This window comes from Bactrocera dorsalis, chromosome 2 (assembly GCF_023373825.1).
Source record: "Bactrocera dorsalis isolate Fly_Bdor chromosome 2, ASM2337382v1, whole genome shotgun sequence".
Classification (NCBI taxonomy): domain Eukaryota; kingdom Metazoa; phylum Arthropoda; class Insecta; order Diptera; family Tephritidae; genus Bactrocera; species Bactrocera dorsalis.
In genome coordinates, this window is record NC_064304.1 from 62,606,535 (window position 1) to 62,678,623 (window position 72,089).

Here is a 72,089-nt window from a genome sequence, read left to right on the forward strand (position 1 = left end):
TGTGAGATAATTACAAATATTTATGTTAATAGCTATAATATAGCAGTGCATACACGTCGCGTCGCGGGGCGTGGGGTCACACCGGCGCGACGCACTGCTCGCGCGTGATAACAATAGGTTAGGTACCTAAGTACCTATTCTTAATAGATACTTTATATCTACGATGTACTAAATTATTTATACTTTGATACGCAAAAATAGTGATTTAGAAAGATTATATGTACGTGTATACGGTTAAGATACTTTGCATTTGAGTTATTTCTTGTTAATCTTGTTGTTATCAGTGATTCTTTTGGCACGATTTGCCGCCCTTAATATCTGGCCGCCCTAGGCCCGGGCCTACTGGGTGTTAGGGCAAATCCGCCACTGACTGACACTGATGTAAAAATGGGAAGAAAAACTTTTATGCTCAATCTGGCAAGAGAATTGGTGCTAGACCATATGAAATTCCGGCCAAATTGGCCAAGATCTACCCCCTCCTCCATCAATTATTCAATCTGATCCACCAAGTGGAAGAAAATTGTGTTCAATTTGTCCCCAAAAAATTTGCCTCCAGTGCTCCAGGCCTCTTTGTGAAACTTGCCAGGAAAAGTTGTAGTTTTTATATAAATATATATGTATGTAAACATAAATTATAAAAATTAATATTTTTTGTTTCCTAAGTTATAGGCTTTAATGTGCCACTTAACATGTTTGTTACTTTTTATTTACCACTGGATTTATTACTTTTTGTTATCAACTGTTAAATTGAAGTCTAAATAATAAAAAATTTAAAGCATTTGTTCAAAAAAATTTACTTTTGAGTTGTTTTTGCTGTTCTAACACAGGTCTATGTTTTTTGCTGAAAAATCATGCCGTACCGATAAATAACACATATCACCAATTTTCGCTTTGAATTGGAAAAATAGCTTTATAAATAATAAGTTAAACTTATAACAATACAATAAACAAAAATGGTTTTATTAGTTTTACAAAACGGAACTTGGAAAATATAAGACAGAGAAATGGTGTCTGGTAGTCTACTACGTCATTAGAATTGTTAGAACTATATCACGTCAGTCACAGAGGGTTAAATGACAATTTTAATGATCTGCGAGCTACTAAACGAAAAATGCTATCAGTTTCTGCTCGTTTTTTTGATCCTCTTGGATTATTAGCCCCACTAGATACCAAAGTTAAAAACTTATTCCAGGACCTTTGGATCCAGAAGCTAGATTGGAATAAGTCAATTCTATTGCGCTTTGACACTATCAGACAGAACTTTAAAGCCAACCTAATGCAGCTCTCATCGATAAGCATTCCTCGTTATGTAAATGTTGAATTGAGTGCCATCTGCCAAATACATGGCTTCGCCGGCGCCTTAATAAGGGCGTACGGATGTTGCATATTTATACGAAGTCAATCTGCCAGTGGTATTAAATGTATGCTGCTTAGTGCAAAGTCTATAGTGGCACCGCTGATGACCAGCGACGTTCGAAATTATTGCCAAGAGTAGCGAATATTTTGAATCGACATTTCGAAAAAATTACATTTCGGACAGACTCTAAAATCATTTTATATTGGACATTTACCTCTAAATGGACTACAAACCTCTTAAATGCGCCTCTTCCATACGACGCCAAATGTCCGCTTTTACTAAATAAAAGTTCGAACTTCGTTATAATATATTTACGGTTTCTGCATCTTCGAAGTTACCATGCTGGGGCTGAAGCGTTGGTTGCGCTTCTTTAAGAACGCATATGGTTAATTAGTGCCCGGGAAGCTTGCAGTAGAACCGTAAGAAACTGCATACATTGTTTTCATTACAAGCCGAAGTTGCAAACCAAATAATGGGAAACATACCAGTGGAAAGATTTCGAGCGCTACGGCCCTTTCTTATATGTAGCGTAGATTTTTGTTGTCTGATATACACAACTCTAAAAATACACGGTCGACCATCCGTAAAAACATATATTGCATTTTTCGTTTTCTTCACTTCCAAAGCAATAAAAAAATGTTCAATGTACGCCGAGGAATTCCGACGAAGATATTCAAGTGTTTCTAGTAATGTGTCGAAAATTGCAGAGATTCGCAGCAGACGAAGGGTGCATCTTCATCTTTGTACCACCGAGGGCGCCGCATTTGCCGCTGAATTTTCCTCCTAAACCACCGACCTCGTTGGAAGTGGACCAGTCAGTTACTTAAGACAGGTGAACTACTAAAATATACCCAGTGACTTCCAAGACAATCAACCACCGAAACATCCGCTTTTCGCACAACTAACTTACTCTCCAAATAAAATACAACGCAATTTCTTTACTAACACAGTAGAATTAGACTCGAAGGGAATATATAGTACATATGACGATGTTTCGCAGCCTAACATTTATGCTACTGTTAAGCAATATGATTTGATTTGATGAATACTATTCATTTTTTTACACTTGCAATCAGTTGAAACAGAGTATTATAGTTTTGTTCCCCTAACGGTAGTACGTATCACCTAAAACTTATCGAGATAAATATAGGGTTATACTTAAAAATGATCAGGATTATGACAAAAGTTTAAATCCGGTTGACTAACTGTCTGTCCGTCCGTCCGTGCAAGCTGCATTTTGAGTAAAAATTGAGATATCTTAGTACACAGGTTCTTTAGTACAAAAAGAAAGTTCGAGTTCATAGATGGGCGTAATCGGACCTCTGCCACGCCCACAAATCGCCAATAATGGAAAACATATAAAGTGGCATAACTAAGCACTAAATTAAGATATAAAGCTGTAAATTGGTACAGAGGTTCGCAGTAGTAAAGGGATCACGTGAAAAGAATTTTTTAGAAAAGTGGGCGTGGCTCCGACCTTTAACAAACTTAATATAGATATCCTCTAAACCACTTAAGCTATAAGAATCAAATTTGCTTAGTGCATATCTTACAAGAACTTCTACCGAGAGTGTGAAAATGGATGAAATCGGAGGATAACATCACCCACTTCCCATATAACTGATTTGTTGCTAAAAGCGTGGCAAATCAATAACAAACCGCGACAGATACATTAAATTTTACCACCGAGATGGTATGAGAGAGCTTTGTGAGAGCTGCTGGGAATATTTGTTGATGGGCGTGACACCGCCCACTTTTTGTTAAATTTCCATATCTCGGGATATGGGACAATTCCGACAAAATTTAGTACATAGAACTCCTTTGCCATTCTTACTATATCCTGTTGTGAAAATAGATGAAATCGGATAATAGGTAGGCCTGCTTCCTATATAGCACAATTTTAAATTCCACTTGATTCGTTCAGTTTCCGACTTCTCTTAATTTTAAAATTATTTTTCGTTCACCCACTCCAATTTCTTTTCGATTTTTTTCCTTGTTACTAAAATAAATTAGTTTCAAGACCGCAAATTTAAACTTACATCTTAAGAATTTCAAGTTCTTTATATAAATTTTGAATAAAACAGCGTCCTCTTACAGTCTCACAGTAAAATAAACTAAAAAAACTCGCTATGAGCGGATACTTTTTCAGCTCGTTACGCTCAACCCTAACGGGAAATATGCCGTTATCTTAGTTTCATTAATCAACAATTTGTTGCATGTGCGTTGCTTAAGCTGTGTCAAACTGATGTTCTCAGAATGATTGCTGTAATATAATTGTACTAACTTATTTTGTGGAAAATAAGAATTAAAAAATTATGAGTGAAGACATTTTCTGCCTAGTGTATATAACTAAATGGGTTGAATCGGAGAAATACTTCCCTTAGCCACCATATACTTAATATAAAGATTTTCGAATTCCTAGGTGACTTTTTACTGCATATATCAGCCTATATGTGAGTTATCCCAATGAAGATAAGAGAGGCTGTTTTATTGATAACAGTGTATGTTTGTGCCTAAAATTGATAAATTTGAGCGAAAACTTGGCCCAGCTCCTACATAAATAATATCAATATGACTGGTTTAACACTATAAAGTATTTCCCTGGATTTGATTCTTGTAAGTTGCAAGAGTATAAAATGTTCGGTTGGATCCAAAATTAGCTCTTCCTTACTTATTTAAGATAAGCGCCATCTTCACTTAAAAAATTTAAAACAATCATCAATACCGATCGATACGAAATCTAAGTACAATTTGTCAAAATATAAAGATAACGTTAAAGAAGCGGATATCAAACGAAGTAAATAATTTGGGAATTGATAATCTACACCTCGCACTACAACAAGTTCAAACCTTGTCACCGATTCTGACGAAAAACTGACCTACCTCACTCTCGTAGAAGGTGAAATCCGGACAACAACTGAAACCCCTGCTTACTCCAAGTTATACCAGTATCCCATGGCATTAAAAAAAATCGAACGCTAAGCCGAAGAACTCCACAATATGGATCGATAGTTAAATTCTCAGTCCTACAAACTTTCTGGGAACTAAGATCCTTTCTATTTTTGTCAGGTTACTTCCTAAGATTTATCGAGGATTATTCGAAAATAACTAAACCATTATTAAACAAATACTTAGACAACGAAGCTTTAGAAGCATTCAATAAAATATAAAAAAAAAAACATTTTTGTATTAAAAGAGATAGTCGAAAAATAGTTTTTTTCTTCTGAAAACCGGGTATTCTTTCACGAATTTTTTCCTTCAATTGGTCCAAAAGGTTGTAATTGTATTACCTATTTGCAAGTAATCCACAAACAAAATTCCTCTCGCATCCCAAAAAACTGATCCATTATCTTCTCAGCCGATTTCTTCTGGTGCTACATCCTCCAGAAATAAGAATTTTATCACTGCACGATATGTACCAACAAAACCAAAAAAAAGTTGGGTTAGTAGTAACGCCTTCTCTTATGGAACGACAAAACTTATTGAACAGCCTGCTATTTGTTAGGGGTGTGCGAATATTCGATATATCGAATTATTCGATCTGAGATTCGAGATAGATAGTTCGAATAATCCGAATACCTCCAATAATTCGAATAATTTTAATATTTGACTATTTGCATGATTTTTTAATTAGCGCCAGTAGTATCTGAATCTCGTTCATGCATCTGACGTACATCTGTCACTCTCGTTTCAAATATTCAAAAAATTTTTCTTTAATTGAATAAATGTATTCCCATAATTCTGAAGAGGAAAGTATGATTGTGGAAGTAGGACCTGAAGTTAGTGTGGGAGATGATAATGAGGTTGTGTCTTCAACACATCAGACTCCTACTTAGAATTTTTTTAAGCTCTGTACTGAAGCATACCGAAGAGCAATATAAAATTAAATAATAGCAATTTGAATTAAATAATAGTTTTACTTTCTTTAATTTTGTTTTATTACTGCAATAGAATAATCTACATATTTAAGATTATACTTCTCTAGTTCGAACTATCCGAATAATTCGAGCAATTCGAAATATACGATATTTGGATCGACTTCGAATCGAGCCGGATTCGCACACCCCTACTATTTGTCCTATTCACTTTCTTCTTCTTCTTTACTGGCGTAGACACCGCTTACGCGATTATAGCCTAGTTAACAACAGCGCGCCAGTCGTTTGTTGTTTTCGCAACATGACACCAATTGGAAGCTCCGAGTGAAACCAGGTCCTTCTCCACCTGGTCTTTCCAACGGAGTGGAGGACTTCCTCTTCATTTGCCTCCTGTGGCGGGTATTGCGTCAAATACTTTCAGAACTGGAGTGTTTACGTCCATACGTACGACATGACCTATCCAGCGCAGCCGCTGTCTTTTCATTCGCTGAACTATGTCAATGTCATCGTATATCTCATACAACTCATGGTTCCATCGAATGCGATATTCGCAGAACCTTTCTCTCGAAAAATTCTAAGGCCTTTCAATAGTTCTTGCAACAGCGTGACAAAATAATGAATTGGATGATAACCACGCCTACTCTCCATGTAATGGTTTTGTTAAAAAGATTACATAAAAATATTAATGTATGAAAATGAGCAAAATCGATTTAAAACCGCATCTAAATTATACAATTTCATATTCCATATGATTCCTACACCTTTCAGTATATAAATTAAGTAACAAACGATATTTCGTGAAAAAACTTTACACATGGCGTACCTTTCAGTTATAAATTTGGTGGAAATAGCCGTCAGTCTGTGATATATATTATTTCATATCCTAAGGGATCTCTTGGAGACGTAAGTGAGGAAATTTCTCTGATTGTCAATCACTTGGGAATGGCCAGGAACGATTCTTTTACATATGACTCAAGCAGCTCACGCAAGTCAACAACCAAAATCACAAAAAACAGTCGAACGATTTTCTACTCGACTTGCACTCCTGCTCCTGAGAGCACTCGCCAACAACTCGGTATAAGGGGACCGCGGGACGACATTTCAAACTCCTTTCGTACAGTTGCAAGCGAAACCATTGGTTTTCAGAAAATGCAAAAGAACAGCTGGTACCATGAGGAGTACCGTGTCACAGCGGAGAAAAAACAGACTGCCATATGAAGAGCAACGCGAGACGCATTTGCAGACAAAAAATAGGGAGGTCGAAATTAGTGAGTACGAAAATCTTGACAAGCTGGCCGACAGGGGTAATGCTCCAAAATTCTACAAAAAGATGTGGCGACGAACAAAAGGTTTCAATACCGGAGTATGACCTTGTAGAACCCCCAAAAGTGATCTAGTGACTGATGCTCAAAGCAGACTAAAGTTATGGAGGGACCACTTCTCCAGCCTGCTGAATGACAGTGAAAGCACAACACCAGGAAGTAGTGAACCCGATTCCCCAATCAATGACGATGGAGCATACGTTTCATTGCCCGACCATGTAAAAGTTCCAATAGTAATTACCCGTCTGAAGAACAACAAAGAGGCGGGTGCTCATGGATTGCCGGCCGAGCTATTCAAACACGGCGGCAAATAACTCATAAGAAGCTTGCATCAACTTCTTTGTAGAATAAGGTCGGACGAAAGCATGCCTAACAATTGGAATTTAAGTGTGCTCTGCTCAATTCCTACAATCTGCGCCAACCACTGTGGGATAATTCTCCTAAATATCGCATATAAGGTTCTATTGAGCGTATTTTGTGAGAGATTAAAGCCCACTGTCATCGAACTGTTTGGATTTTATAAATGTGGCTGCAATCAACAACCAGATAATACCATTCCCCAAATCTTGGTTAAGGCCCATGAAAAGAGGATCGACCACACCATAGTGTACAGCTAATGGCGTATGCCGATGATATTGATATGATTGGCCACAACAACTGCGTCGATAGTCTTACTTTCTCCAGAATGATTGAGAAGGAAAGCAAATGGGTCTGGCAGTAAACGAGGGTAAGACGAAATATCTCCTGTCATCAAACAAATAGTCGTCGCATTCCCGACTAGGCTCGCACACCACGAATATAGCATTCGATGGAACGATGAGCTACGCTGGCTAAGTAATGTCGTCCGAATCGACGAAAACACTCCAGCCCACTTCCCCACCGGGGAACCGCATATCTGTTGTCTACTCCAGTAAAGAAGAAGAAAAGGTTTATTTCTGATAATACTATGCCGGTATGTCAAAAAGGGAATTATTTGCCTTTACAAGTATCTAAATATTTTCGAATTTACTTTGTATCGCATATATCGGCTAATATGTGAGTTGTCTCAATTAAATTGAGTGAGCGTGCTTTTTTCTCGGTGCTACATCTCTGGATAAATTCAAGTTTAAACATGTTAAATTTAGCCAACCCCCACATACATAACTAATTTAAGAAAACCTTCGTTTGACTTTACTGCATACTCTTAATAATATGTAATACCGCCAAAATTAAATAAAAAATCTTGTGAATACTACGCCTTCCTGCCATTCACCTACTAAACGATTTTCAATCTTCCGGCTGGCTTTATACCGCGTATGTAGGTCAAGAAAAATAATTAAGTGTATAATATATAATTTGCTTTATTTTAAGTCTGGAATTATTATGTGTAGTAATTTCCGTTATTCTAACAAATCTTATACCATATTAAAGGTTTAGAGCTGAACATGAAAGCAGGTGTTCTAGACCTTGGTCTTAATCCCATATTCTTAATATCATCAATCTTCTGGTTCACCTTTTGCACTCGGTAAATTAAATTTAGCATTTTCGGTTAAGTTAAAGTTTTTAAGTCAGACACATCTTCCTTGAGGGTGATTTTAATAACGGGTGATTTTTTTGAGGTTAGGATTTTCATGCATTAGTATTTGACAGATCACGTGGGATTTCAGACATGGTGTCAAAGAGAAAGATGCTCAGTATGCTTTGACATTTCATCATGAATAGACTTACTAACGAGCAACGCTTGCAAATCATTGAATTTTATTACCAAAATCAGTGTTCGGTTCGAAATGTGTTTCGCGACAAATTTTGTTCAGCGATGAGGCTCATTTCTGGTTGAATGGCTACGTAAATAAGCAAAATTGCCGCATTTGGGGTGAAGAGCAACCAGAAGCCGTTCAAGAACTGCCCATGCATCCCGAAAAATGCACTGTTTGGTGTGGTTTGTACGCTGGTGGAATCATTGGACCGTATTTTTTCAAAGATGCTGTTGGACGCAACGTTACGGTGAATGGCGATCGCTATCGTTCGATGCTAACAAACTTTTTGTTGCCAAAAATGGAAGAACTGAACTTGGTTGACATGTGGTTTCAACAAGATGGCGCTACATGCCACACAGCTCGCGATTCTATGGCCATTTTGAGGGAAAACTTCGGACAACAATTCATCTCAAGAAATGGACCCGTAAGTTGGCCACCAAGATCATGCGATTTAACGCCTTTAGACTATTTTTTGTGGGGCTACGTCAAGTCTAAAGTCTACAGAAATAAGCCAGCAACTATTCCAGCTTTGGAAGACAACATTTCCGAAGAAATTCGGGCTATTCCGGCCGAAATGCTCGAAAAAGTTGCCCAAAATTGGACTTTCCGAATGGACCACCTAAGACGCAGCCGCGGTCAACATTTAAATGAAATTATCTTCAAAAAGTAAATGTCATGAACCAATCTAACGTTTCAAATAAAGAACCGATGAGATTTTGCAAATTTTATGCGTTTTTTTTTTTAAAAAAGTTATCAAGCTCTTAAAAAATCACCCTTTATAATCTTCGGTGACGGAAAGTAAAATTTAATATAACTTAAAGAAGTAGTAAATTTGATTGTATAGTAATTCAATAATAATTTCTTTTCATAAAATATACTGAATTCTTTCGGAACATTTTTATTGCCTTGCAACTTTTTGTTACAGAGCATAAAAGTTTTGTTTACCTAACGGTTGTTTGCGTCACCTAAAAATAATAAAAATAAATATAAAATAAGGTTACATATATAAATTATCAAAACTTGAATCCGAGTGATTGTCTGTCCGTCCGTCGGTTTGTCTGCGCAGACTGTAACTTTAGTAAAATTTACGATATCCTAATGAAACTGGGTGCTCGTGTTCTCTGACAAACAGTGAGGACGAGTTGGCCGGCAGTGTCTCCCCATATAAGGGTTTCGTTAAAAACTACTAAAAACGCGATAAATCAATAAATAAATACACTAAAACAGTAAATATTGCACCCATGATGATTCAAAGAGATTTTTAGGAGCCTTTGTAGACGTGGCACCCAAACTCGGTAAGTTGTGTTATAATGACATTCTTATATTGACGAAGTCGGTGGTGCACAGTGGGTATGGCTGACTTTTTGGCGAAAATATTTTAATAATAAAATACACTTACGTCAAAAATGAGTTTTATCTGGTCAATACTTCTCTTAGCCCTCATATACATACCTAATATACAAATTTTCGAACTTCCTGTTAACCTTATACCACATAAATTGGCGAATACGGTTGTTATTTCAATAAAATTTATAGAACATATTTATTCTAATATCTCTGTATCTTTTTGCCTAAAATGGATATAATTGTTATTAGCGATTTTCAGACCATCTGACCTTGTTCCATATACATATATGTATGCATAGTATCTTTACGTTTATACATTATAAAAGTGCTTGAATTTAAGTTCTCAAGCATACCTGATCGATGCCAAAAATTAATGCAGTCAGCACATTGTTTTCTCTGGGCTAAACTTTTTCTTTTATAATAATATACATACATATACATATTAATTATTTATGATATTTATTGAAATAAAGTAGAAAATTATAACACATTTTAATGGTTCGGTTCTCAATGCATATGAAATGTTATCGGTCTGAACCTCATATCTCTAGTATAACGAATTCAAATCCTTTATTTGGCTTTTTACGTCAACTAAATATATTAAAATATTAGGTTTTGTCACATATGCTTTATTTGAGGTTGATTTTAATAAAATTTTCTTCAGTTTTTACGTTTCATTGTCTTTTACATAAATATCAATGATTGATCTCTGCCCACTTGTCTATAGCTTATTCTTTTGACATAAAGTAATATGGAACGAATACTTGAATAAGCCAATTTTACGCTCAGTCAAAATTACTTACACATATGCATCTTGTCAGACTGAATTTGATGCTTTGTAAAGCAAAGTAAGCATCACGTTGAACGCAATGTCGACCACATAATCATCATCGTAATCTAAAGGGAAAAAGAAGTCGAAAGGAAATTAACAACACGCGATACTTAAAATAATTTCGTAGCCATTGCGTACATATGAATTTAATAAATACAAATATACCTACACAGTATACCCACATCAACGTCTGAAAACAAATTTATTTTTGTTAAACCTACCGTTTGTATGTGCTAATGTATATTTATGTTATTTGCTGCTATACCCCATTATTTTTGAGATGACGTTCCAACATCTCATAATTTCCGTTGCGTGCTAACGTAATTTCGTATAATTTATTTCGAACAATTTTGCGGTTAGGAAACAATTACAATAATCGGAATGTGAACTGAAACCCATACATTTAAGTTGACAATTATATAAGAATTTTGAAATATTTTACTATTATTATATTTTGAAATATAATATTAATTTTAGTACTCTGTGTTGCGAGAGAGGACAACAGTTTTGTTCACCTAAATCGGGGATGGGAAAATGTTTATCCCGCAAGGTTATAATTGTGCGAACGAAGGCTAGATAAAGGGAATATCATTTTACGGAAGGAAGGGCATAAAAAGTTGCGAAAAATTCAATTACATTCCTAACAAATAAGGAAGGCTAAGAGAAATACTTTATGTTCTAAAACGTCAACCTGAGGATCGAAATCCAAGTAATTTTATATATAATAACTATACTATATATAACTCCTATACTGACAGACACATAAGGTTTATCTATTTTAGGCACAAAGATATACTGTTATGAGCAAAACACGCTCTCTCATTTTAATTGAGATAAATCACATATTGGCCGATATATGCGGTACAAAGTTCGCAAATTTTTATATTAAGTATATGGGGGCTAAGGGAAGTATTGATCCAATTCAACCCATTTTTAATATACTGACATACCATTATAAGAAAAGGATTATCCCTTAATTTCAGTTATATACCGACATTTTCGACCAAAAGTAAAATATATGAAGGTACCACGATCTAAATAATCGGTACCTAGAGACTTGGACATGTTTTCTGGAAGTGAAAGAAGCAAGTGGAATTTAAAATTGTGCTATATGGGAAATAGGCATGGTTGTTGTCCATTTTCACAGTGTGACATAAGAATTTAAAAGGAATGCCACGTACTAAATTTAATGAAAATCGGTTTGTCGGGTACCGAGATAACTGTTTTCACCAAAAGTGGGTCAGGTGCATCGTAAAATTTTAACACCAGCTCCTATAAAGCAGTTATTGATTTATAGCGTTTTTAGTAATTTTGAACAGTACCGTTATATAAGGGTAGGATTTTCATCCGATTTCATCCATTTTCACACTATCAGTAGAAGATCTTGTAATATTCATACTGGGTGTAGCTTATTGTAGCTTTAGAGGTTTAGGAGACATATACTCGTACATTAAACTTCCTAAAGGGCTGGATCACGCCCACTTATTCAAAATTGTTTACCAACACGTGCTCCTGGCTACTGCGATCGATTGTGCCAAATTAGAGTTTTATAGTAGGTTTTAGTTTAACAGCGATTTGTGGGCGTAGCAATGGTCCGATTACGCCCATCTACGAACTCGAACTTTTTTTGTACTAAGAAACCTTCATACCATGTTTCATCGAGATATGTCAATTTTTACTCAAGTTACAGCTTGCACGGACGGACGGACAGTCAACCGAATTTCAACTTTTGTAATCCTACAGTGAGTTGAAATACTGTTCACGTAATGCATATTTTACTTTTCTCATTGAATTTCATCCAAATATGGCAACACTTCAAAAACTATTTTTTAATATATGACATCGACATTCTAGTTATGTATTAAAGCGTACTACAGCGAAAAACAATGCGGAAACAAAAACTGGTCTTCGGTCTGACGAAACGAAAATTAATCGTATTAATTCAGATGGAAGCATTTGGACATAGTATAGTGATGCAGTGATGGTGGTTCACTTATGGAGTGGAGTGGTTTCTGTGGCGGAAAGGTTTTTTTTTGTTTTTTTAAGTAGGAGGAAGCATCAAAAGGCGAAGTGCGGAACTTTAATCCGCTGAACCTAACCTACTCCCACCTCCAGACTCTCCCACGGAACCACCTGATTAGGTATTATTATTAGGAGTGATAAGACAATTAAGTCTCCTCTATAGCACGGACTGACAGACGCCCATTATGCTCTATATGTCTAAGTTTTGTCATGATTAACGCTGCCGCTTCGCTGACAGCATTCCAGTTCTCAGTGGACTGGCACATACGTGTCGTCAAATTTTCCACCGTAAAACTACCACTAGTTTTAAGTTTTTCCCTTGTACTTAGAAAGCCAGGGGGATAAAAGAATATATGCTCGGAGTCTTCTAAGCACTCTGAACACGTCGGATTCGGACTAATGTCGTGCTAGAATCTGTACAGGTAGCTTCTAAAGCACCCATGCCTACTTAGTATTTGGGTTAGGTGGAAATTGAGGTCCCCATGTCGTCTGTCGATCCAGGAATGGATGTCCGGTATTAGTCTGTAGGTCCACCGTCCTTTAAGTGAGGTTTGCCACCGCTGCTGCCATATCGTTAAGCTTTTCACTCTCTTTTCTCTTTGGCTCCTATAGATGGCTCTGGTAATTTGTAAACTCGTTCGTATTCGTCACCCTGGATGTCAATGGGCATCATACTGGCTATTTCTTCAGCAGCATCACTGGAAATTGTTCGGAAAGCACTGATAACTCTTAGTGCCGACAGCCTGTGCACTATGTTTATTTGTCTGGCATATGCTTTGATGCCCAGCGTCTGGATCCATATTGGAGCCGCATATAACATAGCCGATCTCATTACCTTTGCGAGTAAAAAACGCCGGTTGGAACGCACGCAGCCTTTATTTGTCATAATTCTTGATAAGGCATTCAGGATTTTATTCGCTTTACCTGCAGTGTACTCTAGGTGATCCTTAAATTTGAGCCTTGGGTCTACTATTACTCCCAGATATTTTAGGTGTGGCTGTGAATGAATCTCGGACTCCCCTATGGTGAGAGATACACTTTCCTCTACTTTTCTTGTACTTATGAGCAAGACTGCTGTCGTTTGCTCAGCCAGTTTTAAACTCATTCAGGAGAACCATTGGCGCAGCCCGTTTATGCACTCATTGCATTTGCTCCGGAGATCGTCTAGATGTTTAGCCACTGCTACCACAATAAGGTCGTCTGCGTATGCCACGCATTTCGCAGTGTCAACGACATCGTATAATGCGTCAATGGTGGACCTCTTTTTCATAAAGCCGTATTGTCTTTCCGATAATCCGCGGCTTTCTGGATTGCTATCTCCAAGCGGTTTCTAACTATGTTTTCAGATACTTTGCCAATAGTGTCAAGCATGCACAGAGGTCGATATGAAGATGGTTCCTCCGGAGGCTTAGGTTTAGGTAGTAGAACCAATCTCTGGACTTTCCATGTGTCGGGAATATTCCTTCTTTTAAGCACGCATTGTACATTTTAACGAATAATTTAGGTTTCAGAGTCATGGCTTCTTTTAAGAATCTGTTTGGAATGCCATCTAATCCAGGCGCTTTGCTGCTTTTAATTTTTCCGGCTATGGACAATATTTCTTCTTCACTATCTAGCAGTGGTGACTCTTCGACTTCGGTTAGAGGCTTAGCATAAGAAATACAGCCGTGTTTTGGAAACAAAGTTTCGACGACATTTCTCATAAAGGATGCACTTTTGGGTTGTTGGGCCTTATTTTTGAATTTTGACATACAGATTTTGTATGTTGTTCCCCAGGGGTCTTCGTTTGCTTCCTCACAGAGTTTTTCAAAAAATTTCTTTTTACTGCTGACTTCAGAAGCTTCTTTTGACTTTTAAACATATTCCTAAGACTGCTTTTATTTTCTTCACTTTGATTACGTTGTAGGCGGTGTCTAGCTGAGTTGCAGAGTTTTCTGAGCCTAGTTATTACTTCATTCCATCAAAACACTGTCTTCGGTTGTTGCGGTGTGCTGTCCTACGCATGGTTGCGTCGTAAGCTGTGGACAAATTTTTTTCGCACTGCGGATACCAAGTGCATGGCGTCTAAGCCTTGTATATTTTCTGAACTCCAGGCCGTCTAAAAAAGTTCGGCATCAAAGTCTTTTTGTTTACAAGTTCGTTTTAGGCATTTGCTCCTGCTGCGGCGTTCCGACCTCCGGCATATGAGATTTCGGCAATAATAGTCATGTGGTCACTATATGTAAACATGTCCGACACCGCCCACTTAATGTGCCTACTAAGGGCGTCGTTGGCGAATATAAGATCGATTAGAAAGTTTTCAAAATCCTTAATTGAGGCACTGGGAGGAGCATAGCAGCTAACAAAGTATATGTCTCGTATATTTGCCGATGTGAAAAAATTATGTCCTCCGGATCGAGACATAAATGGCTGTCTGTTTAATCACGTCAAAGCGAAATGATTCAAACCACCAAGAAGCACCAATAGTATTTCTGAATGACTTAAGTGACTTGAGTATTTTCAGTTAAGCTTTATTGTGTTTGTTGCTTTTTTATTTATTTATTTATTTCTATGTTGGCAATTTATTTTTTAAAATTTATTAGAGAAAACTTTATTAAAATCCTTCCAAATTTTAATTAAATTTTGAATTACCGATATATTTAAATTAGAAAGCCTCTTCATTTTGGCAGTTTTCTTTTGATTTTCATCCAATTATCTACAATCGATATGAACATATAAAAATGTGAATTCCATCGGGTTGGGCAGGGATGGGCACATTTTTAGCCCGCAAAGTTAGCAAAGTGCGCACGGGGGCTAGATGAGGGGAATATCAGTTTACGGAGAGAAGGGCATAAAAAGTTGAGAAAAATTGCGAAAAAAATGAATTACATTCCTCCGTAACTTGATGTTCATCGCAGAGTGGTTGCGGCAATACTGACATTGTACACAAATTTAAGGGTGGAAGTTTACTTCATATCGGAATTGTACAGTTGTGTGAACAAAAAGGGGTAAACATAATTTGCAGAGTTTAGAGTTTCGCATTAAAATTTGTTTTTATTTACCTTTGCATTGTGGGAAATTTTAATCACTGTTAGGAAAAAATATATATATGTTATGTTATGTATCTAAAAACAATTTTATTTAATAAGAAAACAGCATATTTTAAAACTTCACAACACCTTATGGTTGTTTCTATTTTGTTCACACCACTGTACATGTGATAGATCAGTCAATGGTGGTGGAAAATACGTTGCTCTCATTTGTAAATATGGAGTGGTAAAACGTTGCTCTCACTTCCCTCTTCATGTTTGCCCGCGATGATCCCCTCACCTAGCCCTCAAAATGTGCACTCGTGCCCGCACGGGCAAAATGCCACTGAGGGCTAATGTGCCCGTCCCTGGGGTTGGGCATTCGGTTTTCAACGATGTTTGGATATTGTGTCTTTAAGCTCATTTGTAGATTCAACACTGGATTCTAATACGTTTAAGAAAAGTTGACTTGAACAGTTAAGCCTATGGTTATTTTCTAATGCGTCTAACGGACGACAGTCTTCAACCACCCAATCAGCGCAAGCTTCTAAAGCAAATTTTTTATCCTCCTTACTTACTTTCTGTCTGGGCAATTCTTTCATATGGGAAGTAAAGCATTTGTGTGCATTGAGATTGGGTCTGCATGCCATGGCTTTTGTACACTTTTATGCAATTACGACAACATACCTGACAAGAAATATACTTCCGTCGTCTTTAACTATTTCTGAAAACATATGCCAAATTGCCATTCGGTTTTTCACTAAGATTATAAATACCCATAGCAATTTTTCCCACCAAGTCTTCGTTAGACTACATTGAGTAATAGTAACTTGAAATAAATTAGAATATATAAATATCAGATTATCTACCTCTACAAAAACCATTAATACTAAAATACTGACAAAAGCATACAATAACAAAACACTTTCTCAGCGCACGACACAAAATTTACACTTTTATTCTTTAACTTATTCAAATTATTTTTATTCTTTCCTTCAAAAAAGTGAGAAAAGTCAAATTAATTGTCTACTATTGAGAGAGTCGTAAATTGTTGTCACTCATAAGTGTAGAAATACCTTGAGGATTTTTTTTGTTTATGTCATAGTAATTTTTTATCTTTATATATATAAATCTTCTGACCGTGTGTTTGCCTTGGAATTGCTCCTAAACGGATGGACCGATTTTGATGAAATTTTGTGTGTACGTTCAAGGAGATTCGGGAATGGTTTATATTTACAATTTGGTCCACTGGAAAATGTTTTTTAAATTATTTTTTCATTTTTAATAAATTTTTAAATTTGGAATGTTTGACCGATGGATGGCGCTACCATCGCAGTATCCAATATTCAAACCTTAAATTGGCGTAAACGTGTATTAAACAAAACGATGCCAAACAAAAAGGCGACATCTGTGGATCAAGTTTTTATCACATCGCTTAATATCTATAAAAGAAAGTGATGTTAGTTACTACGCTTATAACTAGAGAACGCCTGGACCGATTTCGGTGATTACCACCAATTCGGATAGGTCTCCTCCCAAACAAGGAGAATACTTTTTTTTTAGGGTAATTCCAAAAAGTATCTTTTTTCCATAAACATTTTTTTCAATTTTTGTTTGTTTTGTTTTTCAATATTTTGATTTGTAAATTATTTGAATAGTTCAATTTCGGTGGCTTGCTTTTTTATTCCGGCTATTCAAAAGAAAAATTATTCAGTAAAAACTTTACGTGCGTTTCACACAAAGAGGTCAATTGCAGATTGAAATTTGTTACGAAGCCACGAAGAGGTCGCCCTAATATCGGTTCATCAAAGTATGGCAGCCAAAGGCAAGGCAAGGCAAGAAGTACTCCCAGGATGCGGTGACATACGTGCGGAATTATGGATCGCGGTCAATAAGCAAGCGATCGTCACGATGTCACAGCACGACTTTTCAAACAACAGTTACGATGTTTCATGGAGTTTATCTTGGAGTAGGGTAGGTACATATATGTGGTACTGTTAGATGCTAAATGTACTCTGTTCAGTGGCAAAAGAGAGATTTGTCGCACGTACATATTCTTTGGATGGTGGATGGTTGTCACACCAGATCAAATTGATGAACTCATTTCTGCGGAAATTAATGATGCAGAGAAAGATCCAGTATTATATGAAGTGATGAAAACCAACATGCTTCATGGACCTTGCGGACACCACAATCACACTTCGGTTTGTATGCCTGACAATAAATGCGCGAAACATTATCCTTGTGCTTTTCTGAAACACAAGCTGGAAATGATGGATATCCACTCTATCGGCGTAAATATCGAAGTTAACAACACATCAAAGTTGACAACACATGGGTCGTACCATATTCGCCACTATTGTCTAATTCACATTCAAAAGTCATGTGAATGTTGCGTATTGCAGTTTGGTGTAATCGATAAAATACGTTTGTAAATACGTCACCATAGGAAGCAACATGGCGGTTATTGGTTTTAAACGACACGGTCGATACGTGAACTGAAATAAAGTGCTTTGTAGGATATTTCTTTTGAAATTCATGAACGTTTTCCGACTGTTGTGCGTCTCGAAGTTAATTTGGGGAATGACCAAAGAGTCTATTTCAACCCAGAGAATACAGTACAGTCAACAGAAACACCACCAGCAACAAAATTAACATTAGCGAGTTTTTTCTCAACTTCCGTCAGTGATCCGTTTGCGAGAACATTGCCCTATTCGAAATACGTTGATATTATACATGGGATGCATCATCGAAGAAATTGTTACGCAGGAAGCAGGGTCATCCAGTAGATGGACATCCAGGTGTGTTCTCAACTAATGCATTAGAATGAACTTACACAATCCACCCGAAAAACGAATGCCACTGAAGTTCACACACATTTCGCGATGATCAGCCTTCAAATCCGCGTTATGGGATACGACCAAAAATTACATTGCCGAAGACATTTTACATTGCATACGCTAAGAATTGGAAATGGGTCAATACTGATTGATACTTCCCATGGTCTGATATCAATCCCATATGCCGTTTATCAATTCACGAAAGATGGACTCATCACGAATGTTTATACGAACATTGGCCAAACTGTCGTAAGTACGATTCCTTGAGTGTACGAGCAATTTTAGCTGCCACAAATACCTATGTTGTTGACTTAAACTGGAAAATTCAAAGTCAAATTCCAGGAGACTTGCAATCATACAAATCGATCGATCGTCTGACAATGAAGACGACACCGTGAATTACCAGTGGAATTTGTAAATTCTTTGGAGAGGCCTGGTATGCTACCGCATCATCGCAATCTGATTGTGATGCACCTATCAAATATAAGGGACAGAATGCTTGATTCTATGGATTTCTTTTGAGTTCTAACGATTTGCCAATTCGGTTCAAAAGTATTCCGTTTCCAGTGAAAATTGAATTTAAAATGACGATCAACAGAATAGTCGCATAGTGGGTGGCATACATTTGGAAATGCTATGTTTTTCACACGGCCAGATATACGTGGCGTGCTCAAGAGTTGGAAAACCATCTTCTCTGTACATTTACGCACTGAAACAGAAACAAAAAAATTTTTTTTATCAAGCTGCGTTACATTGAAGAAAAATGTAGACAAATAGCAAATAAATGATTATCAATAAGATATGAATTTTTGTCTTTTCATTTCAAAACACATAATTTCGCGCAGGACAACGGCTGCGGGGTCAGCTAGTATTATATATATATTATACTTAAGTCCACGGTCTTGTATTTTTAATTAGGTGTGTCTAAGCACATAAATATAATACAAAAGATTATAGGTGTATGCAAAGCGCTCATTTGTGGATATATTTATGTTTAAAGAAATATTGAAAATATTTAGAAAAACTAAAAGTGTAAAGTGTATTTTCTGCGAGTGAAAACAGTGTCCAAAATTTAAAAATAAATAATTCATTTAAAATGGAATGGGGAAAAGTATTTATATCAGAAGAGCCTTGTTCAATTAAGTTATTATAACATTTACACTCATCAAGAAAGTTTCGACATTTTCGTAGCTCATTTTACCTTCGATGTTCGCAAGATACCTCAGGAGTTGCAGCTTGAGCTCACGTATATAGATCTGCAGTGCTCTACTCTTTTAAACAGTACATTAAATTAGATTGATAAATGAGGAGTGTACCGCGACCTTAGGTCTATTGTGCCCTCTTCTAGATCATAAGGGCTCACTTAGCCCCAGCATACTGATAGAGTCCAATATTCTGCCGGGGGCTAGTGAGACGATGCGATCCCTATCCGGAAATATGGATCCAAGGGCCTTAAACCTGCGTCTACAGACTGCTGTGCAGTCGATCAGCAGGTGTTCCGGTGTTTTAGGCTCCCTGTCGCAGAACCGCCAGTTAGCGCAAGAAGATAGGCCCATGATATATAACTGCCTATTCAGCTTGCAGTGCCCGGTGTAAAATGCGACTAGTAGCTTGAGTTTATCCCTAGGGAGGTTAATTACAAATTAAAACCTGCTCTGGTTGTACCCCCCAATTAGCAACTTGGCATGTCGCATACTCGTTGCCTATGCTTTCTACTGACCTCTCCTTTTTCCTTGCGGAGCAGCAACTTTAAGGTGTGAGGACCCACCCGAGTGAACGGTTCGGGTTCTACCGTATTGGTGGAGCATGTGGAGCGGGCGAGCTCATCAGCCAATTCGTTACCGGCATACCTTTGTGACCAGGCACCCAGATTAGGTGCACCTGGTTCCGTTCAACTAGGCTGTTCAGCCGTTCTCTGCACTCCTGCACTAGTCTCGTAGGAGGAGATCGCTTTTAATGCCGCTTGACTATCGCTAAATATGGTTATTCGCTCATTACGATAGTTTCGATGGAGGTTGATCTCTTTGCACCGACTTATGGCAAAGACTTCTGCCTAGAGTATGCGCGGAAAACTTCCCATAGATATGGAGAGCTTTGTGCATGGACCCGCGATTCCTGCACCAATTCCTCATTCATCATCAGCTCGAGAGTGGAGTCGTTCCACTAATCCTTGCTGCCGAGGGTAACCTTAAACTTCTTCGTAAATTTGACTGTTTTGGTAATGCTGTCTTATCTCTTCCATCCTCTGGGACGAGATTACCTTGCCTTTGCCACACCTCTCTGCCGTTAATTGCATAAGTGTGTGCTTGGCTACTTCATCGATCACTAAACGAAGCGGTGTGAGTACAAACAAGGCCTCCTGTGCTACCGTTGGACAAGTGCGCATTGCGCCCGTTATGCAGACACAGGCTAGCCGTTACAGTTTCCCTTCCGAAATCTGCGACGCTATTGAGGCCCAGGCCACCGCCCCGTACGTGATTATCGGTCGCACCATCATGGTGTACAACCACCTAACGACCCTTGGCTCGCAGCCCCAGGATTTTCGCGCCTGCCGATTGCACACTGTTAATGCTTTTGTCGCTTGGAACAAGGTCAGGTTTACATGCTGCTTCCACCGTAACGTAGAATCCAGCGTGAGACCAAGATATTTGACCTTTTTGGTCATCTCTATCTCTCTACCCCCAAGTGTGAGGTTCCTGAGACCTGCGTCTCGTGAATGGAACTACGGTCGTCTTGGAGGGGTTGATATTCAATTCAACCCCACTACACCACCCCTTTGCTAGGTTTAAACCTCTTTGTATTAGGTCGTCCCCGACAAGACTCCATAGCAGGGGTGATAACACACCCCTGTGGGCAGCTTCTTGTTGTGTCAAGACGAATCCTTGTATCTCCTACTGTTGTCTCAGCAATTCTGGTGCGCAGTACGGCTTCTATCCATTTGCCCACCGGTGCTGCCAAATTCCTTTTCCACAGTGCCCTGGCTGCGCCCCTGTGAGACGTTAGGCTGAAGGATTTAGCCAGAGAGTAGTCCTTCCCTCTTACTTTGGGTATGAAGATCACCTTAGCCATCCTATATAATTCCGAGATGTACGCCATTGCTAGACTCTGCCTCAGCAGCCAAAACAGATATGGCAGCAGAATCTGTTCCCCATGTTGTAAAAGCGCTGGAAAGATGCCATCCACTCCCGGAGACTTGAATTTTTCAAACGAGACCATTGACCACTTGATTGAATCTGCGGTATATAATTCCTTAGCGATTAGCCAATCTGAGCGGGATGGCCTGTGTTCGGTCACGGCTGAATTGTCTCTGGGAAGCGCGCCCGCGGAAGCTCCGTAGCTCTGTCTTCTTGGCTGGTCGTAAATGTCCCATTATTTCTTTTGATTGCTAGTACTGTGTCAGTCTTACCTCTAGCTAGTGCCTTATGCAGCCGAGCCGCTTCTGGTGTGTAGGTTACATTTTCACAGAATTTCCTGAAGCTTGCTTGCTTTGCAGACCTAATCTCCTTATTATATAAGGTGAGGTTGCCCCTATATTCTTCCCAGACCCCTGTGCGCTTAGCGCGAACCTTACAATTCTGTGGTCTGAGAGGGAGGGCTCCGTTGCAACCCTCCATGGTGAGACCAATCCGTTCGTAGGCTTGTTGCTCAAGTTGATGTCAAGCACTTCTTTCCTGCTTAACGTTATGAAGGTGGGTTCACACACCACATTCTCTAAAGCTAAGTTACTGCCTACTACATACTCTAAACGAGACTCATCTCTTGCGTTGCAGCTCGTACAGCCCCATTCCACGTGGTGGGCGTTCGCGTCACAGCCGATAATTAGGGGGCCTGTATCTTTTGCAGTACACCACTAGTCTTTTCATCACCTCTGGGGGTGCTGTGGATGCCTCCTTGGAAAATAGGTGGATGCCAGGACGAAGTCCTTGCCTTCGAAGTCCCTGGCTTGCACCGCCACCATATCCTCCTCCAGGAACTGTAAAATACAGAAGAATTCAATATTATTCCTGACCACTATGCAAGTTCTAGATCTCTCGCTAGAAAGATCCCAGATTACCTTCTTGAATTCTGTCTTGAGGCCTTTAACCTCGACTCTGTAGACCTAAGGCGCTTGGATCCGCAGGATACCCAGTTTATCCGATGTGGACCTGCTCGTTATGACAACGAAGCAGTCGCCGCGTGATGCAGGTTCATCTGGGCGACTTCCACGTCGATGGCCTGGCTGGAGGGTAGGTCTTCTCCCTGACCACAGGATTTCTCATCGGCGACGTCAGCGGTCGCGGGTTGATTCGCAACCTCATCCACCTGCATCCTCTCCACTTCCGAAGCCGCCACATTCGCAGCCTACTTCGCGTTACTCCCGCATGGTTGAGTAGCAGCCTTATCTGCTTCCTTGCTCCCGGTGGCTACGGGCTTGTGTAGCCTCATGACCACCGTGCTAAACCTGTAGTACAGGCGGAAGCTCGCTGCTTGGACGAACTTGTACGAATTGTCATCTATGTGCAAGTATAGTTCTTTCATATCTCCTTTTTCCTCAAGCTTGCTGCTGACGACGCGCCAGGCCGAGATTCTGAGGCCCAGGTTCTGGTTCTCGACCAGACCTAAAGCAAACTCATAAGGCTTGTGTCCGCACCAGGGGAGGAACATCATCATGCTGTGCATGACCGGTGGATCTTCTGCCCGTCTCGCACAGAGGACAAGACCATTCCAGCCTTCCAACTTTGGGGCAAACTCCCGTAGCCAGTTGGCGGACGTCTCGTCCTTGCAGTCTATCTGCAACATGCCTCTTTAGAACTGCAGCCAAAAGAAGGACGCCGCGTATTCACTCCCTCCACCCGGGGGGATCCGGTGCGGATGCTTGGCCTCCGGCTATCCTTGTGCTACAGCCCCTCATCTTTTTGGAGCTGGGGGGCTCTTGCGGCGTGATCTGCTCGCCCTTACGCTTCGCGGTTTGTACATAAGTGGCCAAAGGCGCTGCCCTTCCGTCACCTCATATTGCGGTCAGAGTTGCACTGACCGGGCACGATTACTAGCCCCGCTGCCTTGTACGCGATCAGATGCGGTCCTGCCACGCTTCTTTGCAGGGGAAACACTGTTCCCTCTGCTTCTGCCCTTGGCCATAGCTTCCGCCACCTTGGGAGTCTTCCCATCCCGGAGGTGCCGCAGGTATCACTTGAGGCTGGCACAGCTCATGCCCTTCCTGCGAGGAAGAGCGGCTATAGCCGCTTTCGCCGGCCGAGCGTCGCTGCATGAGGGCATGTCGTCGTCATCCTCCCTGGCATGCTCCTCGAACAGCGCCCGCTTCTCTGGCGAGAGAGTATCAAGGAAGCTAAACTTCCACTTAGCTCTTTAATCCCCCTGCCTGGAGCTGCGCCGATTACCTTATCCTTCTGATTGTCCGTGGCTGTTGTCCTTGGTTGTTGCCTTGTTGGGTTGTTAGGTGTTGTTGTTGTTATTAATTTTTGTTGTTGAGTTTTGTCCTTCTTTTTCCTTTGGGTCAACGCGGTGAGCTGTCGCGTCTACTTTGCTTTAGGGGAACTAAGGGTCCGCCACGCCAGAACTGTCGCGTCTACTTTGATTTAGGGGAACTAAGGGTCCGCCAAGAAAGAACCTCTTGACACGGTAAGGCCACGGTTACTCCCCAATTCGGCCCGGTTTTGGGAAGCCCCGTTACAATACAGCCAAATTTACCTCCTGGCTGCAAATCTTCCAATGGGCACGGGAGTCGCATAACACCCTGGATTAGGAGGTGGTAGCTCTTGGTTGCGCACGCATGCGGCACCCGACATCTTTTGCCGAGTATGCCTTGCGACTATGCCCCTGCGCCATGGCAAGGTGCCTGCCATTCGCAGAAGATTAAGCAATAAGTTTGAACTTTGCTTAAAGACATATCAAGGTCCGACATTTTTTGCTTCCAAGATTATATCTATGCCCTAACATATATACCCTTGCAACTTGCAAGAAGCAAGGCCAAGGAAATGCCAGAAGATGGGAAACGTCAAACAAATGATCGAAATCTAAAGAATTGTGTTGAGATGAACTCCAGTCGCCCGAACTAATTTAACTAAAGGGCATCACTGATCAGTGAATACAACACTCTCCACATCAACATGTTAATTAGAAAAAAACAGGGCATCACTGACCAGTGAATACAACACTCTCCACATCAACACGTTAATTAGAAAAACAGGGCATCATTGATCATCTCCACACCAAACTGTTATTGTTCCATTTTTCATTTTATACCAACGAGAAGGTGACGCTGTGCCTTTTTTTGTTCTACACAGTTCTAGAAGTCACGTTCGCCGCTACACACGCGCACCGCACCGTCTATTTAAAACACTTTTAACTTTGGATTTTTGGCACCCTCCGGTCATTTTATATAGAGATCATTCGTTTGTTATTTGGCTTCTACCCGTTTTATATACATTAACTTTGGTTTGGTAACGTTTAACCTTTGAGTATCGCTACATGCGAAATAAATTGGCGTAGTATTCAGTGCTATAACTAAAAGGAAATTGGCGTAGTGTGCTAATCACATCAAAGAAGTTTTATTCAGTGCTATAACCTGAAAGTGATTGACCGTCCAAACGTCCCATTTCTACCGCTGTGTTGATAGATTAATTATCATCTCAACTACCATACGGTGTAAAAATATACAATTCATTTTTAAACATATATAATTCATTGGTGAATATATAAAACTTCCTTGTAAAAATATACAAATTATAGTAAGAAAAAAAATACCTGGGTTTATAAACTATTACTCTAATAAATATGGTCCTTCGAGAGAAAAAGAACGGCACTGTGGCGGAAAATTAAAATAAAAACGGTTAAAAAGTGAATAGTGGAAATTCTTGGCGTGCGGTAAAACAAATTAAAATCAAAACGGTTAAAAAGTGAATAGTGGAAATTCTTGGCGTGTGGTAAAACAAAAAAGTGAATACATGGACATACATACAAATATATACAGTTACGGCCAATAACACAGAAGCATCCATGTATATATGTATATACAGTGACAAGCAAAATTACAATTTTTTCGAAAAAGTGCAGTGACACAATAAATCAACAATAACATTACTAATAAAAAAAAAAACTTTTTAATAAACCAACATATTCACTTAACCCAACCTGCGGAGACACGAGGAGCTGAGCTTATCAGAAAAAGGCAAAACCTGTATGGAGACCCCTACGTCCCCCAGAACATCAATACAAGTGAGTCGTATCGATTCCCATTAGTATATTATCACACTATATGTATATGAATATGTATGTATGTTTGAAGCCCATATTGGCAACGGTTTGAAGACTTACAAAACGGTTGTGTAAAAATTTACATAAATCTAGCTAAGCTCTTCTTCGAAAAAAAAGGGAAAGATATGTATACATAGATATCGGTATAAACATTCCAGTTTATACTTACCTCAACTTTTAGTTGCCTCTCTTGCTTACTGAAGCAATAAGCAGGATTGCGTAACATAATTAAGCGCTGGCAGATTGAAGCATAAAAACGGCTAAAGATCCAACAAAAACTCAAACATACATACATAGATATATTTAATATATCTTAACTTATATTACACATATATATCATCATTCTAATTTTGGCGTATACTTCGGGTTTTTGCGCTCTTCAAAATACATACGCGGAATTAAAATTTATATATAGTACTTACATATATATATAAAAAAAAAAATATTTATAATAACATATGTATATTTGGGGTACTCACAACCCGTCGTAAAGCATCGAAAAATCGTAAAATTATACAGTTTTACACTGGTTTAAAAAAAAAAAAATTTTTTATGGGTTTCACACCAAAATGAGTTTACACATTTACAATTCTCAATGATATGTTTTCGAATCATTATAACCTATAACTTTACGAGACTTGTGAAAACCCTAATTATCTATACTAAAAATTTTAGAAATCTATACATACATACACACACACATATATATATATATATATATATATACACATATATATATATATATATACACATACGTATGGACTTTGAATATAAGTACGTACTATGTGAGCATGTACGTACTAATCTTTACATGCTCACATGCTCATATAGTACGTACTTATATTCAAAGTCCATATCGGCAACAACCTCTTGTTCTTCGTCATAGAACAAGCAGGATTACATACAAACATTTTACGCATATTACATGCACAGAATTGAGCACATATCGTGTATGCATAGTTACAAAGTGACCTCTTTAACGAGTGCACAAACAGGGAAATTGAGATAAGTCCGCATATACATAATTAAAAATTGAATATAAACTACATACAATTGTGCGAACGCTAAAACTGGAAAAAACGCGTATTTTATTAGTTTTAACAGAAATTAACGCTGTTATCGACTTGAAAAAATTTTACGGTTCTCAAAATTTATCCGTATGTCTTAAATCGAAGAAAAAAATTATTCATATACATATATTACAATTTTCATCTAAATGAACACAGATTCAAAGGAATCTAAATCGCATCAATTTCTAAAAATACCAAAAATGATTTCGGATGAAAAAAGTCCATGTACACCGGCAGAAGCTACACGCTCGAAGCAAGGTGCTACAAAACAAAAACGGGGTAAAGACATTTCGTACGCTAAATTTTTATCAGAGAGTGACAGCTTAATACGATACTGCACTCGATTCTCATCTTCGCCGATTCTAGATAATTCTGAATCGGTACTAGAAATCAAGAATCGAAACCTTGACAATTTTTGGACACGTCTCCAAGCGGCCTATGACGCCATTGTAGAAACGGATGATTCGGATCTTCCGGAAATTTTCAAAACCTCGGCTTACTCCAATTATGAAAATTGTCTTGACCAATATGAAGAGACAAAAGCCATGATCTCTGAGATCACAACTGAGAGTAGAGCTACCACAAACACAGGCCCAAGAGGCAAGTTCAGGTATTCACCTCAAAGTGCCAGCATGTGACACAGAAATTTTTCATGGGGGTAATGAACAATGGCCGTCCTTCCGGGACATGTTCACCGCCGTTTACATAAACCACCCAAAGTTATCTAATGCACAAAAATTGTATCATCTCCGATACAAAACAAAAGGTCAAGCAGGCATCATATTAAAACAGTTCACTCTTAATGACAACAATTTCAATTTAGCTTGGGAAGCTTTAAAAGAACGATACGAGAATGAAAGAATACTGGTCGACAAACAAGTGACCATATTAATGAATTTACCAAAAATTCAGAGAGAAACAAGCGAAGCATTCATAAAACTTCAATCGACTGTTTCGAATTGTTTGTCGGTTCTGACGACACAAAATATTCCCACTGACAATTGGGTACTGGTAAACATATGCTCCGCGGCATTACCAGAAAAATCGTTGCTTTTGTGGGAGCAATCGCTCTCTTCGCGAAGAAAGTGCCCAACGTGGCAACAGATGAAAGATTTCCTAACTACCCAATATGAAATCGCGGAAAGGGTAGATAAAAAAATGGTCAGAACTAAACATGACCTAAATCGCAGCTTCAGGCTACCCCAAGCAAATAACAACAACAACTTAAATCGTAGTTTTTTCAAAACACAATCGTTCACTTCCGAACAAAACAATCATACGTCATGCGAACTATGCACAGGAGGGCATAAACTCAAATCTTGCGATAAGTTTAAAAAATTGAATATTAATGAAAGGAACAACTTTGTCAGATCAAAAAGACTCTGCACAAATTGTTTGTCCCATTCTCACAATCTAAATAATTGCGAAAGCAAATTCAATTGCGTATATTGCCACAAAAGGCATCATTCAATGTTGCACTTCAATAATTTCCCCAAAACACCCCAAACTAGCGCTTTCTCAAAAAGAGCCACCGGTTTATTTGCAACCGCAACTCCCGAATCTCAAAATTCCGAAATATGCCAAGAAGCACCATGCTGCTCAAAGGCTTTAAAAACTCAAACGCTACACAGCGAAAATCAAAGTAGGGTACTACTACCCACAGCAGTCGTCTCCATCGAACATCGAGGAGAACTGTTTAAGCTCAGAGCCCTAATAGACCAAGGATCACAACTTTCATAGCGTCTAGGGCACAAAATAAGCTAAAACTGCCAACAAAACAAGCCAACTTTAAAATTACGGGAATGGGCGGAAGAGTAGTTCAAATCTCAAATAAAATCTGCCCCATTACCCTAATTTCCCCCAAGCGGATAAGCGCATTCAAGCAGATGCAATAGTCTTACCGCAACTAACCAATTTGTTACCAAGCTATCACATAAATAGCAAGCAATGGCAAAAGGTTACACACCTAAAGCTAGCAGATCCCAACTGCAACACCCCCGCTCAAATAGACCTTCTATTAGGCAGCCATTTCATACCACAAATAATACTCGAAGGTATTGAGAAAATTTCAAATACACTTTTGGCACAAAAGACTATTTTCGGTTGGATACTAAGTAGACTAGTCACGGAACCAGTCACAACAATGACAACTCTAGTTGAGGAAATCTCAAATGAGTACCTCAATTCACAATTGAGAAAATTTTGGGAGTTAGAAGAACTCCCCCCATTTCAATCACAACCCCCGAAGATCAGTATTGTGAAGACTTTTACAAAGCCACAACTACTAGATCAGATGATGGTCGGTATGTCGTACGACTACCACTAAAGCAACAATTCCCAGATACACTCGCCTTAGGTCATTCTCGCACCTCTGCCATACAGCAGTTTCTAAGTATGGAAAAAAACCTACTTAGAAAAGGAGAGCTTAAACAAGATTTTGATGGTGCCTTAGAAGAATACCTCCATTTAGACCATATGGAGGAAGTAAGCCCATGCGAAAAAATCACAAAAGGCAAATATTACTCATTCTACTTGCCACATCATGCAGTAGTAAAGCCTGACAAGAAAACAACAAAAGTCAGAGTTGTCTTCAATGCCTCAAGAACTACTAGCTCCGGGAATTCCCTAAGTAGTAGTAAAGCCTGACAAGAAAACAACAAAAGTCAGAGTTGTCTTCAATTCCTCAAGAACTACTAGCTCCGGGAATTCCCTAAACGATATCCTGTTTACGGGACCCACGCTCCAACCTGATTTAATGCTGCTTATTCTAAACTGGCGTATATTCAAATACGTATTCAACGGGGACGTCGAAAAAATGTATAGACAAATAGTCGTACATAAAGACGATCAAGATTTTCAGCGCATTATTTTCCGAAAATCCCCCAATAGTCCACTTCGCGACTTCAAGTTAAAAACAGTTACCTTTGGCGTAAACTGTGCCCCATATCTAGCCATCCGTACACTCCACGAACTGGCAGAAGACACAAAGTCAGAATTTCCTCTGGCAACAAAATTCTTAAAAACACAAACGTATGTAGACGATATTCTGTCTGGGAGCCACAGCCTCTCACAAGCATACGAGTCCTTATCACAAGTGACAAAGGCCCTCAACACCGCAGGGTTTCTCCTAAAAAAGATTACGGCAAATCACCCAAATATATTAAAAGACATACCAAAAGAAAATTTGTTGGATACTAATTTCCTCATATTCGAAGAGGAAAGTACCACAAAAACTCTAGGCATCCAATGGAATGCGATATCGGACCAGTTTTCCTATACGACCGAGTCCATATCCGCCGTTACAAAACGCCAAATTCTCTCCTCTGTGGCAAAACTTTTTGACCCCGCAGGATGGCTTTCGCCAATTATGATACAAGCCAAAATCCTGATACAAGAACTATGGCTAGATGGTACCGACTGAGACGAGCAAGTAAAACCACTTCGTCTAGAAAAGTGGTCCCAGTTCGCCAGTAATCTGAACGACATCTCGCAGATACAAATTCCACGGTGGGTAAACTATTCTCCCGAATACAAAGTGGAACTACACGGCTTCTGTGACGCCTCTGAAAAAGCATATTGTGCCACCATGTATGTGCGCACACAAAGCGATACCGCAACCACAAGCCACTTATTAGTGGCAAAAGCAAAAGTTGCGCCTCTAAAAACGATAAGTCTACCACGACTTGAACTCTGCGGCGCCCTGCTACTAGCAAAACTAGTTTCCGTGGTGCAGACCCACTTAGACATGGCGAAATACAAGCTATATCTCTGGTCTGATTCCGAAATAGTCCTAGCCTGGTTGGAAAAACCCCCACATGCATGGAAAACATATATTTCCAACCGAACCTCGCAAATACTTGACTTAGTGGGATCCGCCACATGGCGACACGTAGCCAGTGCTGACAATCCTGCCGATCTAGGTACAAGAGGGTGCAAACCCCTGCACCTGGCCACCACCACGCTCTGGTGGAATGGCCCTCGATGGCTAGCAGAATCTTCCGATTCTTGGCCACAATCGCCACTGCGCAACATAATTGCGCCCGAGAGTCGAAAAATCGACACCTACTACACAATATTGGAGGATAATGACATCCTTGAACGATTTTCAACGTTCCCCCGAGCCCTCAGAGTCGTCGCCTATATGCTCCAGTTCATAGAGCGACTTAAACATAAACTGAAAAGAGCAACTTACCCCCAATGCGATACATTGACGCACCAAGCCTTACAAAAGGCAAAGGTCGCTCTTATCGCATCAACTCAAACGCGCTACTCCTGCCGCGACATAGCATCACTAAGAGAATTGAAGCCGATTGATAAAAAAAAAGCTCACTCTTAGTGCTAACCCCGTTTCTAGACACGAAAGGGCTGCTTCGGGCCAATGGTCGGCTTGCCAATTCAAGCCTAACATACAACGAGCGCCACCCCATAATAATACCTGAGTGAACAGGTGGGTGCCCAACTTAGCGGAAGGCACACCCTTCAGTCAGTTACACTCGCGTTATATTCTATCTACATATGTATGTGAGTGAAAATGCGGTGGATCTCAGATAGATTATATGAATTTTATTATTTTTTATAACAAATTATTTACAATTAATTTATGGTATATAAATAAGCGGGCCCGAGGGTAATGAAACGATTTGTCGATTTTTAGTTAATAAGTTAATTCCAGCGCGCGAGATGAGTGACGGAAAAACGCATGTTAATGTGCGCACTGTATTTGACGAGTTGAATGTGTAAAACGAATGTGTTGATGCTCGGTTGGTAGAGATCGAAAAAGCCCGCAATCCTTTTTTCCAGCCTTTTTGTTATGTGCGTTGATTGATGTGGAGGTGTGTTGAGTTGTGTTGAGTGGCATCAGCTGTGGTGAACCGCGCTGTAGCATTAGGATGCGCCAGTTTCACCGGGTAGAGGGGGTGGATGCTTAACTCATTTAAACATCCTGGGCCCCCTAGGCGAATATTTTGCCTAGTTTTATATTTATTATTTGAGACATGTAATATGTAATGGTTTTAATAGGATATTGTATTTTGTGTATGTATTGTTGCTATATACATACTGTATTAATCTAGCAAAAAAGTTGTTTGCTTGTATTAATTTGTTAGCGGTTATTTAAATTTTATGTTTCATCGGTGTGGTATACCGGTTGTTTATTATTTGCCTTTTCTATGTTATCGGCAATGTTTGGACTTTATTTATTCTCGCCTTATGAAGGATAGTAACTCCACGCCTGGCCAGATATGGCCAGAATGGGTACTCCTTAGCCCTGGAGTTAGGACTGTGGCATTAGAAGGGTCTTGCGAGAGAATGGCCTTGAATGGAGAACGGCTTCGATTCATAAAGTAGAAAATTCTTCTTAACTAAGTTAATGCTTTTTATAACTGATTCACATAACCCACCCATGTAAGGAGCGATAAGAGCGACCTTAGCTTTGTAAGAGTAGGTGTGTCCATGTATCGCATTGTTTTTCAAAATTTAAGCCTCTGTGGGGCAATATTGTAAGAAAAGTGTCGCTTTTCTTTTTTTTTCTTTTTGAGATAATTTTGTTATGTTTTAGTGCCTATACATGAATTTGGCGTTTTGATTTTTTAATCAGGATTTATGTATCATTATTGGCGAAAGCCATCCTGCGGGGCCGAAAAGTTGTATGCGCTTTTGACATAGGAGGAAGTTTCTCTATATCTCGAAATTTCCTTAATTGTGAATTAAGGTTTGCATTATCCTCAACTTGAGTTGGTATGGTGGTAACTGGTTCTGAAACTAGTCCACTTAGAATCCAACCGAATATAGTGTTTTGCGCTAGAAGGGTGGTTGATATTTTCTCAACACCTTTAAGTAATATTTGCGGTATAAGGTCGCTGCCTAATATAATATCTATTTGGGATGGTTTGTGGCAGTCGGGATCTGCTAGTTTTAAGAGTGAGACCTTCTGCCAATGTCTGATATCTATGGGATAGCTTGGAAGCATATTTGTTAATTGCGGTAGGACTATAGCTTCTGCTTTAATTCGCTTATCCGCTTGGGGGGAAATTAGGGTAATGGGACAGATTTTATCAGAGTTTTGGATTACTTTTCCGCCCATTCCCGTAATTTCAAAATTTGATTGTTTGGTTGACAATTTTAGTTTATTTTGTGCCTTAGACGCTATGAACGATCGTTGTGATCCTTGGTCTATTAAGGCTCTGAGATTGAACAGTTCTCCTCGGTGTTCGATGGAGACGACTGCTGTGGGTAGTAGTACCCTGTTTTTATTTCCGCTGTGTAGCGTTTGCGTTTTTAATGCCTTTGAGCAGCATGGTGTTTCTTGGCAATTTTCGGGATTGGCTTTTTCAACTAAGCCCGTAGTTCTTTTTGCGCTCTTTTGAGGTGAGCTAGGAAATGTGCTGTAGTGAAGCATCGAATGGTGTCTTTTGTGACATTGTAAGCAATTAAATTTGCTTTTGCAATTTGTATATGTATGCGCATGTGACAGACAATTTGTGCAAAGTCTCTTTGACCTAACAAATTTATTTCGTTCGTTTACTTTTAAGTTTTTAAACCTCTCGCAAGATATCAGTTTATGCCCTCTTGTGCATAGTTCGCATGACGTTTTTTTTCTTTGTTCTGATGTGAACGTTTGTGTTTTGTAAAAGCTTTTGCTTAAATTTTTGTTGCTTCTAGCTTGGGGTCTATTTAAGCCACTATTTTGGTCGTGTTTAATGTTCTTATTTTTTATTATTTTTTCTTCTAACCTTTCCGCAATTTCATATTGGGTGGTGAGAAAATCTTTCATTTGTTGCCACGTTGGGCACTTTTTTCGTGATGAGAGCGATTGCTCCCATAGAAGTAACTACTTTTCTGGTAATGCGGCGGTGCAAATGTTTACCAGAATTGGGTCCCAGCTGTCTGTGGGAATATTAAGTGTCGATAGAACCGACAAACAATTTGAAACAGTGGATTCTAGTTTGATGAATTCTACACTTGTTCCTTTCTTAATTTTTGGCAAGTTTAATAGTGTCGTTACTTGATTATCGACCAGTATTCTTTTGTTTTCGTAACGTGCTTTTAGAGCCTCCCAAGCAAATTTGAAATTTTCGTCATTGAGAGCGAACTGTTTTACTATGACGCCTGCTTGACCTTTTGTCTTGTATCGGAGGTGATACAATTTTTGTACTTTTGATAGTTGTGGATGGTTGATGTAAACGGCTGTAAACATATCCCGTATATATTTATATTCTTCATAACCTCCATAGAATGTTTCTGTATCACATGGCGGCACCTCGAGGTGGATGCCGGAACTTGCCTTTTGACTATCTAATTGTGGCAGCTCTACTCTACTGTGGGGAGTAGGTGCAAATGCTTTAATGAGCTTTATTTGATCGGAGATCATAGCTTTTGTTTCTTCGAACTGGTCTAAGCAGTTTTCGTATATGGCGTAAGCAGATAATTTAAAATTTTGTGGCAGATCTGAATCGTCAGAATCTACAATAGCGTCATGAGCCGTTTGGAGGCGAGTCCAAAAATTTTTAAGATTTTGGCCTTTTACTTCTAATAACGATTCCGAGTGTTCGTGAATCGGTGAAGAGGCAAATCTAGTGCAGTATCTTGTTAAACTGTCACTTTCTGAAATGAATTTAATAGCCTGTTTTGAGCGTATAGCTGCTGCAGGTGTATTATTTTTGTGGTTAACCATTTTTGTTTTTTTGGTTTTTTTTTTTTAATTAATGAAGTACTATTATTTTTATTTACTTTAATTTATTTTGAGTATATGTTTAAATTGTTAATTACTATTAAAAATCGCGCTTTTTATTGATTAAAATATTTGTTGACCTATTGTTTTGTATATATGTAGGTATGCCCTAATACGTGGACTTTCGTATGTACGTATGTATGTACTTATATTTTGTGCAATTGAGAGCTCGTTAAAGAGATCAATTCGCTTTGTAACTAAGTATGCACGAAATATTTGTGCTAATATATACATAATGCTATACATGTGCTAATATATAAATATGGTTATCTGTAGTACTAGATTCCAGCATAAGAAGATACATCAAGCTACCTGGCTGTCTCCGGATCGAAAAACCACCAACCAGATCGATCATGTTGTGATAGACGGAAGACACGTCTCCAGTGTTTTAGATGTGCGTGCGCTCCGAGGTCCTAACATCGACTCGGACCACTATATTGTTGCAGCCAAAATTCGCACCCGCCTCTGTGCAGCAAAAAACGCACGCCAACAAACACAAGGAAGGTTCGACGTCGAGAAGCTGCAATCACAACAGACAGCCGAACGTTTTTCTACTCGGTTTGCACTCCTGCTCTCTGAGAGCACTCATCAACAATTCGGTATAAGGGAACTGTGGGACGGCATTTCAAACTCCTTACGTACAGCTGCAACCGAAACCATTGGTTTTCGGAAAGTGCAAAAGAACAGCTGGTACGACGAGGAGTGCCGTGTCGCAGCGGAGAGAAAACAGGCTGCCTACCTCGCAACGTTACGATCGACCACAACACGTGCGGGATGGGATAGATACCGAGAGTTGAAGAGGGAAGCGAGACGCAGACAGAAGAAGAGAGAGGCCGAAATGCGTGAGTACGAACAGCTCGATAAGCTGGCCAACAGGGGTAATGCTCGAAAATTCTACGAAAAGATGCGGCGGCTTACAGAAGGTTTCAAGACCGGAGCATACTCTTGTAGAACCCCCAAAGGTGATCTAGTTACCGATGCCCAGAGCATACTTAAATTATGGAGGGAACACTTCTCCAGCCTGCTGAATGGCAGTGAAAGCACAACACCGGGAGAAGGCGAACCCGATTCCCCAATCGATGACGATGGAACAGACGTTCCATTACCCGACCATGAAGAAGTTCGAATAGCAATCACCCGCCTGAAGAACAACAAAGCGGCAGGGGCCGATGGATTGCCGGCCGAGCTATTCAAACACGGCGGCGAAGAACTGATAAGGAGCATGCATCAGCTTCTTTGTAAAATATGGTCGGACGAAAGCATGCCCAACGACTGGAATTTAAGTGTGCTATGCCCAATCCATAAAAAAGCAGACCCCACAAACTGCGCCAACTACCGTGGGATTAGCCTCCTCAACATCGCATATAAGGTTCTATCGAGCGTACTGTGTGAAAGATTAAAGCCCACCGTCAACGAACTGATTGGACCTTGTCAGTGTGGCTTTAGACCTGGCAAATCAACAACCGACCAGATATTCACCATGCGCCAAATCTTGGAAAAGACCCGTGAAAGGAGAATCGACACACACCACCTCTTCGTCGATTTCAAAGCTGCTTTCGACAGCACGAAAAGGAGCTGCCTTTATGCCGCGATGTCTGAATTTGGTATCCCCGCAAAACTGATACGGCTGTGTAAACTGACGTTGAGCGGCAACAAAAGCTCCGTCAGGATCGCGAAGGACCTCCGAGCCGTTCGATACCAAACGAGGTTTCAGACAAGGCGACTCCCAATCGTGCGACTTCTTCAATCTGCTGCTGGAGAAAATTATTAGAGCTGCAGAACTGAATCGAGCAGGTACAATCTTTTATAAGAGTGTACAGCTGCTGGCGTATGCCGATGATATTGATATCATCGGCCTCAACACCCGCGCCGTCAGTTCTGCTTTCTCCAGGCTGGACTAGGAAGCAAGACGAATGGGTCTGGCAGTGAACGAGGGCAAGACGAAATATTTCCTGTCATCAAACAAACAGTCGTCGCACTCGCGACTTTGCACTCACGTCACTGTTGACAGTTATAACTTTGAAGTTGTAGATAATTTCGTCTATCTTGGAACCAGCGTAAACACCACCAACAATGTCAGCCTAGAAATCCAACGCAGGATAACTCTTGCCAACAGGTGCTACTTCGGACTGAGTAGGCAATTGAGAAGCAAAGTCCTCTCTCGACAGACAAAAACCAAACTCTATAAGTCTCTCATAATTCCTGTCCTGCTATATGGTGCAGAGGCTTGGACGATGACAACAGCGGATGAGTCGACGTTGCGAGTTTTCGAGAGAAAAATTCTGCGAAAGATTTATGGTCCTTTGCGCGTTGGCCACGGTGAATATCGCATTCTATGGAACGATGAGTTGTATGAGATATACGACGACATTGACATAGTTCAGCGAATTAAAAGACATCGGCTATGCTGGCTAGGTCATGTTGTCCGGATGGATGAAAGCACTCCAGCTCTGAAAGTATTCGACGCAGTACCCGCCGGGGGAAGCAGAGGAAGAGGAAGACCTCCACTCCGTTGGAAGGACCAAGTGGAGAAGGACCTGGCTTCGCTTGGAATATCCAATTGGCGCCACGTAGCGAAAAGAAGAAACGACTGGCGCGCGGTTGTTAACTCGGCTATAATCGCGTAAGTGGAGTCTACGCCAATTAAGAAGAAGAAGAATATATACATATGTATGTGTATTTAAATTATTTTTTTTCTTTTGTGCAATCCTGCTTGTTTTTGTTTGACATAAAACCAAAGGTATTGCGGGATGTTTGGCAATGTGTACTTTGAATTTGCAATTTGCAAGTGTTCATATACACCGAATTATTATTTTTTTTTTTTTTTTGTTTTTTACGTAATTTAGTATACTGAATTTGTATTTACTTTACCACCGTATTATAAGTGAATTTTAAAATTACTTTTTGAATTTTAATATTACGTATATTTTTTACCAGTACCCAGTGTAGGGTATAATGTCACTGGCTGATTGTTTGCCGTCTATATGTATGTTTGCACTGCGAAGAGAGCGCAAAAACGTAATAAGTGATGTGCAGGTACGTTTGCTTATGGACTTATGTATGTACATATGTATAGTAATCAATATGTTGTAATATGTCTGATATTAACGGGTGATTTTTTTGAGGTTAGGATTTTCATGCATTAGTATTTGACAGATCACGTGGGATTTCAGACATGGTGTCAGTATGCTTTGACATTTCATCATGAATAGACTTACTAACGAGCAACGCTTGCAAATCATTGAATTTTATTACCAAAATCAGTGTTCGGTTCGAAAATTTTTTATCGACAAATTTTGTTCAGCGATGAGGCTCATTTCTGGTTGAATGGCTACGTAAATAAGCAAAATTGCCGCATTTGGGGTGAAGAGCAACCAGAAGCCGTTCAAGAACTGCCCATGCATCCCGAAAAATGCACTGTTTGGTGTGGTTTGTACGCTGGTGGAATCATTGAACCGTATTTTTTCAAAGATGCTGTTGGACGCAACGTTACGGTGAATGGCGATCGCTATCGTTCGATGCTAACAAACTTTTTGTTGCCAAAAATGGAAGAACTGAACTTGGTTGACATGTGGTTTCAACAAGATGGCGCTACATGCCACACAGCTCGCGATTCTATGGCCATTTTGAGGGAAAACTTCGGACAACAATTCATCTCAAGAAATGGACCCGTAAGTTGGCCACCAAGATCATGCGATTTAACGCCTTTAGACTATTTTTTGTGGGGCTACGTCAAGTCTAAAGTCTTCAGAAATAAGCCAGCAACTATTCCAGCTTTGGAAGACAACATTTCCGAAGAAATTCGGGCTATTCCGGCCGAAATGCTCGAAAAAGTTGCCCAAAATTGGACTTTCCGAATGGACCACCTAAGACGCAGCCGCGGTCAACATTTAAATGAAATTATCTTCAAAAAGTAAATGTCATCAACCAATCTAACGTTTCAAATAAAGAACCGATGAGATTTTGCAAATTTTATGCGTTTTTTTAAAAAAAAAAGTTATCAAGCTCTTAAAAAATCACCCTTTATAAGCATGTAATATGTATGTTAGGGTTTCTGTGAATATGTTTTTGTAGTATGAACATACATATGTACTAGCTGACCCCGCAGCCGTTGTCCTGCGCGAAATTATGTGTTTTGAAATGAAAAGACAAAAATTCATATCTTATTGATAATCATTTATTTGCTATTTGTCTACATTTTTCTTCAATGTAACGCAGCTTGATAAAAAAAATTTTTTTGTTTCTGTTTCAGTGCGTAAATGTACAGAGAAGATGGTTTTCCAACTCTTGAGCACGCCACGTATATCTGGCCGTGTGAAAAACATAGCATTTCCAAATGTATGCCACCCACTATGCGACTATTCTGTTGATCGTCATTTTAAATTAAATTTTCACTGGAAACGGAATACTTTTGAACCGAATTGGCAAATCGTTAGAACTCAAAAGAAATCCATAGAATCAAGCATTCTCTCCCTTATATTTGATAGGTGCATCACAATCAGATTGCGATGATGCGGTGGCATACCAGGCCTCTCCAAAGAATTTACAAATTCCACTGGTAATTCACGGTGTCGTCTTTATTGTCAGACGATCGATCGATTTGTATGATTGCAAGTCTCCTGGAATTTGACTTTGAATTTTCCAGTTTAAGTCAACAACATAGGTATTTGTGGCAGCTAAGATTGCTCGTACACTCAAGGAATCGTACTTACGACAGTTTGGCCAATGTTCGTATAAACATTCGTGATGAGTCCATCTTTCGTGAATTGATAAACGGCATATGGGATTGATATCAGACCATGGGAAGTATCAATCAGTATTGACCCATTTCCAATTGTTAGCGTATGCAATGTAAAATGTCTTCGGCAATGTAATTTTTGGTCGTATCCCATAACGCGGATTTGAAGGCTGATCATCGCGAAATGTGTGTGAACTTCAGTGGCATTCGTTTTTCGGGTGGATTGTGTAAGTTCATTCTAATGCATTGGTTGAGAACACACCTTGATGTCCATCTACTGGATGACCCTGCTTCCTGCGTAACAATTTCTTCGATGATGCATCCCATGTATAATATCAACGTATTTCGAATAGGGCAATGTTCTCGCAAACGGATCACTGACGGAAGTTGAAAAAAACTCGCTAATGTTAATTTTGTTGCTGGTGGTGTTTCTGTTGACTGTACTGTATTCTCTGGGTTGAAATAGACTCTTTGGTCATTCCCCAAATTAACTTCGAGACGCACAACAGTCGGAAAACGTTCATGAATTTCAAAAGAAATATCCTACAAAGCACTTTATTTCAGTTCACGTATCGACCGTGTCGTTTAAAACCAATAACCGCCATGTTGCTTCCTATGGTGACGTTTTTACAAACGTATTTTATCGATTACACCAAACTGCAATACGCAACATTCACATGACTTTTGAATATGAATTAGACAATAGTGGCGAATATGGTACGACCCATGTGTTGTCAACTTTGATGTGTTGTTAACTTCGATATTTACGCCGATAGAGTGGATATCCATCATTTCCAGCTTGTGTTTCAGAAAAGCACATGGATAATGTTTCGCGCATTTATTGTCAGGCATACAAACCGAAGTGTGATTGTGGTGTCCGCAAGGTCCATGAACCATGTTGGTTTTCATCACTTCATATAATACTGGATCTTTCTCTGCATCATTAATTTCCGCAGAAATGAGTTCATCAATTTGATCTGGTGTGACAACCATCCACCATCCAAAGAATATGTACGTGCGACAAACCTCTCTTTTGCCACTCAACAGAGTACATTTAGCATCTAACAGTACCACATATATGTACCTACCCTACTCCAAGATAAACTCCATGAAACATCGTAACTGTTGTTTGAAAAGTCGTGCTGTGACATCGTGACGATCGCTTGCTTATTGACCGCGATCCATAATTCCGCACGTATGTCACCGCATCCTGGGAGTACTTCTTGCCTTGCCTTGCCTTTGGCTGCCATACTTTGATGGACCGATATTAGGGCGACCTCTTCGTGGCTTCGTAACAAATTTCAATCTGCAATTGACCTCTTTGTGTGAAACGCACGTAAAGTTTTTACTGAATAATTTTTCTTTTGAATAGCCGGAATAAAAAAGCAAGCCACCGAAATTGAACTATTCAAATAATTTACAAATCAAAATATTGAAAAACAAAACAAACAAAAATTGAAAAAAAATGTTTATGGAAAAAAGATACTTTTTGGAATTACCCTAAAAAAAAAAAAGTATTCTCCTTGTTTGGGAGGAGACCTATCCGAATTGGTGGTAATCACCGAAATCGGTTCAGGCGTTCTCTAGTTATAAGCGTAGTAACTAACATCACTTTCTTTTATAGATATTAAGCGATGTGATAAAAACTTGATCCACAGATGTCGCCTTTTTCTTTGGCATCGTTTTGTTTAATACATGTTTATGCCAATTTAAGGTTTGAATATTGGATACTGCGATGGTAGCGCCATCCATCGGTCAAACATTCCAAATTTAAAAATTGATTAAAAATGAAAAAATAATTTAAAAAACATTTTCCAGTGGACCAAATTGTAAATATAAACCATTCCCGAATCTCCTTGAACGTACACACAAAATTTCATCAAAATCGGTCCATCCGTTTAGGAGCAATTCCAAGGCAAACACACGGTCAGAAGATTTATATATATAAAGATTAGGAATGTATGAAGAGAAATATATTTCCACTTGATATATATGCGAATAAGTATGTTTGTCTGTTTTGTTGTTTAAAATTTATTTTATGTGTTGCTTTCCACGTTATGATTTTAATGTTTGCCTTCGCTTACAAATTTTAAGCAATCCTGCTTATTACTCGTACTTGATCAAGTATAAGAGGTATTTACTATTTATTTTGTTGGAAGGTTTATATATATTATTATTATACACAAACATAAGCATATATAGGCATTCAATTTAATACCTATTTATGTTATGATGTCTATACACTTATGTATATATGGTATATATTTATCATATGTATTTATACTGCGCTAAGCGGTATTGAGGCTTTTACCGCATTTGGATTTTTTTTTTTTTTTACTTGTATCAAGCCGTTAAAGCGTATTTTTTATTACAAGTTTTATGTCAGATAAAACTGTAACATAAGTCATACATATTTGCATATCTTAAATTAAGGTGAAAATAATACGCTCACTTTGTACTCGGTATGGTATGTTTTGCAGGGTGTATGTACATATATGCATATGTTATCGCCTTCTGCTTTTTGTTCCTCTCTCTGAGCTCCAGCTGGCTACCTCCTTCTGCTGTTGTTTGTTCATTTGTTGTAATTATCGCGCCCGTTGTTTTTGTGTTTTAGCTTACTGTTTTATTTTCTCTTCTGCTGAAACTGTTTGGTATGTTTTGGTTCTGTAAGTTTATGTTTTATTACCGGAGTTTTGTTATTGCATATACTTGTATGCATATATTTTTGCCGAGTCACGACACTTGGTTTTTTGTTTTTTGTTGTATATGTTACTTATGTTTGAACATTCTTTTTTGTCACTTCACCGTGTTTTTTTGTTTTACTAAACTGCTTAGTAGCTTTATCTTTTAAATGCACTTTAATTTTTCTTTGTTTTGTTTGTTCACTGCACCTTCTGTTGATTTTTAAGTATAAGAATATGTTGTTGTTTTTTGATTTTTGTTCTGGTTAACCCTCTCATGCCCGATGTTGCATATATGCAACATTTACATAAGTATATGCTTCTAAGTCTCGTTATATCAGTTTTATTGACGCGTGGTTTTTTTCATTATGTAGTCTGGTTTATTGTGTAAGCTTACAGTGAATTGTACTATCGTAAGCTATACAAGGGTTCATTCAGTAGGCGTTTTTCGTGGAGTGAAACTGTCGAGATCGCGAATTGTCAAGATCGCGAAAAAAGGGGTTGACGCGAAAAGTGCTTAAAAAGATTAAAATAGCTGTTTTATTGTTAAACCAAGGGAAAACATGAATAAATAAACATAATTTAGTTATTGAAAATAAAAATAAATCATTGGAAAAGTATTAAGTTTGTTTAAAATAATTTTGTAAAAGGCCTGTTGTCTATAAGCAACATCCTGTAATTAACGAACCAGGACATTCAGGACTTTGAAATTTTAATCAGTTCATACTTGAGTTAAGACTAACACATATCTGTCCTAAAAAATGTTTTAGCTTCGCCCACTTTAATTCGGGCATGAAAGGGTTAAGTCACTGCACTGGTTTTTTCACTGCGCAATAGTTTTTTTTTTCGTTTGGCCCACTACATTTTTTGTTTTTTATAAATCCATAGTGCCTGTCACTATGGCTCGAAGGACCATGAACAGGTGGGTGCCCAACTTAGCGGAAGGCACACCCTTCAGTCAGTTACACTCGCGTTATATTCTATCTACATATGTATGTGAGTGAAAATGCGGTGGATCTCAGATAGATTACATGAATTTTATTATTTTTTATAACAAATTATTTACAATTAATTTATGGTATATAAATATGCAGCATGTGGTACGACAGGAATATTACATTCCACGTTTGAAGCCCCAAATCAAGAAATGCATTTTCAGGTGCAAGATCTGCACTATGCATAAACAGAAAATGCGTACACAGATTATGGCAGCACTTCCACCGGAACGCTGCAACTTTGCTCCGCCTTTTACCACTACAGGTGTAGATTTTGCTGGTCCTTTTCAGATAAAGGCTTCCATGCTAAGATCTCCTACCCTCATGAAAGGCTATGTGGCTGTTTTTGTCTGTTTCACAACAAAAGCAGTACACCTGGAGCTATGTACTAATCTGACCAGGGAGGCTTTTCTTGCCGCATTTGCTCGCTTCGTCGCAAGACGTGGTTTTCCTTCAAAAATCATGGGCGATAATGGCAAAACATTTATTGGAGCCCAAAGCGCTACAGAGAAACAGTTTGTGGAGTTCATGAAACAAGTCTCACCTGACATTGTTCAAAAATACGTCCCTCAAGGTATAAACTGGCAATTCATCCCCCCAAGCGCTCCTCACATGGGTGGTTTATGGGAATCAGCGGTAAAGAGCTTTAAATATCATTTCAAGAAGCTCGCTGGCAACCTCAAATTCAATTATGAAGAATTCACGACACTGTTAACCAGAATCGAAGCCGTTCTCAACTCACGGCCTCTCGCTGCACTCTCGCAAGACCCCTCCGAATTTGCTGCCCTTACCCCAGGGCATTTTCTTAAAGGAGCGCCCATTCTGGCCACACCTGAGCCAGGCATGGAGTCGCCGTCCTTACTAAACAGATGGGAACGAATTAAAATTCTCCATCATAATTTTAGCCGACGATGGAAAGAAGAGTATTTAAAAGACCTTCACAAGAGGTATAAATGGAAAATCCCAGAACAGGCTCCAATGCTTGGAGATTGTGTCCTAGTTCACGACGATTGTCTCCCCCCCACAGAATGGCGGCTTGGCCGCATAGAGAAACTTCACTACGGTTCCGACGGTCACATCCGGGTGGTTGATCTCCGTACGCAAAACGGAACGCTAACCCGGCTGCTTATCAAATTATGTTTCTTACCAACTGCCGCCACTCACGAAAACGTAAATAATAACCCTTCCTAAACTGATCCGAAAAGACGGGAAAAAGAAAATAAATTAATAATATCATTAAAAAAAACCCGAAAAAATGATTACAATAAGCTTGAAGCCGTAAGACAAACGTAGACCTACATATATATCGCAACCCCATAGACGGACGATCATTTAGTCATGCCCTCTCACGTGGCATCCTGTTCATGCACGCTTACAGGCAATCAACTTATAATCATTACGATTTTCTCTTTCCACAGATCGATATGGATACACCGGTAACCCCCACGCCAACTCTCCGTTCGGCTGTTACTGTGCCTCGCTCCGGAACTGTTCCAGTAGCAGCGCCCCGAACCATCACGGCAGCCACGGCGCCAACCGTGACACGAAGCTCAACATGCGCAGCACCGACGCCGGCGCCTCCGAAACCGCACCGCACCAGATGTTCGCTCTGTTGCCGTTCTCATAGGCTGCAGCATTGCTCTATTTTCAAGGGAATGTTACCCGTACAACGTCAGAAGGTGGCACAGGCACATGGGCATTGTTTAAACTGCTTGGCCCAGTCACACGCCACGCTTGAATGCGAATCTGATACCTTGTGCCGGTTGTGTGAAAGACCGCATCATACGTTACTCCACCGGAACGCCGGACATCCTGGCTCACCAACTGTCCTCCGCCGCCGTACGGCCACCCGACGATCGCAGCCTAACCGTGTGGCACGGCATCTAGAAGCTGGATGGTTCTGGCGCCTCCTCAATACGACATCCACGCGCAACCAAATAAGGCCACAACCTCACCGCCCCACCGGCCTGAGCGGCGTTGTAGCTACGTTACAGGCACTACAGCGTCTACTAGGCTAGTACTCGCCGAACTAATTTAACTAAAGGGCATCACTGATCAGTGAATACAACACTCTCCACATCAACATGTTAATTAGAAAAAAACAGGGCATCACTGACCAGTGAATACAACACTCTCCACATCAACACGTTAATTAGAAAAACAGGGCATCATTGATCATCTCCACACCAAACTGTTATTGTTCCATTTTTCATTTTATACCAACGAGAAGGTGACGCTGTGCCTTTTTTTGTTCTACACAGTTCTAGAAGTCACGTTCGCCGCTACACACACGCACCGCACCGTCTATTTAAAACATTTTTAACTTTGGATTTTTGGCACCCTCCGGTCATTTTATATAGAGATCATTCGTTTGTTATTTGGCTTCTACCCGTTTTATATACATTAACTTTGGTTTGGTAACGTTTAACCTTTGAGTATCGCTACATGCGAAAGAAATTAGCGTAGTATCCAGTGCTATAACCTAAAAAGAAATTGGCGTAGTATCCAGTGCTATAACCTAAAAGGAAGTTGGCGTAGTATCCAGTGCTGTAACCTAAAAGGAAATTGGTGTGGTGTGCTAATCGCATCAAAGAAGTTTTATTCAGTGCTATAACCTGAAAGTGATTGACCGTCCAAACGTCCCATTTCTACCGCTGTGTTGATAGATTAATTATCATCTCAACTACCATACGGTGTAAAAATATACAATTCATTTTTTAAACATATATAATTCATTTTTAACCATATATTGGTAATATATACAACTTCCTTGTAAAAATATACAAATTATAGTAAGAAAAAAAATACCTGGGTTTATAAATTATTACTCTAATAAATAAATTGTATATAACGTATTCAGACCGAATCTGCTAATTTCGTGATTCGTTAGTTGATACTTCGTTAAAAGGTTTAACTGTGAACATACTCTTTTGCTATGCTTCAGTAGTATGGTAAGTTTTGTTCCAAAACAGCTGATTCAATTTTATTAAAGAGTAAAAATGCGTCTAGAAAGTGCAAAATCAAAAATTGTCAATAATTTAATTGAAAATTATATGGAACAGATAAAATTTATTACTGGTAAGTACTTAAAATTATTATACAGAGTCAATGCTACTCTGTATAATAATTAACTAACTAACTTTCAAATTATTTCAAGATTTACTCAGTGAAGATAAAGATTTGGTAGAAGTACCATTGACGAGGTATATGATGATTTGCTCATTACACTAAACTGTCATAGAAGTGTAGAAAATATTGTTCCAAAGCCAATTTATTGGTGCGATGATATTTTAATCACAATGGATTACAATAGGTTCCGTCGAATGCTGTATGTAGACCGAACTCTATTCGCCCCCTAATTGATACTCATATCAAGTGGCGAAGATTTTAAAAAATGTAGTGGCAAGCAATTCCCCATTGCTATACAGTTAGCTGTCGTTTTATATAGATTCGGCTCATCTGGAGTATGTGCGTCGATACAAAGAATTGCGCCAACTTTTTGTGACGAAGGAATGGTAACCAATATTGCTATATATAGTATATTAGTCAGATAATACCATTTTATGTAGGTTAAGTGGATGGCACTGAAATAAATCTTGTCGAGTCCCCTATGAAGAGTTCTTTTACAGAAATCATGTACATGCAATTAAAGCTCAAATGGTTTGCGACCACAAGCTCTAAATTCGCGATGTTGTCGTTAGCTGCAGTGGCTTTACTCACGGCGCAAAAATGGTTAAAACTGTTCATTAAACGAATATCAATCAAGATTCTTTTCAAGATAGGAATAGATTGCTGGAGACTCTGTTTACCCCTTCAGTAACATTATTGTAATGCCTTGCATTGTTGAAATGCAGTCCTGCATATAACAATGTACATATGTACATATACATGCGACTCGAAAGTGAAGATAGGGTGGTTAAAGTGAAGATAGGGTGGTCTATCTGTCGCCTTAGAGAATACTCACCCATTACCCGATGTTTTAGGTGCTTTCAACTGGGTCATATAGCACACAAATGTATCAGTCAGACTGATCGGTCAGCCCTCTGTACGCGCTGCGGAGCCGCAGGGCACTTAGCAAAAGTGTGCAAAAATGCCCCGAGCTGTATGCTTTGCAAAGGAGAGCACTCTGTCTTAAGTACGACATGTCCGAAGTACGTAGAAGTGATGAAAACAATGAAAAAATGAGGTTATTACAGCTAAACCTTAATCACTGCGCTGCAGCACAAGATCTGCTAAAACAAACAGTTAAAGAAGAGAACATAGATGTCGCCTTGCTAAGCGAGCCATATAGACAGCGCTCGGAAAGCTCTTGGTGTAAAGATAAAAGTGGCAAGGCAGCAATATGGGCCTGCTTTCTCATCCCGCTCCAAAGAAGCTCATAATGGCTTTACATGGGCGAAGATACAAGCTATATATTTTGTAAGCTGCTATGCTCGTCCTAGCGCAACAATTAGAGAATTTGAAGATTTTCTCCTGGAGTTGTCTCTAGAGACCAGAAACAAATCGCCAATAATAATAGCGGGTGATTTTAAAGCATGGTCTACTGCTTGGGGTAGCAGAATTACAAATCACCGTGGTCGCCTCATCCTAGAATTTTTGAGTCAAACAAACCTCACGATTCTAAACAATGGCACAAAAAATACGTTTCAAAAGGGTAATAAAGGCTCTATAATAGACCTAATGTTTGCGAACGATACGCTTAGCAGACATATTAAGTGGAAGGTATCAGATATTTACACAAATAGCGACCATATGGCTATAATCGCTGATGTTTCGTTAACCCAAGAAAGGGAACTGTTTCAGAGAAATACCTCTCGAAAACGTAGTTGGCGTGAAAAGGAATTTGATACTGACGTTTTTGAGAGCGTCTGGAGTGCGGCAAAGGCACTAGGCGAAGACGCCACCCAATTAGTATCCGCTGTGCAGAAGGAACTAGTTGCAGCATGCGACGCAACTATGCGCAGGACGAGATACAATAACAATCGAAAGCCGGTATACTGGTGGAGCGACGAAATTGCCAAGCTGAGGAAGCTCTGTCACTCAGCTAGACGTCGCGCACAGAGAAACCAGGGAGGGGAAAATGAAAACCGCCTCAGAGAGGCATTTAAAAGCCAAAAAAAGCTCTTGAAGTCAGCTATTATCCGTAGTAAGAGATCCTGTTTCGAAAAGCTATGTGAAGAAGCAAACATAGACCCCTGGGGATCGGCATACAAAATTTGTATGTCGAAATTCAAAAATAAGTCGCAGCAACCTAACAACGCATTGTTTAATAAAAATGTTGTCGAAGCGTTATTCCCGACACATGCCTCCATTTCTTATATTAAGCGAAACGAAGCTACGGAGCCACCCCTATTAGTCACAGAAGACGAACTACTGGCTATTGCGAAAAATATTAAAAACTCCAAAGCGCCTGGAATAGATGGTATACCAAATAGAGCCCTTAAAGAAGCCATAACTCTTAGACCCAGTTTATTTGTAAACATGTACAATGCGTGTATATTAGAAGAGGTGTTCCCCGATCCGTGGAAGATACAGCGCCTGGTTCTACTCCCGAAACCAAAAAAGCCACCAGAAGAACCTTCATCTTATCGACCTCTTTGCATGCTCGACACGATTGGGAAAGTGTACGAAAGCATTGTAAGAAACCGCTTGGAATTAGCAATCCAAAAAGCCGGCGGATTATCAGAGAGAAAATACGGCTTCATAAAAAAGAGATCCAATATAGACGCACTACGAGAAGTCGTCGATATTGCGAAATGTGCAGTAAGTGGCAAAAGATGGAAAGGTGGCACAAAAAAGTACTGCGCGCTGATTACGCTGGATGTCAAGAATGCCTTCAACTCGGCGAACTGGGCAGACATAATCAATGCCCTGGATGAAATACGGGCCCCTGAATACCTTATAAATATAATAACGAGCTACTTTAAAAACAGAAAGCTGTTTTTTGATACGGATGAAGGCACCAAGAGCTACTCTATCACGAGTGGAGCACCCCAAGGCTCAGTGTTAGGCCCACTATTATGGAACCTTATGTATGACGGGGTGCTAAGAATACAGCAACCAACGGTCGTGAAACTAGTAGCTTATGCGGACGATCTCATGGTGGTAGCAGTCGCCAAACAATTAGCCGACCTGAGAGATAAATGCAATGAGTGCATAAATAATCTACGTCAATGGTTTTCTTCTATGAGTCTGAAACTGGCGGAGGAAAAGACAGAAGTTTTACTGATAAGCACTAGGAAGATAGAAGAACGAATAGAGCTCACCATTGGGGAATGCAAGATTACTTCGCAGCCGCAATTGAAGTATCTGGGAGTAATATTAGATTCCAAATTAAAATTTAAAGAACACTTGGAGTATTCTTCCACCAAGGCAAACAAAATTTATAATGCCCTATCGAGAATGATGACCAATAGAGGCTGTGTGCGTTCCAGCCGGCGATTCTTAATAGCGAAGGCAATGAGTTCCGTAATACTGTATGCGGCACCAGTATGGATACAGGCAATGGATATAAAAGCGTATGCCAAAAAAAGTAATTGCAGTGCATAGACTTTCTGCAATCCGGGTAATAAGTGCTTTCCGGACTATATCAACCGATGCACACTTCATGTTAGCCAGCATGCCGCCCATTGACATCCAGGGAGATGAACTTGAGCGTTTGTATCAATTATCAACGCCTAAAACTGTCTCGGCGAGGACAGAGGAGAGAAACAAGAGCACTAGAATGTGGCAGGAGCGGTGGAATTCCTCATCCAAAGGGCGTTGGACCCACCGACTTATACCGGACATCCACTAGTGGATAGACAGACGAGATGGGGACTTAGATTTCTATCTGACCCAAATACTTAGTGGACATGGTTGCTTTAGAAGCTACCTTTTCAGATTCCACAATGACGTTAGTCCTAACTGTCCGACGTGTACAGGGCATATAGAAGACTCTGAACATGTTTTATTTTATTGCCCTCGATTTTCGAATACAAGGGAAAATCTAAAAACCACACTCGGTGGTAGTTTAACGGTCGATAATTTAACGACACTCATGTGTCAGTCGACTGATAAATGGAAAGCTGTCAGCGAAGCGTCAGCGTTCATAATGACCAAACTTAGATCTTTTCAACAGACGAGGTGTCCGTTAGTCCGCGCAATAGAGGAGACTTAAATGTCTAGTCCCTCCCACGAAGTAATACCTAGCCGGTGGTTCCGTGGGAGAGTCGTGAGTTGGGAGTAGGTTAGGTTTAGCGGATTAAAGTTCCGCACTTCGGCTTTCGATGCTTCCCCCTACTTTAAAAAAAAAAAAAAAGAAAAAAAAAATACATACGACTCGAATGTATTTAAAATGAAATCGTATTGTAACTGAACTTTATTGCACCTACACATTTTCTCACTCTTGTTCTAACCACTAAAGAATAAACAAGTATTTTAATCAAAAAAAGTTTAACAAAATTTAACAATAATATATCATTGCCAGTCTTTCATTTTGCTCTAGCTCCTATTTTTTTTAATTCAAACTCTTTATCTAACTTTTCTCTGTCCAATTCTAGCTTTATCCTTTCCAAATTTAACCTTTCTTCTCTTATATATCTTTAAGTTTTTGTGAAAGAAAGCAAATAGTTTTCCCCTCGCTCCATATTTTAGGCTTTGCCGTCCCTTCTGTGAATTTTCTTTTGAGGTAACACTGAAAATAAGAATCTTATGAAATAAAAAGGAAAGATTTGTTGAAGAAACACAACCTTTGGAAAAAAATTTGTGAAATCACGGAGCGAAAACCAAATTTATTTTCCCGTTAAAAATTTATAAAGTAACGAACACCAAATTTATTTTTCCGTTAAAAATTTATAAGGCAACGAACAACACACAAACAGCTGATATGACTTTACCTTGTAATGAAAAAATTATCTAGCCTGCCAGATTGATAGTTCGTTACTCGGTAGAACGATAATCTCTTAATTTTACAAAAACAAAATACATGTAAAAACTGCCGAGCAACGACTCACGAATTAACAAAGTTGGCTGATACCCTTACTACCATATAAGGTTTGTTCGAAAAACGAATATCATTACACATACTCGTAGTATATGGGAGTCGGTCTATTATCTATATTAGGCACAAAGATATGCAGTTTTGAGTGAGACACGCCCTCCTATTTTTGTTAAAAATGCCCGATATATCAAGCATAAAGTTCGATAATCTGTATATTAGGTATATGGGGGCTCAGATAAATATTGACTCAATTCAACGCATTTTTGATAGACGGAGATACTATTACCAAGAAGAAATTCTCTGTGAATTTAAATTGTATATCTCAGACATTGACCGTTACTATCAAGATATCTCTATTTTTACTCAAGTTACAACTTGCCTGGACGGAAGGACAGACAGACAGTCACCATGATGTCATCCTGATCATTTATATATTAGGGTGGGTCGATTCCGGACTTTTTTCGATTCGGGATTTCTAATAGTGCGGAAAAGTTGCCTTAGTACTTCCTGATTCCAATGCAACTTTTTGTTTTGAGTTCGGATTGCATCTTCAACCCCAACTACGGCCTTGAAATTTCGGAAATTCGCCTAAAATCGTGAAATTGTCTACCTAGCGCCTGAAATACGCATCTCATGGCAAAATGTATAAAACAAAAGTTATTTGTCACATCATTTGCTACCGAAATGGTATAGGTGATCATGGCCGTAGGACGAACCGTTCCCGAGATACGAGCGAAAAGGCAGCGCGCCACAGCGCAAGGTGAAAATCGGCTTGCGGCCACACTTCTTGACGTTGATTTCGCCGAGTGCTATCACTCATATTCATTCACCTAGGACACGTTCGGATAGGTCTCCACACAAATATTTTCTCATCGAGTTCCTTCACTCTTGTCGTTGATTTCGCCGAGTGCTATTACCTATATTCTCTCAACAGAACACAGAACTCAAAATGTCTGTATCTAAATTTAAATTTAGACAAAAATGTCCTGTGTTTGGCATATATCCGTACAATCTCTCTGAGTCCCAGTTACCTACTTACCAGGATGTTCTTTTGTGTTCTCAGTTTGAAAGATTTCGTATAGGGCGACTCCGAGGCGACAACTATGAACCTAGGAGTAAAGAGGTTACAGAAATAGTTGCAAAAAAGGTTGAAAATATTTTCAAAAAGTCATCTATTTCGATAGTTTCACACACCAGAGTTGTACAAATGCTCACCACGTACCATAAAAAATTCCTGACTCTTAAACAAATGTTTTCAAGGAACTCAGTAGGTTTGAGCTCTAAAAGAGACGACTTTGTCTCTTCTGCCGGAAAATTATTTGACATCGCTGCTTGTAAATGCATTTATTTCTCATCTTGCACTTGTCCAAAGGAAAGGAAAGTTCCTGTCATTGAACAACCATTTCCCTTGGACCAGAGAACCACAAGAATTGGTCGCATTGGAAGTGTTGATCTACCTGAAACAAAAAAGATTACAAAGAAAAATGAACGTAAAGAAAAGCTTTCAAAACGTCATTCAACATCAACACTTACCAGAAAAGTATCAGCTAGAACACGTGACCATTCAGATCAGCCAGTACTAGTATTAGAACTCACTGCTTTAGCTGCCCAAAGATTTAGAGTAAGTGATAGAGCAGCGGCCTTGATTGTTTCATCTGCTTTTCTGGATGCCAAAAAAGCAGGTTTGATAACAGAGGATCAGGCTAGCTTTGTCACTGACAAATGCAAGATTAGTCGGGCAAAAAAAGTGTTGGAGTTAAGCTCCAGCTCCAAAACACCGAAAGCATTGACTCTGTATATGGGCTGTATTTTGACGGCCGCAAAGACAATACACTTACACAAGTCAGCGAAGGTGAAAAGCACTACCGCGACACTGTCAAAGAGGAACATATTTCTCTTATAGCGGAACCTGCTTGTCATTACTTTGGCCACGTCACCTCTCCTTCCGGGTCAGCTGAGGATGAGACGCAAGCTATATGGCAACATTTACAAGACAATTCAGTAGAGGTGGAACATCTAGAAGTTGTCGGTGCTAATGGCACCAACACGAACACAGGTTGGAAAGGTGGAATCATTCGGAAACTAGAAGAAAGATTAGGTAGGCCATTACAGTGGGTTGTTTGTCTTCTACATTTCAACGAACTTCCATTTCGCGCTCTTTTCGAACACATAGATGGTGTCTCAAAGAGTCCAAATACATTCTCTGGCGACATAGGTAAACTGCTCCCTGATTGTTAGAAGTTGCCTGTTGTCAAATTTGAAAGTTTTCTATCCTGCCAATTACCTTCTGAGGTTATTAATCCAACCCAACTTAGCACAGACCAAGCTTATCTCTATAAAATATCAGAAGCTGTTATTTCCGGTCAATGTTCCTCAGATTTAGCTTCGATGCATCCAGGAAACATGTGCAAATCTCGCTGGCTCACCTGTGCAAATAGAATTCTGAGATTATACATTTATACTGACACACCAACAAAGGAAATAAAGATTTTGGTCAAGTACATACTTACAGTTTACTCACCTTTGTGGTTCTCAATAAGATTCAACAGTTCAATCAAAGATGGCTTGCGCCAAATCTATGCTGCAATTCAAAGGTCGAGATACTTACCTGCTAAACTGCGCAAGGTTGTCGATTCATCCATTCAACAAAATGCTTTCTTTGCTCTTCCAGAAAACATTCTCCTTAGTATGATGACTGACGAACGGATAGAAGTCAGAAAGTTGGCCCTTGACCGTCTTCTGGCAGTCAGAGAAGCAGAGTCTGACACTGTAAATGGAAGGTTAGATGTAATAAAGTGCTAAAGCTGAATTTCAAATCTAATAATTATTACGATATGATTAAGTGGAAGACTATTACCTTGACTGTTCCACCAGTTCTTTGTTCAGTTTCTAACGAAGAACTCATAAAAGGGCTGTCGGGAGACACTGCAGAGGTATGGAAATTTAGTGAATTCCCCTCTCACACCGTGGCAGTCGAGAAAACCGTCAAACTGGTTACAGAGACATCTTCTAAAGTTATTGGCCCCCAATCTCGTGATCGTTTTATACGCTCTACACTGAAATCTAGGCAACAAGTGCCAAAGTTTAGTACAAAATCTGACTTTATCAATAAATTTGACACATATTCAGACTAAAACAAGCCGCACATATGGTTGGTTGGTTGGGTTGGGCTTGGGAGGAACCCGAAGAGCAGCCACCTCCACGCGGTGGGTTCTGGGAGACCAATACAGGTTAGCTGAGAGCTGTAACAATTTTCACCTTGCGCTGTGGCGCGCCGCCTTTCCGCAATCCGATCTCAAAACAAAAAGTTGCATTGAAATCAGGAAGTACTAAGGCAACTTTTCCGCACTATTAGAAATCCCGAATCGAAAAAGTCCGGAATCGACCCACCCTATTATATATAGATAACCCTATACCTATCTCGATTAGCTCTAGATGATACATACAACCGTTAGTTGAACAAAACTACTATACTCTGTAGCACCAGGTTGTAAGAAAATAGTTTTTAATTATTTTCTTTTTATATCGGAAAGATGCATTTTTACTGTTTTATGAAAAAAAATAAAATATTCCTAATATTATAATATTTTTTGTTTCAATTTTACAATTTGTTTCGATCAGGTTTATTTTGAATAAATACACTACGTGTCATCAAATTAGTGCCATCTAAGCATGTTTAAATAATGTAAAATATTACCCATAATATTGTATTTGAGCTAGAGCTCTACAATTTTTTTCTAACATTCTTTAGTCCATTTACCTTCAAAATGAGCTATAGAGGGCCGCAATATATAATTTTTTTTTTTATTAAAAATCAAAATAATGCACCAGAATAGTGCCCCTATGCTAACTTTATTGTTTTCAGTTTATTTCATATGCAAATTTAATCTAAAACTTTTTATATTAAACCGGAATATTTTTAATGGGTGCTTCCACCATTGCTGATAAGGTTTTCAATTTCACAAACTCTATTTAGGTGAGAATCATATAGTTTTTTAATTAAATCTAATGTAATCGTTGGCGTCGACAACTGATGAGTCGACGTTGCGAGTTTTCGAGAGAAAAGTTCTGCGAAAGATTTATGGTCCTTTGCGCATTGGCCACGGCGAATATCGCATTCGATGGAACGATGAGCTGTACGAGATATACATACGACGACATTGACATAGTTCAGCGAATTAAAAGACAGCGGCTACGGCTAGGTCATGTTGTCCGGATGGATGAAAACACTCCAGCTCTGAAAGTGTACCCACCGCGAGAAGCAGAGGAAGAGGAAGACCTCCACTCCGTTGGAAGGACCAAGTGGAGAAGGACCTGGCTTCTCTTGGAATATCCAATTTTCGCCACGTAGCGAAAAGAAGAAACGACTAGCGCGCGGTTGTTAACTAGGCTATAATCGCGAAAGCGATGTCTACGTCAATTAAGAAGAAGAAGATAAGTATAATTATTTCTCGAACTTTCGTTAAATATTGTAATAGATTAAATTAAGATAAATAATAAATTATGGTAATATCAAGGTAAGTATATTATGTTTTACAACAGAATTTTTATAAATTCAATTTCCTATATTTTTACATTCCATTTTCTTAAATTTAGTTTTAGGTTTACAAAAGATGTCGCTTGACGCAACAACGGCGCTCAAGAGCTGAAAATGTCCATACTGACTTCGAAGTCTTATTAAACAGATCTTTATTTAAATACAATTATTCCACTCTATTTACCATTAAACATTAGTCAGTAGCAGTAGTGTTTGGAAAAACAAGAGGACCCAATTTAATAGAACGAGGAAAATTAGAGAATATTCAAATACTCAAGAATAAACAAGAAAAAGATCTTGCTAGACTTGTGCAACTCAGAATCTGAAATTTCAGATCAGAACGTTAAGACTAATACACACTACATAATAGGAAATGATGTTACTACACAGAATCTATTCTTTCCTACCAAGAAGAATATTTTATCCTATCCCTATTATCTCGACTGATAATGATAATTATGAAATCTGTATTAGAAGGAATAAGTATTTTTATTTATTCGCTATATTTTGAAATTTTTGTATTAAAAAGGGAAGAATGCCAAGCCACCAATGAAATTTGTGATGTTTACGGAGACAATGTATCAGTTCGTGTAGCACAACAATGGTTCGCTTGCCTCCGTTCTGGAATTTCTGTGTGAAAGATGCACCTCATTCTGGTCGAGCTATCGTTGAAAAAGTCGATGAAATTATGGAAAAGATTGACCAGGACCGTCACATAAGCAGCCATGACATTGCTAAGGAACTTAACATTAATCAACGGGTTTGAACCATTTAAGAAAGGCTGGCTACAAAAAAAGCTCGATGTTTGGGTACCAATGAATTGTGTGTGAAAAATTTAATGGACAGAATTAACATCAGAACCGCTTCTTTTATGAAACGAAATGATATCGAACCATTTCTGCAGCGAATGCTAACAGGAGGCGAAAAGTGGATCAAATACGATAATAATGTGCGAAAAAGATCATGGTCCAAGCGTGGTGTAGCTCAAAAAATGGTAGCAAAGCCAGGATTGGAAAGGAATCATCCACTATGAGCTGCTCCAGCCAGGTCGAACGATTGATTCTACATTTTACTGGCAACAACTGATGAGATTGAAGCAACCAAACGAAAAAAACAACGGCCAAAACTGATCAATAGAAAGGGCTTCATCTTCCATGAAGGCAACGCTACGCTACAAACATTTTTGATGACTCGGCAAAAAGTGGGGGAGCTTGGTTGGGAAGTTTTGATGCATCCATCATATAACCCTGACCTTTCACCATCGGACTACCATTTGTTTCGGTTAAAGCGGAACTCCCATAATGGAGCAAAATTGTATTCAAGAGAAGCCTGTGAAAATTACTTGTCGCAGTTTTTCGCCGAGAAACCAGAACAGTTTTACACTGATGGAATAATGTCTCTAGCGGAAACATAGAAAAAAGATGTCGACCAAATTGGTACATTAAAGTTCGTTATAAATATAATTCTGTTAAATAATCGCTTTTGTTCCTCAATAAAAAAGGTCAATAGATATCCAGGAGCGGATGTATCTGCGGATCACAACTTGCTACTGACAAAATTCCGTATTAAGCTAGCCGTAATTAAAAAAGTAAGCCTAAAATGATTGGAAATAAAAATTGTTTTCGTTTAGGCCTTCGAATTTTATTTCTTCTCATCAGAAAACACGACATAATGCCATCATTAACCAAGTGTCGTGAATAATTTAGGCGAATTTCTTTCCCAACTTGTTGAGTGATGGTTTTTACCTTTTGAAATATGTAGATTTCTCAATCACTGTTTGAATATTCGGCTTGTTAGTTTGATACCAGATTCTTCTTTGATTTTGGAGGAGGAGGAGTGAGAGTATGAAGCTTCTCTGGATATGTCCTTCCGAAAAGTTATTAGAGCCGATTATCTAATAATGCAAAACTCGAGTATATTTTATCTTCGAGCGCCATATTTTGTTGTCAGTGAGATCGTGTCAATTTAAAAGCAACAAAAGTATTTACGAATTTGCTTGCAATGGAAAACTAGGGGAGGGGATTAAAACCGAACGAAAGATGGCGCTAATCTGATATCGATAGTGTAAATAAAAGGTGAAAGATTTTAAGTTCTGTGTGTCGGATTTGTTCAAATACATCGAAGAACATTATGAAACCTTTTCCCAAGAGGATTCAATTTATTCAGAAATACAGTCGTGGAAAAACTTGGACGCGTTCCTCAACCACAGGTATAAAGCTTTGGGATCATATTATCCAACCCGACACTAGAGCCAATAGAAATGTTAGTACAGGAAATTGAATACTTTCCTTGCAAGCCACTCTCGAAGTTCTTCACACTCCAGCAAAAACTGAAGAGGTAGCATTTCGAGAAAAATACAATATAGTAAAAGATGCAAATTGTGTAAAACACAACATTTATTTCGCACAAGTCCAAAATTTTTACAAATGAATGTCGAAACCTGAATAACCACAAACAATTCTAATTTTAATTGTCTAGCACTATCGCATTGCTTTAGGGATTGCAAAAGCAAATATTCTTACAGAATATACAGAGGACACAGCACTCTTCTGCAATCAGTACCTCAAACAACAATTCCAATACAAATTCACACGCCTACACAATCCTCTTATAATTCGATGAAAGAAAAATCTATCACAAAGGGCAATTATACATAGCCAGAGCACTCAGGTTCAGAGGCGACATTCATTTCTGAATGATTTCAAAAAACAAGTTGGACATACCATCTTCCAGAAAAAACGTATGTACGTAAGTAGAGGATTAAATAATATAGTCTTGGCAACAGCCACCAAAACTTGTGAACTCACCTTTGTTCAACAATAAAAAAATTTTAAGTTAACTACTCACGTGTTTATCTTAACAATATTAACCGATAACTTACCCACTCGCTCCGGTTTTAGCTTAGCTGACTTTCAGTTCTTTAAAGCCAGGCCTGTGGACGTCCTCATCGGAAGTGACCTGAAACCATAATTAATTCTTAGTGTTATACAAAAAAAGGTACTAGGATCACTACTACCACAAAAACGGAATTTAGTAGGATTCTATCTTGAACCATACTCAAACAATTCATTGAACTCTCAATAATGTCATTCTTCAACCAAAAGTCCCTAGACAAGTTATTCACACAATTTGGTAAATGGAAGAAATTCCGAGAAAACATATAACCGCCATATCGGACACTTTGTGTGAACAAAATCATCAATTAACAACGTAGAAACTCGGTAAGGCGTTTTGTAGTAACATTACCATTTAAAACTCTTGAAAACATAGAAGTATGCAAATAGCATATGATCCAGCGGAGAAAACGCATTTTTAAATGAAAAACATTTAAAAAGAATTCCAAACTTTAATTCGATAATATCATGATTTGTATTTGAATTGTACTTACATATGTACAAACATATGTATGTCATACTTATGTGCTGATATCTAGATGCGTATGAAAATTAAAACGAAATGTAATTTACATATTGGGTTGTCACAACAAAACAGCGATCGACCGTGTGGGTCTTCCAAGACGAGCCAAATCCAACGAAAAAAAACACCATTTTCGTTGATAAATATTCCTGTTATCATTATTAGGCCAGAAATATATATAGCATCCCTCGTATCATTGTAGTATATTAAGTTTTTTAGGATATTATGATAGTATGTCATAAATATACGAATATACATACATATTTGTGAATTTATAACATATTATCAATCATATGAAGTATTTAAAAAGTAGCTCTTATTTGTACATTACCTACAAATATTACTTTGAAAATAGCATGATTTAATGATAATGTTATCAGTTCTGAACGAATTCAGAAAAATTCGCAAAATGATATTCATATCAATTAATATGATTGCATGTAAACGTATAAAAATATAAGCGAAAGGACATCATACATATGTACGTCTGTAATAGCAACGTACATATATTTCTGAGCATAATTTTTATTGAATGCTCAGCTCTGTTCACGCGCCACTGTTAAAATTTCTCCTTCTTAGCTAGGTGTGGTGAAACACGGTCATCGCATTTTATTAGCTTTTGACAGTTCACACGCTTGTCCGTTGTTGGACCTTCTCTATAAATATGCGTTCTCTGCATGCTACGCACATGACACATTTAATATCAGGGGACACGAAAATAGCAGAATTGAGCATTTTCAGTGTTAAATGAGGAAAATTATACTATTTCCGATGTTAAGGAATGTGGCATCATAAATATGCGAATCTGTAGCATATTTATAATGCGGAAACGACTCTGCATATATGTATAATATATCTCAGAGAACGTACATTTGTAGAAAAGGTTCATGCAGAGAAGTGAAAGCATAGAGAAGGTGCAAATTGAATTCTGTATATACTTAGATATGTAAAACGACTGAATTCATGCGAGAATAAATAAGGGGCCAACCATAAATTACGTCACACGAATTTAACGACTTTTTAACCCCTCCCCCCTCCTTGTCACAAGTTGTCACATTTTTAACTTAATATGAAGAAAAATATAGGCCACAAATGCTACACGATCTTTTAAATAAGTATGACTCGGCAGATGGGATGATGCTTGGAGATTTAATAATATCTGTAGTAATAATGGAGCAAACTTAACGTTGTTGTCATTACTCTCTGTGACTCCATAACCTTCTGATGTCTGCTTAATTAACACAGGTGGTGGTAAAATCCCTTCTTTTAATAATTTCCAAAGACTACAACGGAGGATGGGGTCATGTGTAGAAGTTCACGCAATTGAGGAAAGTTCTCTGATCGCCATTCACTTGGGATTGGCCAGAAACGATTCTTTTACATATGGCTCAAGCAGCTCACGACTTCCGGTCTTTGGCCAAGTATCCTCTGGGTAGCCTAAGAACATCCATCTTAAGGCGAGCTAAAGTGAGAAGGCGAAACATCCCCTACATAGGGTTGTGCGCTAGGTTTGGGACCCGCCACGTAAAAAAAAAACACCCAATGAAAACTTCGGCTATAATCGCGTAAGCGGTGTCTACGCCAATTAAGAAGAAGAAGACAACGTCTTACACCACAACATGCAATAGTTTCACATTTAACTATTTGTAAAAAATATTGCGACTCACGTACATGATTAGCTCACCAAGTAGCATTATTTTTCAACATCATAGTCTGTTCAATATCCAGTCCAGTAACAGTTGGTGCAGCACATTCAGCTGGCGACTGGAAAATTATCAATGACTAACTTGCTCCAAATGGCAGCCAACACGCCTGCACTTTCGAAGTTTCGTTTTTCTAGATCTAAGTCAGTAGTTCGATTACTTGAAGCATGATGTGACCCAAAATCATCATAATTTAAAAGTACACCAGTAAGTTCAACTCTGTTAAATGCACTCCTTCCTGGGGCATTTGTAGCTATATAAATTGCATCTAAATGAAAATATTTAAAGTAAAGCTGAAACTATAACACAATGTCACTTCTTAATTTTACTCCCCCCCCCCCCCCCCTCGTGAGTTATAGCGTCGCAAACATGGAGCAAAATAAAGAGAAAATACGATCAAGAGCTGGGCATGAGTCAGGAAACCTTTATAAGCCATTTGAAGAATCTCAGAGTCACTAAGAAGCTCGATGTATCGGTGCCACACGAATTGATTCAATAAAAATACCGCAAGACTTTTTTGACAACCCAATATATGTACATATAAGTATATATGTACATATGAACATGCAGATTAATGCGCGCACATGTAATATATTGATAAGTGATGAAATCATGATTTGAATTTCTGAACGCGCACATGCGTATACATACATTCATATATATAAGCATGTGCAGAGACATAAGATTAATATGATAGAAGATGTATGAAGATGTATGTACATTAGGGTGGCCCTTAGTTGTATGGAGGAAAAAAAAAGTTTCTGGATTCTCGATCGCACCCCCTAGAAATATGCGAATAGCCCAAAAACTAGTGTATACAAAGTTTTGGGTCAATCAAAAAAGGTTTAGAGGTTGCGCAAGGAGCTTGAAATTCTGAAAAATTAAGAATTTTTGCCATTTTTATGTCTCAGACTTTCATATTTCAAAGCCACACTATCCCGTACTGGTTTTCCATACCTTAATAAGATCTGCATTTTATTATCTTTCTAAAATTACCACAATCTTAAAAATCGGTCGATTGATGATAGAGTTACAGAAATACAAATATGAAAGTAAATTAAATGTGTTGCACGTGCATTCTCAAGCGTCACATGCTCGTGATATACGTTATAACGGTTCTAATGTCATTAAAATTTATATTCTGTATTGCTAAAAGCTAGTGTGCTAACGTAGTCGCAAAAGTGAGTACAGAGAAATCGTGGCGTGTAGACAATTTAATTTGCAAAATATTATAATAATGAGTGAATATAATTTTCGGTCGAAAATTTACTTAATTGGAACGTCAAGCTTTCAAATTCTTGGTGCAAAGCTACCATCATGTAAACAAGTGTTATCAGTTTTTTTCATAATCATAACATAGTGAAATTATCAATTCGTAAGAGTGCTAGATTGACTATAAAAGAAGTGTCAGTATTTTGGGAAAAAGCAAGAATTCCAATTAGAGATGAAAAACACTGCATTGACAAGTTGGAAATATGCATAGAGAATGGCAAGCTATTGGAAAAAGTAAAAATCGGTCTAGTGAAATTGACACCGACAAAAAGTTTTTGATAAATCAACGAAAAAACGGGCGACCAGGATGTTTTGGTGTTGTTGATACCAAAACTGCCCAGAAAGAGAAAAGAAAGGCAGCGATTTTAGAAGAACAAATGAGAAGAAAGATACGAGTGGTAGAAAATATGGAAAACGAAATTGAGGCAATTAACACAGAAGGTATGTATTTGAATGAAACTGTAATTTGAATTGGGTGACATTTATGTATTTGTAGCCGGAGAATTGTCTTCAGACAGTGATGATGTGCATACAAGTTTGGAAAGTGGGATAGAAGAAGATTCTCATCCATCATGCTCCACTTCCATCAAAAATCGAGGAACGAAGTACAGTTGCGAGCATTGAAATAGTAGTGCCTATTGGCCAAGAGAGTTTTGCTTTAAATTTTGTTTATTTTATGATATTGCCTTCGATCATTATTTTAGTTATATTCTCTGAAGTATAACGGTCCTGTTATTCACAAAAATAAGTGTGCAACACTTACCGTTATTTTTTTAGATCCAATTTTATTGGGATATCTGTTTTTATGAGCGAGCAATAGAATAGTAGTGAACGGTGAGCTGATTACAAACAGATCATTTTTACTAAAAAAAATTTAATTTTATCACACAAAAAGTAAGTTTCCCAATTTTTTTTATATATTATTCAATGCAAAAAGCAAAACAAATATGACTTTGTCCCTTTTATTGGGCCGGGGGAAGCCCTGTAGTGAAGAAAAACGTTGTGGCTTAACACACGATTCGCAATGCAATTATTTATAAATAAAATACGAAAAAAGCGGCGCAAGACGGATTCTTTCTGAGAATTTTACACGAATAGTTGTAAGATGTGCCAAGACTCGACCTAGAATGTCAGCTATGGAGATTCGGAATGAACTTAACCTGGCCTGCGGTGTTCATACAGTGAGAAGACTTCTACATGAACATAATTTATATGTCCGCAGTCCTCGAAAAGTACCGTTATTAAAAAAAAAATCATGTAGCAAGACGTTTTAAATTCGCCAAAGAACACCTGAATTGGCCGATTGAGAAATGGCGTAGCATCTTGTGGACAGACGTGTCGAAAGTTGTTCTATACGGCGGTAAAGGGTCCTGTCAGTGTCTAAGACGCTTCCCTAATACAGAGTACGACCCCAGATTCTGCACAAAAACTTTGAAGCATGGCGGTTTGAATACCATGGTTTGGGTTGTTTATATTACAGGCCAAATTTTTTTGTGTAGTCCCAATTTATAAGATTACTGGCATAATATCCGATACTTATAGTGGATATAATGCAGCATATTTTTATGATACTATTTGCTGAAGAAGACATTCCGCTGAAAAGGATATTTCAGCAGGATAATGGTCCGAAGCACACCAGTAGGGTGGCAAAATAGTGGTTTCGGGTCAATGTAGTTAAGGTCATGGATAGGCCAGCTCAATCCCCTGGCCTCAATCCTATTGAAAACCGTTGGGCAGATGTCAAAGAAGCCGTGTGGAAGGATAAACACAAAAACAACAACGAATTGTGGACCGTAGTGCAGCAATCATGGCAGAGCATACCACAGAAAAGATGCCACAGTCTCGTAGATTCTCTGAAGAAGCGATGTATTGCTGTTATCAAAAATCATGGCCGTGCTACCAAGTACTAAGATCTCCTATAGACGAAACTTGCAAAAATCCTTCAGTATTTAAAAAAAAAAAAATTTAGTACTTTACTACTATTTTACTGCTCCCCAAAATTTTCATACATAAATACATCTTTGTAAATAAACATGTCTTGTACATATTCAAATCTAAATATTTTTAGTGGTAAACATAGCCTGGTAAATATGATCCACTTTCGCATTTCAATGGATGTTAAAATTGTTTGGCATGTTACATAACTCACAGATATGTAAAGCTCTAACACCCACTACTATTTCAATGCTCGCAGCTGTACGTCTTCACCGAAAGAGTCGTATCTGCCCTAGATAAATGCAAAATTAGTGATCGTTCAGCAATGCATATTGTCACTGCCGTTGCTGAAGCACTAGGACAGTGGTTCCCAAACTTATTTTGTCTACCGCCCACTTTGAGAATAAATATTTTTTTAGCGCCCCCCTTTTTTCACCTATTTAAAAACCACTATAACTTCGAATTAATTATTGTGACCTATATATGTATATTAACGTAGAATTCTAAACGAAACTTTTACTATAACCAGCAACTTGAAACCTGAGCGCAGTAGGTAACATACAACGGCGCTTAGGTCTCAAGTTAACTCTTACGGGCTCCACCTGCGAATAAGAATGATTATTGAAACACAACTTTATAGTATTAAAAAAAATTATTAAAAATAAAACTAAAATAATCGATCCATTATAAAAACTAATGTGAAGGATGAATCTGATGCTGTTTAATAAGTTGGTTAATATCAGGTTCCAATTTACTCAAGAACAGTCGCAAGTCGCCACGTTCGGTAACAAGCAAACGATTTCTATTTTTAGTAAGCAGTGTTGTCACAGCACTAAATCCGCGTTCACACAAATATGACGATGGGAAAACCACAAATGAATATAAAATAAATATTACATTATTTATATAGGAATACTTAAGCACAATTATTATATAGTAGTCCAAAAATATGACTTCTTATTTTTCCTAGAAATACATTTTAAAAAAAAGGATCTTTCTCCTTTTCGTATTATCTAATTTTTCCCAGAAATACATTTGTGAAAAAAGGACCTTTCTCCTTTTCGTATTATCTTATTTTCCCCAGAACTACATTTGTAAGAAAGGATAAAGATCCTTTTTTATTTTCCACATAAAAGATTTAAGGAGTTCAAAAGCTCAAAGCATGCGCTACATCAGCTCGAACCTACCTACCCTACACCTTTGCGCAAATGATTATATTATGATAGCAAATGCCCACATACAGATTTGGCAATGGCAATAACAATACGTTTGACAGTTAGTATTCTATAAATTCTATCCTGTAGAAATGCCCCGTTATGAAATGGAGCCACCGATGGACATGATTTTCATTTTTTCTATATTCAATAAAATAGGAGAGATATACGCCCCCATTTTCTTTCTGGGTCTCTTACCGCCACCCTTGACACCTGCAGCGCCCACAAGGGGGCGTTATCGTCCACTTTGGGAAACACTGCACTAGGACATAATACAAATGAACTCATAATAAACCGTACGTCATTGCAGCGCCAAAGGCATTTAAATCGGTTAAAAAAATCAGAAAACAACAAAGAAAACCTCAAGGTAAGTCGTGTACGGATTAGATCATTGAATCGCGGTATTCGGGTAATAAAACTCTCAAACAAATTTTCTTACATATGTATATCCCTTGAAATTTTTTATTTAAAAAAATATACATTACATCTATATTGCACTTGAATGAACAAATTTTGAATGGTACATTTTTTTAAATAGATACACTGTGGCACTTTGCATTGGGATGGAAAACTCCTTCCGGAAATAACAGGTCGAGAAAAGGTGGAACGACTTCCAGTTGTTGTTACTGACAGGAATGGCGAACACTTAATAGTGGCTCCAAAACTATATGCTGCAACGGACTCAGAAATAGCTGATACGCTGTACGAACTGATATTTGAATGGGACTTGAAGGATCATTTTGTGGCCTGTTGTTTTGATACGACATCGACTAACACGGGCGTAATAAAAGGAGCTGCAACGTTGTTAGAAAAAAAACTTGAGCGAAAGCTTTTGTATCTTCCTTGTCGGCATCATATACATATATGAAATATTGCTGAGAGGGGTTTTCGAGTCTTATTTTCCCGTAAATACAAGTAAAGACGTCCAATTGTTTCGCCGGTTTCAAGAGAATTGGGAAAATATTGATAAAAACAATTTTAAAGACATAAGAAATAATCTTATATTTTTTATTATAACAAGTTAAATTACCTTTCGCACATAACAAATGAAGTAGGGTAGACTAAATTTAAGAAAATGTAAAAATTCGTAATTTTTCAGGATTTCAAGCTCTTTGCGCAACCTCTAAATCTTTTTTTATTGACCTAAAACTTTGTATATACTAGTTTTTTGGCTATTCTCACATTTCAAGGGGGTGCGATCGAGAATCAGAATACTTTGGAAAATAAGGGCCACCCTAATGTACATACATATATGTATGTATGTATGGATATTGTTGTGATAAATTTAATTTCTATTAGTAAGAAATGTAATACAAAAATATTTATTAACATAGTATATCATGTAAAATTCAAATAAAATTATTAAATATGCAAGTCCAAATTGACTATAAATAGGAAATAAACGAATCTGTAGGCGTACATTTCTTTACATTGAAATAAGCATTACATTTCTCATTTAACACCGAAAATGCTCAATTCTGTTTTTTTCGAGTCCTCTGCTGCAAACTCTGGTGAAACACGTGTAAAATTTGTCTGTGGTGAAACTCCCTCATCTCTGTCGAGTACCACTGTGAAAAGTTACGATATCTAAACCGGAACCTTCTCAATGATAAACGTTATAGCAGAGAACGTACATTTATAGAGAAGGTCCAACCACAGAACTTTAAACATAGAGAAGGTGCAGGTTCGACAGCGAACATTTGTTAGATTTAAAGTAAGGAATTTCCGCATTTGTTAAAATTGTAGTAAGGAATTCGCCTCACAACTACAGAATTCACGCTGTGAAATTTAACATTGTTTACAGTTCTCTCAACCAGTGAATTTGAATAGAAATAATATATGTATGTACGGCATATGATGCCATATGCCATATACATAAATGAAGAGACTTAAATATTGTATATGTATGCATGCTCCTTATGATACTCCCAACAACAGCATTGTGATACAAGAATGATAGAGAAAGAGACTACGCAATGCGCATGTTTGCTTTCTGTCAGCTGTTTTTGCTGACGTCACGATTGACTTGTCGTTTTTCGCCCGCGCTTTTAAATTGTGTTTTCAATTCTGGTTTTGAATTTGATTGTGACGTTGTGAATTTTTTAAAATGCGTTGCTCTGTGTTCGGTTGTGCCAATAACAATAGTAAAAATAGTGCCACGAAGTGGAGATTTTTCCATTTCCATTTCCCTAAGGATAAAACTTTATTAAAACTTTATTAAAAAAATGGGTTCATTTTTGTCGTCGAACGGACGAAATCAACATTAAAAATGCGTGCATATGTGAAGTGCACTTCGCGCAGAAAGGAATTTGCAGTTTGAAATGGATAATAATAGCATATTTATTAAAATTTTTTTACTTTTATAAACCAAACACTTGTAGGTTTATGTTCGCGGAATCCAACCAAGTTGCTACCTAGCGCTTTTCCCACATTAACCACAGCTCCTGCAGAGTCTAATGAACGGCAGAAAAGGATGGAGTCTCGTTCCAGAAAAGAGTTGTTGAATACACTCTTGAAAGATGCTGCCGCTGCTGACATAGTTCAAGCCGACGAGGTTGGAGAGGCACCTCAAAACGCAGAGGTCGTCATCGATGAGAAAGATGAAAAAATACTGCATTTGGAAGCAGAAATGTAAGTCCTAATTGATATCGATGAGGTATAATTTACTTACATAAGTATGTGTATTTCTTATTCTTTTTAGACAAAGACTGAATAATGTTGTTAGCACTTTGAATAAGTGCAACAACGAGCAGTTGGCAGAAATTAAACGCCTTAAGATTTCAATTAAGACTGCGGAATTTCACCGGAGTAATTTGGAGCAAAAACTTAGTTGCATTTTCACCATCGGCCAGGTAAGTGCCTCCATTCTAAGATGTATGTTACAAGATATACTAAAGATCCTTACATGTAGATTGAAAAATTAAGAGATGGAAACAAAAGGCGAAACTGGAAAGAAGAAGACATTGCTAAGTCGATCACACTGTACTCAACGAGTCCGAAAGCGTATAAACTCTTGAGAAGAAACAACTTTCCTCTACCAGGTGTGCGCACTCTCCAATGGTGATCCAAAAAAATTGATGTTGCTTCAGGTGTGATAGAGCCAGTAATGAAATTGTTGACGGCACCAACTGAGCTAACACAGGCGCAAAAAGTTAGTGTACTCAGTTTTGATGAGATGAAAATACGAAGGACTTATTGCTACAACAAATCAACAGACTCCACATTGCCTCCTGTTAACTACGTTCAGGTGACAATGATAAGAGGTAACTCCACTCGTTAATTTACATGAAATAAATTTATTTCTACAATATTTTGTGTTTTTTTTTTAGGTTTGATAAGTAAATGGAAACAGCCTGTATTCTACGAATACGACTGCAAAATGACAAAAGAGATATTGTTCGAAATTTTGTCAAACGTGAAGAAATGCGGATACAGTGTTGTTGCTATTGTAAGCGATTTGGGTGGAGCAAATAGAGCGTTATATAGTGATCTAGAGATAAATGTGCAAAAGCCTTGGTACATTCATTGAACAATTAAAAAATTACTATAAAATAATTTTAATTATGTTAGTTTTTTTTTCTTTTTTAGGTTCTCACACAACGGAGACAGGATTGTGGTTTTTACTGATGTCCCCCACCTAATAAAACTTCAAAGAAATCATTTTATTGATAATGGCTTCACTATTAATGGAACAGTTGTCAGAAAGGATATAATTCTGAAGCTACTTTCACTTACATCCAATGAGCTTTCCATCACCCATAAAATTTCGCAAAAACATTTGAGTGTAACAGGAGCGGAGAGACAGAAGGTTAAACTAGCCACAAAATTGTTTTCCCACACAATTGCTCAAGCTATAACTCGAGCGGCTAGTTTGGGCTTACTAAGCGACGAGAATTGGGAAGAATGTTATCGGCTTTTTAAAATTGTAAGTAGAATGTAAAATATTAAATGTTCATATTTAATAAATATTTATTTTGTAGACAAATGACTGGTTCGACATAATGAATGTCAGGGTGCCCAAAGATGGAGTGAGGGAACGCTTGCACGCCTATGGTTTGGCTTTGAACACCCAAAATAATATTTTGGATCAGATGACGGAGTTGATGTCCTCAATGAGGGTAATTGGCAAAACTGGATTGCTTCCATTTCAAAAAGCTCTTGTAGTATAACACTTTAGCTGTATATTTAATAAGTTCTTTACTTTAACCTTTGATTTTACTTTTGATTTACAGGTATACTCCAAAGCAATAATGCTTTGAAATTGCTGCTGGATGATTTACGCCAGCAGTACAAAATCGACTACGTTTTAACCTACCGCCTAAACCAGGACGTTTTGGAGAATTTCTTCGGAATAATAAGGTCAAAGGGCGGCCTTCACGACCACCCTGACAGACAGGAGTTTAAGTATAGACTGCGTTCGTATATACTTGGTCACAACGAAGGAGCAATAACAGAAGCAGGAAACGTAGAAATTTGATAATACCCCGGATTTAGAGGGGAATTATCTATCTCTTACCGGTAATTATCAAAATACTTAAAAGTACATAGTATTATAATCTTAAATTAAAGACACAATCTTTATATATATAAATCTTCTGACCGTGTGTTTGCCTTGGAATTGCTCCTAAACGGATGGACCGATTTTGATGAAATTTTGTGTGTACGTTCAAGGAGATTCGGGAATGGTTTATATTTACAATTTGGTCCACTGGAAAATGTTTTTTAAATTATTTTTTCATTTTTAATCAATTTTTAAATTTGGAATGTTTGACCGATGGATGGCGCTACCATCGCAGTATCCAATATTCAAACCTTAAATTGGCATAAACATGTATTAAACAAAACGATGCCAAAGAAAAAGGCGACATCTGTGGATCAAGTTTTTATCACATCGCTTAATATCTATAAAAGAAAGTGATGTTAGTTACTACGCTTATAACTAGAGAACGCCTGGACCGATTTCGGTGATTACCACCAATTCGGATAGGTCTCCTCCCAAACAAGGAGAATACTTTTTTTTTTTAGGGTAATTCCAAAAAGTATCTTTTTTCCATAAACATTTTTTTTCAATTTTTGTTTGTTTTGTTTTTCAATATTTTGATTTGTAAATTATTTGAATAGTTCAATTTCGGTGGCTTGCTTTTTCATTCCGGCTATTCAAAAGAAAAATTATTCAGTAAAAACTTTACGTGCGTTTCACACAAAGAGGTCAATTGCAGATTGAAATTTGTTACGAAGCCACGAAGAGGTCGCCCTAATATCGGTCCATCAAAGTATGGCAGCCAAAGGCAAGGCAAGGCAAGAAGTACTCCCAGGATGCGGTGACATACGTGCGGAATTATGGATCGCGGTCAATAAGCAAGCGATCGTCACGATGTCACAGCACGACTTTTCAAACAACAGTTACGATGTTTCATGGAGTTTATCTTGGAGTAGGGTAGGTACATATATGTGGTACTGTTAGATGCTAAATGTACTCTGTTGAGTGGCAAAAGAGAGGTTTGTCGCACGTACATATTCTTTGGATGGTGGATGGTTGTCACACCAGATCAAATTGATGAACTCATTTCTGCGGAAATTAATGATGCAGAGAAAGATCCAGTATTATATGAAGTGATGAAAACCAACATGGTTCATGGACCTTGCGGACACCACAATCACACTTCGGTTTGTATGCCTGACAATAAATGCGCGAAACATTATCCATGTGCTTTTCTGAAACACAAGCTGGAAATGATGGATATCCACTCTATCGGCGTAAATATCGAAGTTAACAACACATCAAAGTTGACAACACATGGGTCGTACCATATTCGCCACTATTGTCTAATTCATATTCAAAAGTCATGTGAATGTTGCGTATTGCAGTTGGGTGTAATCGATAAAATACGTTTGTAAAAACGTCACCATAGGAAGCAACATGGCGGTTATTGGTTTTAAACGACACGGTCGATACGTGAACTGAAATAAAGTGCTTTGTAGGATATTTCTTTTGAAATTCATGAACGTTTTCCGACTGTTGTGCGTCTCGAAGTTAATTTGGGGAATGACCAAAGAGTCTATTTCAACCCAGAGAATACAGTACAGTCAACAGAAACACCACCAGCAACAAAATTAACATTAGCGAGTTTTTTTTCAACTTCCGTCAGTGATCCGTTTGCGAGAACATTGCCCTATTCGAAATACGTTGATATTATACATGGGATGCATCATCGAAGAAATTGTTACGCAGGAAGCAGGGTCATCCAGTAGATGGACATCCAGGTGTGTTCCCAACTAATGCATTAGAATGAACTTACACAATCCACCCGAAAAACGAATGCCACTGAAGTTCACACACATTTCCCGATGATCAGCCTTCAAATCCGCGTTATGGGATACGACCAAAAATTACATTGCCGAAGACATTTTACATTGCATACGCTAACAATTGGAAATGGGTCAATACTGATTGATACTTCCCATGGTCTGATATCAATCCCATATGCCGTTTATCAATTCACGAAAGATGGACTCATCACGAATGTTTATACGAACATTGGCCAAACTGTCGTAAGTACGATTCCTTGAGTGTACGAGCAATCTTAGCTGCCACAAATACCTATGTTGTTGACTTAAACTGGAAAATTCAAAGTCAAATTCCAGGAGACTTGCAATCATACAAATCGATCGATCGTCTGACAATAAAGACGACACCGTGAATTACCAGTGGAATTTGTAAATTCTTTGGAGAGGCCTGGTATGCCACCGCATCATCGCAATCTGATTGTGATGCACCTATCAAATATAAGGGAGAGAATGCTTGATTCTATGGATTTCTTTTGAGTTCTAACGATTTGCCAATTCGGTTCAAAAGTATTCCGTTTCCAGTGAAAATTGAATTTAAAATGACGATCAACAGAATAGTCGCATAGTGGGTGGCATACATTTGGAAATGCTATGTTTTTCACACGGCCAGATATACGTGGCGTGCTCAAGAGTTGGAAAACCATCTTCTCTGTACATTTACGCACTGAAACAGAAACAAAAAAATTTTTTTTATCAAGCTGCGTTACATTGAAGAAAAATGTAGACAAATAGCAAATAAATGATTATCAATAAGATATGAATTTTTGTCTTTTCATTTCAAAACACATAATTTCGCGCAGGACAACGGCTGCGGGGTCAGCTAGTTTTAGTATAAAATTGTAATGTATAAAATTAACTAAACATGTATTCCATTTA

General features: G+C 38.5%; 1 protein-coding gene and 1 long non-coding RNA gene across 3 annotated transcripts; one reads left to right on the forward strand and one right to left on the reverse strand.

The window, feature by feature from the left end:
* Positions 1 to 10,073: 10,073 nt before the first annotated feature.
* On the reverse strand, positions 10,074 to 10,861 carry LOC125776825 (uncharacterized). Its single transcript, XR_007422001.1, has 2 exons — positions 10,639 to 10,861; positions 10,074 to 10,534 (listed from the first exon to the last, which is right to left on the reverse strand). It is a non-coding gene; the product is annotated as an uncharacterized LOC125776825 (long non-coding RNA).
* On the forward strand, positions 10,858 to 45,661 carry LOC125776725 (uncharacterized). 2 transcript variants are annotated; one of them, XR_007421908.1, is made up of 2 exons: positions 10,858 to 11,178; positions 44,225 to 45,661. XR_007421908.1 is itself a non-coding variant. In XM_049450275.1 (2 exons), the coding sequence occupies exons 1-2, from the start codon at positions 25,519 to 25,521 to the stop codon at positions 44,822 to 44,824; spliced, it is 636 nt and encodes a 211-aa protein (XP_049306232.1). In that variant the 5' UTR covers positions 25,425 to 25,518; the 3' UTR covers positions 44,825 to 45,661. The 2 variants fall into 2 exon arrangements, 1 of the variants encoding a protein (XP_049306232.1); XM_049450275.1 differs by lacking the exon at positions 10,858 to 11,178 and adding an exon at positions 25,425 to 25,554.
* The last annotated feature ends 26,428 nt before the right edge of the window (positions 45,662 to 72,089 follow it).

Bases quoted from the DNA above. Each gene is read 5' to 3' on its own strand.
- LOC125776725 (XM_049450275.1), top strand. From the start codon at position 25,519: ATGGAGACCCCTACGTCCCCCAGAACATCAATACAA. The intron at 25,555-44,224 runs GTGAGTCGTATC...CTCTTTCCACAG, and splicing joins CCCCCAGAACATCAATACAA to ATCGATATGGATACACCGGT.